Source organism: Lathyrus oleraceus, chromosome 3 (genome assembly GCF_024323335.1).
Source record: "Lathyrus oleraceus cultivar Zhongwan6 chromosome 3, CAAS_Psat_ZW6_1.0, whole genome shotgun sequence".
Lineage (NCBI taxonomy): Eukaryota > Viridiplantae > Streptophyta > Magnoliopsida > Fabales > Fabaceae > Lathyrus > Lathyrus oleraceus.
This window is the reverse complement of record NC_066581.1, coordinates 10123329-10195417: the sequence shown is the minus strand read 5'-3', so window position 1 is coordinate 10195417 and position 72089 is coordinate 10123329. Positions and strand designations below refer to the sequence as shown.

General features: G+C 37.9%; 2 non-coding genes and 1 pseudogene across 2 annotated transcripts; all 3 read left to right on the top strand.

Moving 5' to 3' along the window:
- Window positions 1-41866: 41866 nt before the first annotated feature.
- LOC127133984 (small nucleolar RNA R71) lies at window positions 41867-41973 on the top strand. The gene has a single exon (XR_007807769.1). It is a non-coding gene; the product is annotated as a small nucleolar RNA R71 (small nucleolar RNA).
- Window positions 41974-62996: 21023 nt separating this feature from the next.
- On the top strand, window positions 62997-63311 carry LOC127128814 (uncharacterized; annotated as a pseudogene).
- Window positions 63312-71478: 8167 nt separating this feature from the next.
- On the top strand, window positions 71479-71550 carry TRNAQ-CUG (transfer RNA glutamine (anticodon CUG)). The gene has a single exon. It is a non-coding gene; the product is annotated as a tRNA-Gln (tRNA).
- The last annotated feature ends 539 nt before the right edge of the window (window positions 71551-72089 follow it).

Genomic DNA, 72089 nt, shown 5'->3' with positions numbered 1-72089 from the left:
TTACCGCCGTCGCTTGCGAATTTGCATGAGGTTTTTCATGTGTCTCAGTTGAGGAGGTACATTCATGATCCGTCGCATGTAGTCCAAATAGATGATGTACAGGTGAGAGATAACCTGACTGTTGAAACATCACCTATGAGGATCGAGGATCGAGAGTTGAAGCGGTTGCGGGGTAAAGAGATTGCCTTGGTGAAGGTAGCTTGGGGAGGACCAGCAGGTGGCAATGTGACTTGGGAACTTGAGAGTAAGATGAAGGAGTCTTACCCAGAGTTGTTCGCTTGAGGTATGTTTTCGAGGACGAAAACTCTTTTAGTGGGGGAGAGTTGTAACACCCCGATAATAATAAAATAATTATTTAAATTGAGTTGATAATTTATTTATTAATTTAATTAAATAATTGGAAATTTTATTATTATTATTATTGGGTTATTATTATTATTATTATTATTATTATTTGGAAAATATATATGTTGGAAATAAGAGAAAAAGAGCCCAATGGGTAAAGAAAAGGTTTTCACGTGAAACAGAGAAGCGATTGAGAAAGAGGAGAAAGGGCAAAGAGACAGAGCAAGGGCTGAAGGTTGAAGAGAGAAAAGCTTGGAGCTTGAGATTCGCCGGATTAACTCAGGTAAGGGGGGTTTATCGTCGATTAATGGGTATTATGGGATAATATGTGATGGGTAGTGATAAGCCGTTAATCTGACCCTAATTGGGATTGTTGATGCTGAAGAATTATGTTGGATAAATTGTATTTAGACTGTAATTGGATCTGTGTTTGGGTTAGTTGTGAAATTCCGAACGTATAGCTTCTTACGGGATCGGAATCGGAGGTCCGGAAGTCCTCCAACGGCGGAAAATGCGGAGAATTCTGCATTCTGCCTTGTGTTAGCGCAGGAACTGCTGTTTTGTCTGCGTTAACCGGTTAACCCAGGGTGTTAACCGGTTAACACTGTTTTGAATTGTGAAAATGTACTGTTTTGCCTGCGTTAACCGGTTAACCCAGGGCGTTAACCGGTTAACACTGTTGCGTTTTGCCAGAAAATGTGTTTTTGCCTGCGTTAACCGGTTAACCCAGGGCGTTAACCGGTTAACACTGTTACAGAGTGGAAAAATTGGCTTTTTAATGTTGTGTACATAATTGAGAGTTGGCCTATGTTGGCGTATGATGTAATAGGGATTATTTCCCGCTGTTTTGAGCAGTATAGGTATTAGTAGAGTGTGCTAATACTGTGTTTAATTGATTTACATGATAATGATGTGTTGATACATGTGTTGATGATGTATGATGGTATGCATAATGATGTGAATGTATGTATTATGCATGTATGTGTGAATGGACTGTTGTATGGCTTAGAGTGTGAGCATATGTCCGTTGTGAATTGTTGTTGATGCTGCATTGCTAGATGATTAGCGTGCATAGCATAGCCTTTGGGGCTGTAGCTAATTCCCATGGTGAGGAATTAGTGAGTGAATCATTGTGGAATTGTTGTTGATGTTTGCATGCTAGATGATTAGTGTGCATAGTCTAGCCTTCGGGGCTGTAGCTAATTCCCATGGTGAGGAATTAGTGAGTGAGTCATTAGATCTCAAATGAGTGGGACTAGTGAGCTTAGTAGCCGTATCTGGATTTGATCGGTGAGCTTGAACTATATGTTCAAGAATAGTCGGTACCGCATGTGTGGAGTCTCATTGCATAATGTATGTATGGCGTATAATATGAATGGATGTATTCCAACATTATACGTGTGTTTGTGTTGTTATGGAGTATGATTTGAGATTATACTTGTGCTTTATATTGATGTTGAGCTGATGTGCTGTTACTGATTGTATGTTGCGATTAGGGTGATTAATGTGTTAAGTTACTTAACATGACATTATATTCTATAATGCTTATTATATTGATTGAGGAACTCACCCTTACAACCATTTTTCAGGTAACGAGAAATGAGTTGAGTAGAAGCGAATGCTTGGAGTCTAGTGTAGTCTCCTTAGTGGGTCGTGCTCTGATAGATGTAACATCGGGATGGGATGTTTTATGTTGTTGAATAATTTACATGTGAATGTTACATGTTTTACATGATTGAGGAGATCTCTATCCGCTGCGTTTTATGCAAATGTTTATGTTTTGAATAAATAAAAGAGCATGACCGTCATATTGTTGAATATTGTGGAATATTGTGTGTGACACCCTTGAAGGGCATAATTACTCTGATTGTTATATGTTTATTATTTTTAATTAAATATTTGGGGTATTTTAGAAGGGTGTTATAGGACCCATGCAAGTGGAAAGCCTTGGTGGGAAGAAGTATGCGTATGTAGTGGTGGATGACTTCTCCAGATACACCTGGATCAATTTTATAAGAGAAAAATATGATGTTTTTGAAGTCTTCAAAGATCTTTGTCTAAAACTTCAAAGAGAAAAGGAAAGTCCAGTTATCAAAATTAGAAGTGATCATGGGAAGGAATTTGAGAACAACAAATTTGCTGAATTATATTCTTCAGAAGGAATTCACCATGAATTCTCATCTCCCATTACTCCCCAGCAAAATGGTGTGGTGGAAAGGAAAAATAGAACCCTTTAAGAATCAGCCAGAGCTATGATTCATGCTAAGAAATTGCCCTACCACTTTTGGGTTGAAGCCATGAACACAACCTGCTATGTTCACAACAGAGTGACATTGAAGAAAGGGACTCCTACAACTCTATATGAAGTCTGGAAAGGGAGAAGACCTATAGTCAAATACTTCCATGTGTTTGGTAGTAAATGCTATATCTTGACTGATCGTGAACAAAGAAGGAAGATGGATCCAAAAGTGATGAAGGAATATTTCTGGGCTACTCAATAAACAGTAGAGCATATAGAGTCTTTAATTCCAGAACAAAGGTAATGATGGAATCTATCAATGTTGTGGTTGATAACCAACAGACAGATGTCACAGACGATGTTGAGATATCTATGAATGATCCCCCAGCTGATTTCTCAGACAAAATAAGGAGAGTGAACCTCCTCAAGCTGAACCTGAAGATGACAAAATCAACAAGGGACCCTCCATCAGAATTTAGAAGGATCATCCCAAAGATCTCATTATAGGAGATCCAAATAAAGGAGTCACAACTAGATCAAGGGAAGTGATATCACATGGCTGCTTTGTATCCAAGATTGAGCCTAGGAATGTCAAGGAAGCCTTGACTGATGAGTTCTGGATCAATGCCATGCAGGAGGAGTTAGGTCAATTCAAGAGGAATGAAGTATGGGAATTGGTTCCTAGACCTGAAGGAATAAATGTCATAGGTACAAAGTGGGTGTATAAGAATAAAACTGATGAACAAGGGGTGGTTACTAAAAACAAAGCAAGATTAGTAGCACAAGGATATACTCAAGTTGAAGGAGTGGATTTTGATGAAACATTTGCTCATGTAGCTCGCCTTGAGTCCATTAGACTATTGCTTGGAGTGGCATGTATTCTGAAATTCAAACTGTTCCAAATGGATGTAAAAAGTGCCTTCTTGAATGGCTACTTAAATGAGGAAGTATATGTTGAACAGCCTAAAGGATTCACAGATCCAAATCTTCCATAGCATGTGTATAGATTAAAGAAAGCCCTCTATGGTTTGAAGCAAGCTCCTAGGGCTTGGTATGAGAGACTCACAGTGTTCCTCACGAACAATGGATACAGGAAAGGAGGTATTGACAAGACCCTATTTGTGAAGAATGAAGGAGGAAAACTAATGGTGGCACAAATATATGTAGATGATATTGTGTTTGGTGGGATGTCAGATCAGATGGTCGAACATTTTGTTAGACAAATGCAGTCTGAGTTTGAGATGAGCCTTGTTGAAGAGCTGACCTATTTCCTTGGGCTACAAGTCAAGCAAATGGAAGATTCTATTTTTCTATCTCAAAGCAAATATGCCAAGAACATTGTTAAGAAGTTTGGCATGGAGAATGCAAGTCATAAAAGGACACCCGCTCCTACACATTTGAAAGTCTCCAAAGATGAAAATGGTGTTAGTGTAGATCAAAGTTTGTACAAAAGCATGATAGGAAGTCTGCTATATCTCACAGCAAGTAGACCTGACATTGCCTTTGTTGTAGGTGTTTGTGCTAGATATCTAGCTGAACCAAAAGTCAGTCACATAAACCAAGTGAAGAGAATACTGAAATATGTCAATGGCACAAGTGACTATGGGATGTTATATACTCATGGATCTGGATTTATGCTGACTGGTTACTGTGATGTTGACTGGGATGGAAATGCTGATGATAGGAAAAGCACATCAGGTGGATGTTTCTTCTTGGGGAACAACTTGATATCATGGTTTAGCAAGAAACAAAATTGTGTGTCCCTATCCACTGATGAAGCTAAATACATAGCAGCTGGGAGTAGTTGTTCTCAACTGGATTGGATGAAAAAAATGTTGACTGAATACAATGTCACACAAGATGTCATGACATTGTACTGTGACAACCTGAGTGCTATAAATATTTCCAAAAATCCTATTCAGCACAGCAGAACAAAGCACATTGATATTCGTCATCACTTCATTAGAGAACTCGTGGAAGAGAAAATGATAGCACTGGAGCATGTTACTACTGAAATGCAATTAGCTGACATATTTACAAAGGCTTTGGATGCTAATTAGTTTGAATGTTTAAGAGGGAAATTGGGGATTTGTATCCATGAGAATTTATAGCAATTAATATGGAGTGGAAAAGGTAATAAAAATATTGTCTGCCCACTTAAAAGAAAGTGCCCCATTTATGGAAAATCATTACCAAATATTGGAACTACCATCTATACCTTTTTCACACGCTACCTCAACACAACCACTTCCATCTTCATCAAACTGTATCGACCATCTCTGCTAGGGCAACCAAAATTATCTCACAAGTTCAACAAAATGTCACAACATCCTTCATCTTCTGGTTCAAAACCCACTTACAAATCAAGAACTCCCTCCATGGATTTTCTGGATGAAGACATTTTGGAAGTTATTCCTCTTTTTGTAATTCCAGGCGACGCCCCTGGTCCTTCTTCCACTACATGAAACACTCAAGGTAACGACTTTGAAAACCCTCCTCCTAAGGATGACATGCATTATACAGATCGTGTCATTAGGAATCTCGTCACAAGGATCCTAAATGAAGGACACTCAGTCAAGGGAGTTTCGACTCCTCTGTCTATAAGGGACCCCTCACCTGAGGTGGAACCTCAAAATGAGAAAGATGATGATTCATCTAGGTCAGAGAAAGATATTGCTGTTTAGGGACTGTGTTCTCTAGGAAAAACCTTACCTAGTAAGAAACCTGTAGATGCTTCTCAATATAAGAAGCATGACTCTGTTGAAAAGGTGATTGATTTGGAGGAAGAGAGCTCAGATAGTGAAGATGACACCTTGCTTCATCACTTGGAGCCAAGGGTTGCAAAGAGAATGAAGACCAGGAAAGGGAGGTATGTGGCTGATATGATGACAGCCAGAACTAGTAAGAAGGTTGCTGCTGTAGGTCCTTCAAAATCATGGAGTAAAGTGGAAGTCAAAAAGAGAAAGGTCAGAGAAAGTTCTGAATCTGAAGATGATGTCAAAGACAATGTCCCAAACATCTCTCCTGTTAAAAAGAAAACTGCTAGAAAATCTCCACCTAAGGTTGTTGCTGTGCATTTGGATAATATTTCCTTTCATTTGGAAGATGGTGCAACCAAGTGGAAATTTGTGATACAGAGGAGAGTTGTTGTGGAGAGGGAACTAGGGAAGGAGGTTGTGGAAGTGAAGGAGGTTATGGAATTGATCAAGTCTGCTAGTTTAATGAAAACAGTTAGTGTATTGCCCTAATGTTTTGAAGGTCTGGTGAAGGAGTTTGTGGTGAACATCCCAGAGGATATTTCTGACAAGAACAACAAAGAATTTTGCAAGGCGTTTGTGAGAGGAAGGTGTGTAAGGTTCTCCCCAACTGTAATCAATAAGTTCATAGGAAGAGGAACAGAAGGAGCTGTTGAATTAGAGGCCACAGACAATGAAGTCTGTAGGACAATCACTGTTGGTCAAGTCAAGGAATGTCCAAGCAAAAATCATCTATCAGCTGGCAAATTAACTGTAAAATATGTTATCTTGCATAAGATAGGTTCAGCCAACTGGGTACCAACAAACCACATCTCAAGAATCTCTAATGTTCTTGGAAGGATAATATATGTTATTGGAACCAAGCTCAACTTTGATTATGGAAGGTTCATGTTTGAACAAATTGTTAAACATGCTTCCACTAATGCAGTGAAGCTGCCAATTGCCTTTCCCTCAATCATTTGTGGAATTATTTTAAGCCAGCAACCTGGTATTTTAAACACAAGTGATATCCCCAGCAGAAGGAAACCTCCATTGTCAATTCATTACAATTTATTTGAAGGCAGTCATGTCAATGACATTGTCTTGACATCTGCAATGAAGAAGCCAGCCTCTCAAGATGGCCTGATTGCTCAATTGAAAGAAACCTGTAAGGAGTTGGAAACTGGGATTAGGGTGGCTAAGGCTAGGAAAGAGGCTTTATAGGTTCTAATTAGTAGCTTGGAGCAAGAAGAGATGGATAAGGTTGGTGAAGCCAAGGATACAGATGCCCATACCTCAAGTGAGAGGTCTGATTCTCAAGATCAATCTAGTGGCAGTTCTGGATCTGAAGGTGAAGAAGATGCTACCTCCTCAGACTAAGTTGTGGTGATGGTCCCCCTGTGTTAATGATGTGTGTGCTTGGTGTCGCATTACGCGAAAAAAACGGCGGGAAAACGAAACAACAGAGCCACCACCGTGCGTTATTTATCCCAAAAGAGGGAAAGGAAACGCACGAAGTAAACTTGGAAAAGACGTGGTCTCGCGACCAGAGAGAGATGGGATCGGGAGTCGATTATGCGAAGGGAAGGTATTAGCACCCCTACGCATCCGTCGTACTCGACGGGATCCACGCACAAAAGAAAGGATAAGGTTGCTAAAAACTGCTCAAACACCACACAAGGCTGGAAGGAAACACAGAAAGACAAGAGAAATTGACTCGGCAGGATATCGCATCCTGGGCCTACGTAGTCTGTCAGGCACAGACATCAGAGTCGACGTAGTTCGGGACAAGGGAAACGTGCTCGCTAGGATATCGCATCCTATGCATACGTATCTTCTCTAATCGGAGAAGAATCAGAGCACTCGTAGCTCGGCTAACGCACGCCAAACAAAACCACACAGGAAACCGACTGCCAATCGCTGGACTTACGCCAGACTCCACACAAACACAAAGGGGGTTGAAAAAGAAAAAGGGCGCCCGAAGAGATCAGCTCATCTCCTGCCTACGTACCTCATCTGGTATGAGGATCAGGGTGACGTAGTTCCCCTACACAGGGAAAGAACTTCTAACCTAACCAGAGACAAAGGGAGACACCAACTACTAGGAAGACTATGACTCGAGCCTAGAAGTTATCATGCATACGATCCCTATGTTAAGGTTTCTATCTAACTTGCACAGGGAGCAAGCTATCCTAAACAGCACAAGCAAAGTCATACAAGCACAAAAAGCAAGCACACACACTAAATGCAAACAATTGGGCTCATACAAGGTTAGGCTGTGAAACACAAGCCAACTAGAATGAGGTGTAGTTAGCTCTTAACCCTAACATTGAGAGTTAGGGTGAAGCAGATGAAATGAGAAGTGAGGGTAAGACCTCACAGCTCTTATCCCTGGCCTGGGAGAGCTTCAGACAAATGAAAGTGTGGGAGTTCAGAATGTAGGAACTCTTCTCCACATATGACTGACACAACATGGATCTTGGGTTTTGATTCAAAATGCATCAACACAATGGTGTGAGCAGGATGAATGACTCAACTGAATAGCAGGGGATGGATTGCACATCCCTTTTATCTGCTAATTGCCTATTAAGAGGTCTTTACCTGCTTGGCACAAAAGTAAACATTCACAAGCATTGCCTCTTAAGGAGGGCTTCAGACAGGTGCCTGCCCACATAACAGGACAGGTCTTCCAGACTACATGAAGTCAGAGAAATTATACCCCAGTGGTTAAGCAACCAAGCAAAGCAAAAGCAAGTTCAAAAGAACTCAAAGCAACTTAGGTACCTGTGAAAAATCTAAACTAATCAGTTCAACTGTACAGACAAACAATCAATAGCAATAACAAACAGACAGACAATGTTCACAATGTGCAAGCCACAAAGCAAACTCAAATGAGCTAACATCAACCTACAAAACACACAAGTGTTAGTAATCAAGAGCAAACATCAATGCTCAAATGTGGAAGCATCATCAACTATGGACTTGGAAGTTTAACCTGAAATCAAAGCCCACATGTAAGCCACAAACCACTAGGTCAAAGCCTAGGGCCAAAGGAGGGTCAAAAATCCAAAACAGAACATGGAATTTAACATGAATCATCTTCATCCAATCAAGAACACATCTCAAAAGATCCCATACCAAAATCATTAACCAAATTTATTTCATGAACAAAACATGGCAAGATATGCAAATGGTGATCACATTGAGACATCAGAAGAAACAAATGCACATTAAATCAAAAATGACTCAAAAAATCTTGGCAAAATTCATGAGTAAACAGGACATACAACATGATCATCACACAAAGAATTAGAGGCATTGGGCATCATTAGGCATGGTAATCACATAGCATAAGTCAACCAATCATATGTGTGACACAAATTGTCACACCAACTTAGCATGAGCATAAGACAGAATTGGATCATGATAAAAATCTCAAACCAAAGCCAAAATATCACTCAACATGTCTAGAAGTAGTATGCAAAATTTCAGAAGCATTGGATAAGAAACAAGCATTTTATGATCAAATGAATAAGGCAATAGCACAAATGGACATATGTTCAATCTCCCTAGGGCAAATCATTTTTTTTATCAGGCATAACTTGCATTTTAATAATCACAAAAAAGTAGACAACATGAGGATCACAATGCAAAAAATTGGAGGTCAATTGGATTAATTTTCAATTTATGGTGAATTTTGGAAGTTTGAGAAAAATTGAAAATGAAAATGTGAAGCAAGCATGAAATAATGAAGGAAAGGAGAAAAATGCAAAGGCAATTGGAAATATTCTCAACCAGGATCGAACCCTGGCGCATTTTGAAATCACCAGCGCGCGCTTGCAAAACGCTGACGTTTTGCACCAACCCTAGCCATGCAGCGCACCATTTGGATTTCGTAGCAAAATTTGAAAATGAACATGCAAGTTTCGTAGCAAAATCCTAGCTAAACCCTAGCAGTTTCTGGAAATGAAGAACACCATGCAAACACGATGAAGATCATGAAGATCTTCATCTGGAAATTTCCAGAAATGAAAAATTGTTCCAGAAATTGATGAATCCTACACCATTCAACTCGTCCTTCCATGCTAATGCAAGATCAACCAATATTTCATGCAAAAACATCAACATACGCACGGATCGAAGGAATCAAGAATCAACATCAAAACTTGAAATGCATGTAACTAACTCAAAACAGCACCAAATCACTCCAAATTTTCATCAGCATTCTCACCAATCAATGCACTACACAATAGGCATAATGAATTTCAAAATTGAAGAGGTCGAAAAACTGACCTCTTGATGAACAGAATTGGATTCACGTGCTTCCAAGCCTTGCCACGCTTCAGATCTTCTCCTATGATGCTTGTGAGATGAATGATGATGAAATGGAAGCTCAATGATGCACAAAACCAGCTCAATCTTCAACTACCATGGATGCTCCAAGCTATGAACATGAACAAGAATGCCACGATTTCCTCTGCTTCCACGTCCAAATGTGCTCAATTATGCTTCATGATGATGAATTGATCAATGAAAAGTGTTTAGGTTTGAAGAATTTTGGAAAAAAAATGAGAGAAAAATTTGGAGAATTTGTGATTCTAGATCTGAAAATGTGTTAATGACCAAAAACAGTTGGGGTTAGGTACTTATACTCAATGCTAATCATGTTTAGGAACTGTTTAGGCCAAATGCAAATGAGGTTAATCCATTTTGTGGTGTAAGTGCAAAAATGAAATTTTCACTCCATGCACCCTCATGCACGTGAACAGTACATGTTCTTGGCCCAAAATGCCTAAAAATGAGTTCATGCATATATCGGAAATGGTTTGGTATGCATATGTTCCACAAAAATGAGTTTATGAAAATTTTCCCAAAAATCTTCATGAGTGAACCAATGATTATGCAATGAGATTTCATGCCATGTGATGATATGCTTGGAAAATACATGTTATAAGGATCAAAATGCAAAAAGAACCACTCAATTTGGAGTTTTGGTTTGAAAGTTATGCTCATTTGAAGTTTGAAACACACTTTGCCATGATTGGACCATATCTCCTCAACCACACATGAGAAATCCATGATCTTGGACTTTTTGGAAATGGGAGAGAAAGATCTTCAACTTTCATGTTTGACAAAATTTCATTTGAAGCTTTCTTGATGATGTAATCTTGAGTTGAAGTTGGTCCAAAATCTTTCCATTTTTGGAAAGTTCAAATTACAGGTCACCTACTATTTTTGGAAAGTCTTGATCTGACTTCAAATTCTTCAATGTTGATGTTTGAAATGTCAAATGAGATTTGTTTAAACATGAATGAAGCATCTCTAACCACTTCCCACCTTCAAATTCACAATTGACTGTGCAGTTGACTTTTGTTGACTTTTCAGGGCCTCAGATGATTTGATCATGGACTGATGAATTCTGAGCCTTCAACACTTGGCCAAACCACTTCAAAATGATCCTTGGGTCATGTAAGCTCGATGTATCAACCCTAGGGCTTTGATCTCATGGAAAAATGCACTGGTTGCCTTGCACAGTTGAACCTCCTAACCAGTCTTGACTGATGCAATGTAATGGACTATGCAATGCTAATGCAATATTATTGACCTAAAAATGAAATGTATATACAAATGGGAGGTGCAAATTTGAGGTGCTACACTTGGATGCTTGAATGCTTTGCTGTTTTCTGTTTGATGTTTGTAATTTTTTTTAGCAGTCCTTTTTGATGCCATGATGTAATTTTTGGGCTCTTTATGAGTTCTCTGGATTTCTGATTATCTCAGCTAATGCAGCTGTGTATATTTATGGTTTGTATCACCTGACATTTATGTTAAGATTTTATATGTTATAACATCCTTTGTGACATTCTCTGCTGGACTGATTGACATTTGTTTTGTCTAATTGGTCACTTTGGTCTATTTTGACTAAAAAGGGGGAGAAGTTAATATGTGGAGAGCTGCTGTTAATGTATGGAGATATGGAGAGTTGCAGTTAATATGTGCTGAAATAGATAGCTAGGCTAAACATGTGACAGTTGATGTTGAACAGAATAATGTTATGTGCTGAATAGGGGATGTTGAAGGAGATGTCAGAAGGAGGTTTCTGAATGTTAACATGTTGAAGGAGATTGAAATTCTGGTGTAGTCAGAATTCAGATGTTCTACTCCAAGTCATGACAAATCGCAGCAAACTTGTTCTTTGCTGTTACAAATACAGCAGAAAATTTCTGCTACAAACAAGGTCTTCAATCCTAAAATCTCTCCATATATATCTCCTTATTTTGAGCCTATATATCTTCTGATTGAGTCTTTAAGACCTCCACATGGGAGTTGGGATATTCACCAAATATCCTCACTAATCCCAGAATATATACTGAATTAATTAATTCAGTTTTCTACACATGTGCGATGTCACAGACATGATGTTGTGACATCGTACATGACATGTTGGTCCAGATGTTGAACTTCTTCAACCCAACATATTAAAACAACAGAGATGATTACATTATTTGTTTTACAAAATTAATGCCAATCCTAAGGTATTAACAATCTCCCCCTTTGGCAAATTTTAGCTAAAACAAATAAACATTACATTGGACAAAACATCCCATTATGGGTATGCTCTTCATCTCTGTCATTGACTCCACCACCACAAACACCAAAGTTGGTGTACATGAGAAAGTAGAGGTACCAGAATCAGTTGTACCAGAACCCTTCCCCTCAACAGGAGAGCTTCCTGAAGAATATGTAATGCTGAGTACATAGACAATGTAACTCAGATCACAAGGCACAGCTGTCTTCTTAACTCAGATCACAAGACACAAGTGGTATACCCAGTTGGTGGATTTTGTGCCTGCGCCAGCTTCTGTTTGCTACCACAACCACAGTTAGCTTGCTTCTGGTACATTCTTAACCTCAGGATTATATTTCTCTCCCCCTTTTAGCTAAACATTTGTAAAGGGACCCCTCACAAAACCAGATCCAGGCGCAGCTTGCCCAAACCTTAACAAACCCCATGATTCTGAGGGAATGGAGTGTTTCTCTTGTGAGAAGAAGAGGGCTATTACATCCTTTAAATAGTCCAGCCCGTGCTTAGGAATTAACGGTAGGAATAAATGCTTGGTCAAGATTCATTAATTTTTGCTGAGAAACAGTCAGAGAATCACCAACAAAATCTCAGACTATCTTTGAATACCTTTTATAGCTCTTGACTGTTTCTTTTCCAAAACAGCAGTTCCAGTGCATGGAGACTATTCCATATATGCAGTCAGACATGTTGCGCGCGATGTCTTAACATTCCACGCGACTTTTTCCTGCATTCGGCCAGTATTCAACATTTCCCAAGACCCCTGTCATACCTCTAGTAGAGACTTGACATCTGGCACTGCTACAACCAAATTCCCACACTTCAGCAGATGGTTACTCCCCCCGTACCACACAGCTGTAGCCATCAGGCTTATTCTGATTTATCAGAATTAGACACATCACCCTTATAATTCCTAATGACTTTAAGATTCAGAAGGAATTTACAGCATTGTCCAGGGCAATGTCATGACATCCGGTCAGACATTCTTCTGCTCACTCAGCCTTGACATACATCACAGCATCCTGATAACTGACAAGGTGCCATACCTAGTTATCTGAGAATACGTAGACCACAAGCTTGATGATTACTTGCAGCACAAAGACAGAACTCCCCCTGTCATGAACAACCCACTCTCCTCTTGAAACTTGGAGATCACACATGGGCATATCCAACATCCCAAAGTTGGACCTTCACATACTTCCTGATTCAAAGAGAACCCAGACCACTTGATGAATGGAAAACATAAGACGCATCTTCATGTCTTCAAGAGCACACCCTCTGTTCACCCCTCTTGGCTGAACACATCCATACTCTGTGTCAATCTCTCTTCTAACCAGAACAGAAAACCACTTCACAAAATGTTCTAACATTAGTTATGACATCCTCACAACATAACAAGGAACACCATCTGATAGTCTTCAGATATCACTGAGTCACCAGCTTGATCCAAAAGAACCCAGACATAAATTGGGACATATACATTCTCATCCCATTACGAGAGATAATCTTCCATAGATAGCTCAGAGCTCCTACCACAAGCTCCAAGAGATGAATAGAAAACATCTCCTTTTGTCTTCAACTTACTACTTTTCTGCTCAAAAGTAATTTGTCTCAGACTTTCCTCAAGAATAATCAGCTGCCATATATGGATTATCTTGATTCTTCGAACTCACTTCTGAGATAGACCAAATGCCACTGGTTGATTACCTCATTCATGAATCCTCATATGAAAAAGTCAAATGCCACCTTTTGACCTCTCCAAGTTTATCATACTTCTCCCAAAGATATTCTGACCTTCCAAGTGAGATTTGAACTTCAAGCCTTTTGAAGTGTCCAATCTACAACCCTGCAGACCCTTCTATCTCAAGTTGATGTGCCACTTCACCAACTAAGAATCTGATGTTGAACCAAATGTCACAACATTGTGTTTTGACATCCAGCTGTTGAATTCAGCTCCTTCTTCTGCCACTCGAAAGAGCTTCCTCCCTTCACAGAACAAGAGTTCAATGTTCTCATAGACTTGATTGTGGAACCAAGTTTGAGTAAACAACCTCCATCCTGCAGGTTTGCAGTTAAGTCATCCAAGTTCACACCTTGATGAATCCCTACTTCTTCTCCAAAGACATCAGACACTCTGGTGCATGAGTCTTCAGAAGGACCAGTTAGCAACTAACCCTTCAGCTATACCAAGGATTCTACTTCCTAAAGCAAGACTGTTTCCATGATGTTAAGAAAGCTGCCACTTGTTCTTAACTTCATAGTGTGCATTAGCCAATGCACTTCCTTACTTAGATCAGGAATAAGCTGATCCAAGTAACCACCATCAAGACTATGATGTCTTCTTCTTCTTGTACATACCAAGGCTGAACATGTTTCTTGCCAGGAAACCTTTTCAGAGATCATATGCTTTTGCTGCCACCAAAGAGATAGATCATAAGCCAATGTACTATCCTTCCTGTGATTCTGCACAGGGTCTTGAAGAAGTGATGTTCCAACATCTTTAAGAACATCCGTTATCTTGAGCTCCAAGGATAATCAATTAAACACTTGTACTTGGCACAAGTAGACATTGATCTTAAATCCTTTCCCAATTATCCTTTCAGATACTTCCACCATAAGAATACTTTGAAAGTACCCTTCTTGTGTCAACATCTTCTGCTTGCAAGCACCTCGACAATTTTGAAAGTCTTCCCATATTAAATTCACCCTTAGGAATGAGAGAGATGAATTCTTCCTTGCAAATGTGTCACACAACCACCAGAACCCATGTGACACAGGTCAACAGCCAACCAGACCCTAGGCTGACCAAATGTGAGGAGGTTAACCAAAACTCCCCCTCAAATTAACACTCATGGAAACTTCACACCAATATCCATGCATTGTACAGACATGTCTCAACATGACATACACCATCCCTACCAGTGGCACCTAACTCTATGAGTTATACCTAGACATACTCCAATCACACCAATCATACTTCAGCTGACCATAAGTACTAGTGAAAGACAACAACACTAGTCCATAGTAGATATGCATTGCCAGAGCATACTACCTCAACCAACCTCTGAATCTTCATATTCTCACTCCTTGAAGGAACTCCCACTTCTGAGCGAGGAGTTTGAATAACAAGATTCATGGTCCCAATCCTCTTAAATGGAATAGCAGTCAGGTTACCCCATTATTGACTTTTATCATCCAGGGGACTTGTCTTCCAGCATAACATAGTACTTCAGGGAACAACTATCTAACCCTGATCAAGTTATAGGAATAAGGCAAATAGCAGGCAATTGCACAATGTCCCACCTCAACTAGCTCCACTTCTAGAGATTAGACTTCTAAAAGTGACCTTCTTGAGCCCACACACAGTTGACCCTACCCTTGTCAACTTAGCATACACAGATGTCTCCTCTTCCAGGTCAGGAGTAGGTTTCAAACCAAGGTATTCCTTTGTTTGACTCCTAAAACCATCTGCTCTTCAACCAGTAGTTGCATACTTGTTGAACAACATGTTCTAACATCACATAGAACATCAGTTTAACCTCCTTGAAGCAGGCCCTCCTTGAAAGTCTTCAAGGTCTTCATATACACTACCCAAGAGTGTAAAAGAATCAGTGATCAGGTGATTCTTACCATCCTGAAGTGAGAACATCATGATGAGTGGACTTGAGAAGACTCAAGTATTTTTGACATCTCCAGTAGGTTATGATGAAATCTTGAATATAACATTCTTTCATCCACATGAGGGGAAACTACATCAGAGTTTGAGTTTTGCCAGGTATTATTCAGCGGAAATCATAATACAACTCAACCTATGAACACACACTGCACCAGATCAGCCTCCAAGACCATACCAAGTTTGAATGTGATTCAATACTGGCACAACTGTCACACACAAAGGCCAATTGCCAACCTCCAGAGACAGGTACACACCATTCCCGTCATGAACAATCCATCCACCTACTTCAAGGGACCATTCAGGGAAAATACAGAGCCTTTCACAGGTTCCAACATCAGTACTAACATAACTCCTTGCAAGATACCAGAAAGTATCACCCATGGATCTCATCCAGAAACAGACAGGATGCCTGCTCTGATACCATTTGAAATTCTGGTGTAGTCAGAATTCAGATGTTTTACTCCAAGTCATGACATCTGATCTAACATTGTAACTAATACAGCAAGACAGTTATTAACCACTGTACTAATATGCACACGTTCACAGATGTCACGACATCTCATTCTATGTCACCCTAGAATGGATGAACACCTGGTTTTGTGCATCAGGAAGAAAGACTCAACAGAGATCAATCCTAGCACTCACTTCTGTTGTTTTCTTACACAGTTATCAGCATGATGTCTTACTGTTGATTTTGGACATCATCTCTTACATTGTTCCAGTGTATTTGTCTTTTACTTGTATTTCCTGAATTAAAGGTTGAACACGTTAATCTAATTTCCACTTATTAGATTGCTAACAACTAGGCTATTTGTTAGGTTCATTAATTGTAGGTTAGTAGTTGGTTTCCTGGATTTTAGCTCAGCTGTTGAATCCCTGAAGAATAGCCTAAGAAAAATACTGAAACAGAAAAACCAATCATCCTACACTTTAGCACATGCTGTTGGGAATAAATGTCACAACATTCAGTTCGACAGCCAGAACATATGTTGATTCTGTTATGTTCCTGGAAACAGACTGTGCTAAGTTTGCAGTACTGTAAAAGACCAACTAGTCTCTACTTCAGTATCAGCCTTCAGTATCAACTGTCAAAACATCCAGTTTGACAGTTTCACAATGATCCTTCGGCCAAGTCTGTTATCCTTGAAAAGAACAGACTTAAATAAATACTGAACTGAAATTAACCTGCTTATTATTCAGTATACGCTGCCACTGATGAATGTTACAACATTCTGATTGACATTCAAATAGAAGGCTATATACCAGGTCTGTTATCATCTTGATAAGCTGACTGGAATACCAGCTGAGTTATGACAGTAATAAAAACACATGCAGAAGGAAAACAAACACAGGAAATTGTTAACCCAGTTCAGTCCAACATGACCTACATCTGGGGGCTACCAAGCCAGGAAGAAGATCCACTATTAGCAGTATTAATTCAGAGTTAAACTCCCCCGTTTACAACTCTTCACTTAATCCCTATCCAATGCAATCTATACCTAGGAACTCCTAGATAGAAACCTCCAGTTTCCATTCCTATCACTACAAATACAATGTAATGTTAACACACCTTGAACTTGCTTCACAGCTTCATTCAAGAACAAAATCACTCTTGCCTACAAGCTTTGAGTTACAAATACTCTCAGCTTTGACCACTGAGAAACACATGGTAACCTTCCCACAGATTGGGAGGTTTACCTCACACACACCCCTAAAAATTCATTCTAAGAGGCTTACAAAAACTAGGTTACAATGTGCTATTTATAACCTAATCACCCAACTGGATTTGGGCCTTCAGAAAATCGCAGCAAACTTGTTCTTTGCTGTTACAAATACAGCAGAAAATTTCTGCTACAAACAAGGTCTTCAATCCTAAAATCTCTCCATATATATCTCCTTATTTTGAGCCTATATATCTTCTGATTGAGTCTTTAAGACCTCCACATGGGAGTTGGGATATTCACCAAATATCCTCACTAATCCCAGAATATATACTGAATTAATTAATTCAGTTTTCTACACATGTGCGATGTCACAAACATGATGTTGTGACATCGTACATGACATGTTGGTCCAGATGTTGAACTTCTTCAACCCAACATATTAAAACAACAGAGATGATTACATTATTTGTTTTACAAAATTAATGCCAATCCTAAGGTATTAACAATCTCCCCCTTTGGCAAACTTTAGCTAAAACAAATAAACATTACACTGGACAAAACATCCCATTATGGGTATGCTCTTCATCTCTGTCATTGACTCCACCACCACAAACACCAAAGTTGGTGTACATGAGAAAGTAGAGGTACCAGAATCAGTTGTACCAGAACCCTTCCCCTCAACAGGAGAGCTTCCTGAAGAATATGTAATGCTGAGTACATAGACAATGTAACTCAGATCACAAGGCACAGCTGTCTTCTTAACTCAGATCACAAGACACAAGTGGTATACCCAGTTGGTGGATTTTGTGCCTGCGCTAGCTTCTGTTTGCTACCACAACCACAGTTAGCTTGCTTCTGGTACATTCTTAACCTCAGGACTATATTTCTCTCCCCCTTTTAGCTAAACATTTGTAAAGGGACCCCTCACAAAACCAGATCCAGGCGCAGCTTGCCCAAACCTTAACAAACCCCATGATTCTGAGGGAATGGAGTGTTTCTCTTGTGAGAAGAAGAGGGCTATTACATCCTTTAAATAGTCCAGCCCGTGCTTAGGAATTAACGGTAGGAATAAATGCTTGGTCAAGATTCATTAATTTTTGCTGAGAAATAGTCAGAGAATCACCAACAAAATCTCAGACTATCTTTGAATACCTTTTATAGCTCTTGACTGTTTCTTTTCCAAAACAACAGTTCCAGTGCATGGAGACTATTCCATATATGCAGTCAGACACGTTGCACGCGATGTCTTAACATTCCACGCGGCTTTTTCCTGCATTCTGCCAGTATTCAACATTTCCCAAGACCCCTGTCATACCTCTAGTAGAGACTTGACATCTGGCACTGCTACAGCCAAATTCCCACACTTCAGCAGATGGTTACTCCCCCTGTACCACACAGCTGTAGCCATCAGGCTTATTCTGATTTATCAGAATTAGACACATCGCCCTTATAATTCCTAATGACTTTAAGATTCAGAAGGAATTTACAGCATTGTCCAGGGCAATGTCATGACATCCAGTCAGACATTCTTCTGCTCACTCAGCCTTGACATACATCACAACATCCTGATAACTGACAAGGTGCCATACCTAGTTATCTGAGAATACGTAGACCACAAGCTTGATGATTACTTGCAGCACAAAGACAGAACTCCCCCTGTCATGAACAACCCACTCTCCTCTTGAAACTTGGAGATCACACATGGGCATATCCAACATCCCAAAGTTGGACCTTCACATACTTCCTAATTCAAAGAGAACCCATACCACTTGATGAATGGAAAACATAAGACGCATCTTCATGTCTTCAAGAGCACACCCTCTGTTCACCCCTCTTGGCTGAACACATCCACACTCTGTGTCAATCTCTCTTCTAACCAGAACAGAAAACCACTTCACAAAATGTTCTATCATTAGTTAGGACATCCTCACAACATAACAAGGAACACCATCTGATAGTCTTCAGATATCACTGAGTCACCAGCTTGATCCAAAAGAACCCAGACATAAATTGGGACATATACATTCTCATCCCATTACGAGACATAATCTTCCATAGATAGCTCAGAGCTCCTACCACAAGCTCCAAGAGATGAATAGAAAACATCTCCTTTTGTCTTCAACTTACTACTTTTCTGCTCAAAAGTAATTTGTCTCAGACTTTCCTCAAGAATAATCAGCTGCCATATGTGGATTATCTTGATTCTTCGAACTCACTTCTGAGATAGACCAAATGCCACCGGTTGATTACCTCATTCATGAATCCTCATATGAAAAAGTCAAATGCCACCTTTTGACCTCTCCAAGTTTATCAGACTTCTCCAAAAGATATTCTGACCTTCCAAGTGAGATTTGAACTTCAAGCCTTTTGAAGTGTCCAATCTACAACTCTGCAGACCCTTCTATCTCAAGTTGATGTGCCACTTCACCAACTAAGAATCTGATGTTGAACCAAATGTCACAACATTGTGTTTTGACATCCAGCTGTTGAATTCAGCTCCTTCTTCTGCCACTTGAAAGAGCTTCCTCCCTTCACAGAACAAGAGTTCAATGTTCTCATAGACTTGATTGTGGAACCAAGTTTGAGTAAACAACCTCCATCCTGCAGGTTTGCAGTTAAGTCATCCAAGTTCACACCTTGATGAATCCCTGCTTCTTCTCCGAAGACATCAGACACTCTGGTGCATGAGTCTTCAGAAGGACCAGTTAGCAACTAACCCTTCAGCTATACCAAGGATTCTACTTCCTAAAGCAAGACTGTTTCCATGATGTTAAGAAAGCTGCCACTTGTTCTTAACTTCATAGTGTGCATTAGCCAATGCACTTCCTTACTTAGATCAGGAATAAGCTGATCCAAGTAACCACCATCAAGACTATGATGTCTTCTTCTTCTTGTACATACCAAGGCTGAACATGTTTCTTGCCAGGAAACCTTTTCAGAGATCATATGCTCTTGCTGCCACCAAAGAGATAGATCATAAGCCAATGTACTATCCTTCCTGTGATTCTGCACATGGTCTTGAAGAAGTGATGTTCCAACATCTTTAAGAACATCTGTTATCTTGAGCTCCAAGGATAATCAATTAAACACTTGTACTTGGCACAAGTAGACATTGATCTTAAATCCTTTCCCAATTATCCTTTCAGATACTTCCACCATAAGAATACTTTGAAAGTACTCTTCTTGTGTCAACATCTTCTGCTTGCAAGCACCTCGACAATTTTGAAAGTCTTCCCAGATTAAATTCACCCTTAGGAATGAGAGAGATGAATTCTTCCTTGCAAATGTGTCACACAACCACCAGAACCCATGTGACACAGGTCAACGGCCAACCAGACCCTAGGCTGACCAAATGTGAGGAGGTTAACCAAAACTCCCCCTCAAATTAACACTCATGGAAACTTCACACCAATATCCATGCATTGTACAGACATGTCTCAACATGACATACACCATCCCTACCAGTGGCACCTAACTCTATGAGTTATACCTAGACATACTCCAATCACACCAATCAGACTTCAGCTGACCATAAGTACTAGTGAAAGACAACAACACTAGTTCATAGTAGATATGCATTGCCAGAGCATACTACCTCAACCAACCTCTGAATCTTCATATTCTCACTCCTTGAAGGAACTCCCACTTCTGAGCGAGGAGTTTGAATAACAAGATTCATGGTCCCAATCCTCTTAAATGGAATAGCAGTCAGGTTACCCCATTATTGACTTCTATTATCCCGGGGACTTGTCTTCCAGCACAACATAGTACTTCAGGGAACAACTATCTAACCCTGATCAAGTTATAGGAATAAGGCAAATAGCAGGCAATTGCACAATGTCCCACCTCAACCAGCTCCACTTCTAGAGATTAGACTTCTAAAAGTGACCTTCTTGAGCCCACACACAGTTGACCCTACCCTTGTCAACTTAGCACACACAGATGTCTCCTCTTCCAGGTCAGGAGTAGGTTTCAAACCAAGGTATTCCTTTGTTTGACTCCTAAAACCATCTGCTCTTCAACCAGTAGCTGCATACTTGTTGAACAACATGTTCTAACATCACATAGAACATCGGTTTAGTCTCCTTGAAGCAGGCCCTCCTTGAAAGTCTTCAAGGTCTTCATATACACTACACAAGAGTGTAAAAGAATCAGTGATCAGGTGATTCTTACCATCCTGAAGTGAGAACATCATGATGAGTGGACTTGAGATAACTCAAGTATCTTTGACATCTCCAGTAGGTTATGATGAAATCTTGAATACAACATTCTTTCATCCACATGAGGGGAAACTACATCAGAGTTTGAGTTTTGCCAGGTATTATGCAGCGGAAATCATAATACAACTCAACCTATGAACACACACTGCACCAGATCAGCCTCCAAGACCATACCAAGTTTGAATGTGATTCAATACTGGCACAACTGTCACACACAAAGGCCAATTGCCAACCTCCAGAGACAGGTACACACCATTCCCGTCATGAACAATCCATCCACCTACTTCAAGGGACCATTCAGGGAAAATACAGAGCCTTTCACAGGTTCCAACATCAGTACTAACATAACTCCTTGCAAGATACCAGAAAGTATCACCCATGGATCTCATCCAGAAACAGACAGGATGCCTGCTCTGATACCATTTGAAATTCTGGTGTAGTCAGAATTCAGATGTTTTACTCCAAGTCATGACATCTGATCTAACATTGTAACTAATACAGCAAGACAGTTATTAACCACTGTACTAATATGCACACGTTCACAGATGTCACGACATCTCATTCTATGTCACCCTAGAATGGATGAACACCTGGTTTTGTGCATCAGGAAGAAAGACTCAACAGAGATCAATCCTAGCACTCACTTCTGTTGTTTTCTTACACAGTTATCAGCATGATGTCTTACTGTTGATTTTGGACATCATCTCTTACATTGTTCCAGTGTATTTGTCTTTTACTTGTATTTCCTGAATTAAAGGTTGAACACGTTAATCTAATTTCCACTTATTAGATTGCTAACAACTAGGCTATTTGTTAGGTTCATTAATTGTAGGTTAGTAGTTGGTTTCCTGGATTTTAGCTCAGCTGTTGAATCCCTGAAGAATAGCCTGAGAAAAATACTGAAACAGAAAAACCAATCATCCTACACTTTAGCACATGCTGTTGGGAATAAATGTCACAACATTCAGTTCGACAGCCAGAACATATGTTGATTCTGTTATGTTCCTGGCAAATAGGGGGAGAAGAAGCACCTATGTGTTTAAGCACATATGTGTTTAATGTGTGTATTACTAGTTGCTATTATAGCTAGTAATTGTGTGTTTATTGCTTCTGTTGCTGCTTAACTGCTGATATGCATTTACTCTTGTGAACCAATGGACTGATATATGTTTTAGCCAAAATTTGTCAAAGGGGGAGTTTGTTGGTTCTAGTGTTGGCAGCAATTTTGGTAAAACCTAGAGTGTTCACAAGATGTCACATGTGTTGTCTTAACATAAGATAACTTGTACCTGCTGGATATCTCAAATGTAATTATCCAGGATTTTTCCAGGATGTCAGACTCGATGTCATGACATCTGTATACAGAACATTCAGTCTAAATGTTACTCCCTCCGTTCCTTTTTAAGTGTCATTTTTTGACTTTTTACACATACCAAGGAAGCTAATCATTATTATTACTTTTCAAACAATAATTCTTCTTTTACCTATAATACCCTCAATTATTTATTACATTCACTTTACTTTTTCTCTCTCTGCAATTATTATCTAGGGGTAATTTTGACAAAATTTCAATTAATACTACCTTGAACTTTACAAGTGACAATTAAAAAGAAACAAATTTTTTACAAGAAAGTGACACTTATAAAGGAACGGAGGGAGTATGTATTATGTGATTGTGTTTTTAATGCTAATATGTGTATTATTGATGAGATGATTGAACACGCTATCAATCAGTCATTACAACGAGATTAACTTATTTCCCAAAGAGATCTAATCAACTGTCATGAGAAGATATGAATGGAAAATAGTTTTAGGCTTTTATGATGTCCAAGCCCAGCCAAATGCTTCTATAAAAAGGACATGGAAAACCTGATTTGATACACAAGAAATAACGAACGAAATATTGAGAGAGAATAAGGGTTTAAGTCTTGTGTGGTCGTGTGAATTGTAAGCCATTCAATTCATCCATAGATGATTGAATTGGTCTGATTTTTGAGTTGTAATTTGTCACTCAAAGCTTTGAAGCATGAGTGTGTGTCTACTTGATTGAAGCTGTTAAGTAAAATCAAGTGTGTGTCTTTGAAGAGTGTCTTCTTTTCATTGTAATTCTTGTTTATATCACTGGTGTGATTGAGGGGGAGTGAGTGGGATCTCATATCTAAGAGTTCTTAGGTAGAAGTCACACGGGTAGAGATTAGGTGAAAAAGTCTGTAACTTGTGTTGTTTACTGAGAGTCTTTGAACTGATTCTATTTAGTGGATTTCCTTCCTGGCTTGGTAGCCCCCAGACGTATGTGAGTTTGCACTGAACTGGGTTAACAATTGCTTGTGTCTCTTGCATTATTGTTCTTTATATTTTATCCTGTTTATATTGTTCAGATATTAGTGTCGTGACATTACCTTCGACATCTCATATCTGATACCAGAATTTCAATGCAGGAGCCAATTTCATTTAGCCTTGATTCAAACATAGGTGACCATCCTGATCAACATACCATACCAATTCAAGCAAAAATTGAAAATAGATGCATTAAGTGTTCAAGCTCTCTCAATATGATTCCAATGGACCCCAAACATGTTACATATGATACTGTGGTGTGATAGGAAGTCAACTTGCAAGCCAAAAAATGCCAAAACTCAAAAATCGACCCCATGTGCAAATGTTGACTTTTCCAAAAATGGCAAAAAGCAACTTCAATAGCAGGAAATTTATTTGCTTGTGTCTGTTTCAAATCAATGCTAAGGGTGAAGATCAACTAGTCTGGAGTGCAAATAGGGTCTGAACACAACCAACCTTGTCTCCCTAAGTTCAACCTTGAGCATAATTTTACCCTTCACCCTTTCTGAAGCAAACTTCCTTCTTTTTCCCTCCAAACCATCCACACATCTTCCCTATAAATAGCGGAAAGTGTCTCCTTCATTTTCCACGCTAAAAAATCCCTCTAACCACTTCTACACATTTCACCCAAAGCTCCAAAAACAGAAATCATGTTTCTTAGTTTCAGAGTTTCAATCCAAAATAACCACCCAAAAACCTTCACCAACCTTCACTCAAGCTATTATAATCCCTAACTCATCCACCCCAAGCCTCATCCGAGCTAAGCTCAGTCGTCGGAATCCTTCCCTGAGTTGCTTCTGACCAGTTAGAAATACTTATCTCCTTCACTCAAACAAGTTACCCTCTTGCTCGAAATCTTTCACTGATCATTGACCCCAAACTTTTAGCTTCAATTGCTCCATTTCCATCATTTAATTTTTGTTTTAGGTTAAGTTTATTATTCTGATTTTTGAGGAAGAACTCTACACTCAAAGCCAATCAATGGGTAATGAGTGTGGTGGATGATTTATTTTGGTTCATATAATGAAGTTCCATGAAAAAATCCCATTGATTTTGCTTATTTCAAACCTCTGATTTTCAAAAATCTCGAGGTTGAAGACGATGTTGAGTCATTGCCTCGTGCCAAATTTGAATTCAAACCAAATCTGTGTCCTACTGTGGTTGGTTTTTGGGCACGCGAATCTCATTTACTTACCAAATTTATTATTTATTCTGTTAGCGCATTTCCATATCACAACTGGGCCATTGGCCCAGTGGGAGAGGGGGTTGATCCCCCCAACGTGAGCAAAACTCCATTCATTTTCTTTTCTCACTTATTTCATTTATTTATTTTTACCATTTATTCCCATTTTGATTTTTTTTAACCCCTCTATTACTATTATTTATAAATGTGTTGAACATCAACCCCCCCTTATTTTTTCGTCTAGAATTTAATGGTGATTTTATTTATTTTATTTGGATCATTTATGATAGACTTTTGGAGTCTTGAAATGAAGGACTAATGAAAACCATTTAATTTATGATGTGCTTGGTTTAAGGTTGATAAAAACCTTCCACACTTCAAACCTACCATTGGATGATCATGAGTTCATCCATGGTACTTTGAAGAATGGATAGGTTGCCCCTTATTTTAAGCAATTTGGATTTGACTTATGGTTGAAGTTCATATTTTATTAAGTTATGGATTCATCAGATACATTGCATTTTCAGTTGATTTATGCTAACCCACTAACCATTTTATAACTGCTTTCTTGAGAGCACATGCGACTCTTTCGATTTCTGGATCCAATGGAATTAATGGTGATCCTGAACTGCGCATACATAAATATAAAATACCTCAGTAGCACTATAATAAACAAGAAAATAAAACAAAAATTAAAAATACTGAAATAAAAATTGCACAAATGTCGCCTTGTTGAAAAATCAATTGTCCCTGACAACGGCGCCAAAAACTTGATGACTTCTCAGCAAGTGTACCGATAATGTCGAAGTAATAAAAAGATCAAATCCATAGGGACTGCCTCAAAGCAAGACAAAATGTGTGCAATTTATAAAAACTAGTAAAAGGGGGAGTTTTCGAATTTCAGTGCGAAAAGTAAATAAACGAGTAAACAATATCACAAAGACAGTCAAGTTGTGTTGCAGAATCCCCTATTCCTCTGTTGTTGATGTTTGACTCCCTGTACGAATGATTCAATTACTATAATCCCATAATGAATTAACAAAACCATTATAGTTAATCCCTCACGAAATAAATCATTAACCACTACTCAGATCTTTCTATCCCTAGTCCACCATCGTAAGCAGGGTTAAGCGATGTATAGAACATCAATTCTATATGACACTACTCGGGATCTCCAATCCCTATTCAACCAGTGTAAGTACAATAATTGCCTTAGGTCAAACACATAGACTAATGGTCGGTATTCCCTATATGCCCAAAATCAGATTAAAAAAGTATCTCACATAAAAAGCATTATGAACAAGACACAATAGAATAAGATTATAGATCAATAGGTTCATACAATGGTCAAATCAACATAGAATCCAACAATATAGAAATAGGTTCATCCTAATACAACCTAATCTAGAAGAATATATCTACTCATAGTGCAATTAACAATACCACAATGGATAGACAAAGATAACATAAGAAGTCCCTTAAAGAGATGGCCTCCAATGACTTCAAATGCTCCAAAAAATCTCCACTCATGCCCTCAAAATCGTGCTTCAATCTCCCAATTTCGTAACCCTTGTGAAAGTGCAGAAAATCCTCTTTTAAAGGCGTCCGAATGGACCAGAACACGTCAGAAAAAGTCCAGAAAAGTGACCATCGCACGCGTGATACCCTGCATCGTATGCGTGATGCAACTTTAAATGCCATATCCCGTGAATGATGGTGGATGTAATTATTTCTGAAGCTTCACTCTTTTTTGCTTCCTTTTCACTCAAATTTTTACTAAGTCCGCAATTTGCACAGTTATTTATTTTTACCTCATTCTTTGGTCATTCTTCTTCATATTTGCTCGACTTTTACTTGTTTTCCTCTAATTATATGACTAAATATATGTATTAACGGTCTGTCATGACCAACCTAAAATTACACTTGTTGTTAATGGTGATTCTAGAACTGAACCGTCCAATTAATCCTTTATCATAGAAGAGATAGGCATGAGACATATAATTAAGGAATGCTACATGACTGATGAACTTGATAGTGGGGAAGATGATGAAAGTTATGGAAAACTATATTCAATGAAGAAGATGATGAACTTGACAATGGGGAGGATATGCCTAATGTAATTAGATTCAATGAAGAAGACTATCTTAGTAAGGATTTTACTTTCAATGTTGGAAGGGAGTTTTCTTCATTGAAACAGTTCAAGAAAACCATGTTAGAGCATAATGTCTTGAATAGTAGGGATGTGAGGTTTATAAAAAAAATTATGCAAATAGGTGTAGGGTTGCTTGTAAGGACAAAAAACTATATACCTACATTGTCTTATACAACAGAGTTTTAAGAATACATTCCACCTACTCAACAACTCAAATCACATCTAACTTATTGTTATATTTACAAGCCGTAGAAACTCCTATCCAGACCAAACATTCAACTTCTTAAACATACTTTTTCAGGTAGGGTTTGGATGACTTTAGGGAGGAAAAGTCACCATGACTTTGTTTCTATCTCTCTCCTGAATCACTTTCACTCATCTACTTTCCCTCCAATTTTTTTTATTTTCTCTCTCCAAAAATATAACTAAATTTATCAAAGTTATGGAAAACTAAAGTCACCTAATCCATTCCTTATTTTTCTCTTGTCAGTAGTATGAAACAGACAACATTAATACTCTTGAGGCGGAGAACACAACTCGTTCAAGTTGTGACTAGGAAGAGAGGTCTGGAATGATAGTCGAGTCATGGATCCAAGGTTATGGAGCAACTTTGGGCATGGGTGGAATTAGAAAACAAGTTGTGAAAACTTGAAGATCTATGTGCATTTTGTTCTTCACTTGTTTTTTTTATCTTCTTCATTTGCCATACATTTACTCATAATTACATGCTACAACGGTGAAATGCAAAAAATAAAGTGATAAATGATATTAAAACTCATTTATATGAGTCTGTGCCCCACTAACATACTTTGTGTGTGTAAAAGTAATGTGAAAGTGTACATAGTCAACAACAAGTATTATAGAGAAGATGAGATAGTACCCACAAGCATTAGATTAATTATTTATGCTTAAATATAGAGAGAGATTAGTGTAGATGAGTTTATAAACTTTAATTTTCTAAATTTTCCCAGTGCCTATCAACTTGGAAAATGTGGTTTTTTTTAAATAACCAATGTTTTCAAATAAAATCCCAAAATAACCAAATTTTCAAAAAAATACCAAAATAACCACTTTTTTCTACCGATGCGCCAGTTGAACTGGAGCATCCAACTAACCTAGACAGAAGGCGCCCGGAGCCTTGGCACATGCATGCAAAGTTAATGCATGTAGGTGCCACATGCATTGGCGCATGCATGTTTGCATGTGTGTGTGTGTGTGTGTGTCACATGCATTGGCGCATGCATGTGTTATGTATGTGTGTGCGACACGCATTAGCGCATGCATGTGTTATATATGTGTGGAGCCTAGTGCATTGGCGCATGCATGCTTTGGTTCTTCTATAAATTCCATGCGCATCTCCCATATTTTTTCACACAACTTCTGACCCTCCTTCCACTTTCCTTCAATTTCTTCAATCTCCTTCAATTTTGTTTTCTTTAATCATGTCTAAATACATTCATAAGAGAAATGTTGATTTAATCTTTTCAGCAGTGCAACCTCCGATAAAGATTCAACTTTGGAATATAGAATCGTTCGAACGTCTTAATCGGATGTTGGACCATTTGTTAGATGGAGAAATTGAAGAGGATGAAAGGATTAGAATAATTCAATGGCTTGAGTTTACGTTCAACTAAAATGGAGAAGTTCGTGTATGGGTGGATATTAAGACTGATAGATACGTTCACAGGATGATGTATAATATGTTCAAAATTGTTTTGATGGTTGTAATCGCATAGGTATAGTAATGGTATTTTATTTGTTGTAGTTTATTGTGTTGTTGTTTATGTGTTGCTTGTGTGTTGAATGTGTTGTATTTGTTTGTGATGGTATTTCCTCATAAAGTTATCATATGAAATCAATGTTTTTTTATATATAAAGCAAAAGAGGTACAGTTAAAATTATCTTGTTGTGCTTGTTCCAACACTAGGACAGTTAGTACGATTATGACTGGGTTGGCGACATGAACTACATAATCGAACCATTTTGTTCGCCGTATCCATTTTGGTTCAAATATGGGTGCTGTTTGGGCGGTCATTTTTCTTTCTTCGCATTACTTCATTATGCCAGAGAATGTCCCCTTGATATTCAGGTCAGTAATCCTCTTTTGCCACCCCTGAAAAGCAAATTTTGTAAACATTGGACATGCTTATGACTTTGTAAACGTCAGATAGTAAGTATGATGGATCCCGTCAAACCTTTGAACATGCCGCTATGACATGGGAGCAGGGCATATGAAAGGCTTGGAACTTTCCGCAGTCGCACCAACCTCTATCTAGTACCACTCTATATTGTCCCCTCGGTATGCCTTCATTTTGATCCATGGACTCAACAACATTTTACCAACCTTTAATATGGTCAAACACCGTGACCACATGTGTGTTAGCTTTGGCAGCTTCGTGTCTAATGAATTTCATTGAAGCATCACTAAACAACTACTTAGATTGTAAACTGAACTCCATTTGGAACGTATGGTCTCAAACAGCGCCCCTAGCTTGAAATAGGTTGCTTGCATTAAAGAGGTTATAGGTAGGTTGCTTGCATTAAATAGGTTGTTGTCATGTGGCCCCAACATTGACCGTTGTCGTATGCCCTAGTCCACTTCTCCAATGGAATACTATCAATCCATCGTATTACATATGCGTTTGACAATCTGATGTCTTTGTGGTAGTGTTTGAAAGAAGGTTCTGTTAATGCATAACCTACATTGACAACCTTTTTCCGTAATGTTTTATCTTTGATCTCCCGCATAAAATTTTGAGCGATATGTATACTACAGTATACATGCATCAACGAAGGATCTTGCCAACCATTATCAATGTTTTTGTAGGCACTCATTATTGAAGGGTGTCAGTCAGAGATCAAACATAAGTTAGGTTGAAAAGAAACGTGCAATCAGAGATTTTTTAGGAAAAAACTCCATCCCTCAGCAGTCTCCCCTTCAACTAGGGCAAAGGCGATTAGAAAAAGGTTATTGTTGCCATCTTATGCCACTACCATCAGTAGTATTCCTTATATTTCCTGTACAACCATGTACCATCAATTTGTATAATAGGTTTACAGAAAGCAAAACCTTTGATGCATGGTTGATACGCCCAGAAGAGACAGTGGAATATTCCACTTCCAATAGCACAAGTCTCGTCTAGGGTATACGTCGACAACGTTTCTAACTTCACAATAGTCCCTAGAGCATACTGTTTAAGAGCCACCAAGTATTTTGAAGTTATTTGTAAGACTCCTCTCAATCTCCATACACTTTTTCAATTGACTTTGTCCTAGCTATCCAAGTCTTCCTGTATGATGAAGTATAGTTGTATTGTGTTACAATATGTGAGATTATTGTACTCACCTTTAACGACGGATTGTCGCTAATGACAGGCAAAATTTCATCGTATGAAAAAATAATTAAAGCTCGATGTTATATTATGATTCTATTTGGTAATTTTTTATTTCCTGAAAGTATTGGTAATACGGTAAATATTATGTATTTGTCGTTGCTACGAAACATAAATAAGGTAAGCATATATAGTTATGGTTCAGCTGTTTTGGCCCATCTATATAGTGTGTTGTGTAAAAATGCAACAAAAAAAATACTTGTACGTTTTATTCATGCGCGTATTTGCTACAAGCATGGGGTTGGTCAAGAATGTCGTCACTCGCCCCGGTAAACGATAAACCATTCATATTCCCCTTTGCAACAAAGTAAGTTAAAAATTTTACCATCTAATTTATTAGACTTTATATTACAACTAACTGTAAATAATATTTTTCAAATGTTTTCGATCTAGGTGGTTGATCCCGACTTAGTAAGTCTATGGGAATCGTGACTGCAAATGCCCAGTCCTATCGCGTAGTTTTAAAGATTATTGAACCCACAAGGACTAATAATCAAACGTATCGTTATCTAATGTTACTATATAAATCTAAGGCTGATGATCGTTCTAAGATTGGAGGGATGAAGAGAAATAACTATAGCGTAAATAGAATATTAATAAGGATATGCGATAAAGGGATATCGGTATGTAACGCATCAAACTTCGGGGATTCGATAGATGTTTGGTGTAATCTTATTGGTCAAAATATTCTTCAGTAGAAATTATTTATAGAAAGGACTTAGTCTCACACTCTCGTTTTTATTGACTCTGACCATACTCCTAAACCAGAATGCTTGGCTCTCGCGGTCTCATTTTGAATTTAAAAGTAATTTTTGAATATGAATAAAGTCTAATTAATCCTAAAGCGCTCTCACTGTGTTTAGGATTAATGCCTAGTTTCAGCTATCTAGTTAAAATCTCAAACTCTCGTTCTTGTTGACCGTAACGTTAGTTTGTTTTGTACTCTCGTACGTAAAACAATTTGAATAAAATAAGAAACTAAAACCGGAAAAATAAGTTTTATAAAAATCAACACCGACCATCTACAAATCTCGTCATTTCGACGGTCTTTAAATACCGATACCTAAGGGTTTAGCCGTACATGGATCCGGTAACAGACATGGTATTCGGAAAATCAAACATGCAATAAGGCATAAATAAATAAAATAGCAATCAAAATAAAACTTGGATTATGAATTGAGAACTCGAACTGAACCTTGATTCTTCAAATAAAATAATGTCGGCAGGCTTTGGCAATGAGTAACTGTTACAATTGAATTCAAATGCGTAAAATAAATTGCAATAGTCCCCGATGTGGAGAAACTATCACTGTTACAAAGTAGGAAAAACTGCCTAGGAAACTAAAAGAAAATAAATCTGACTAAAAATTAACCGTACGATTGAAAGCTGGAAGAGAGAAAGAGAGCTGGCGGAAAATAAAACTCCCTTTTATATATTTTACACTCCCCTAAATTGTAGCCAAAGGTGAGTGGATTCGTGGCTAGAAACTTGGAGAAATAATAGGGAAGACCAGGTTGTGGCGGTTGCCACAACCCTAGTCTTTGACTTCGTGGCGAGCGCCACCAATATAGGGTTAAACGCCACACTCTCCATTCTTTGTGGTGGGCGCCACCATCCTCTTTGGGTCATCTGGCGAGCGCCACACACCCAGATGATGGGCTCCACAAGCCCATTAGGCGTGGTGGCCCATTCTCTCTATTTTTCTCCATTTTCTTCTCTTTTTCTTTCCTTTTTGCTATTTTCCACTTTGCTTGCTTGTAAACCTTTTAATCGATAAATACCTGCAATAAACATAAAATACTGCGTAATAATAAGTGTTAATCAAGTAAAAAGAAATGCACGTGAAGCCAAAAATATGATACGTTTTTGCGTTATCAAACTCCCCCATACTTAAACCTTTGCTTGTCCTCAAGCAAATGCTGCATATATGAATAAAAAGTTTGGTAATATGTTTGTAGCATGAAGTATCAAGGATTGTAAAAAGACACAGTTGCATTCGGATACTCATTCTAGTCTATAAACTTTACTTTGGTTAAAAATTGCATTAACAGGTACTCACTTCCACACTAAGGGTGTCGTTGGAACACATAGTCGCAATATTGCAACCATAAGTCTCCCTCCTATCTGAATCATGTTGTCATTCTTAGGCCTAACTTACTAAACCTTCTTTTTATCCTTTTTCATTCTTGCGCAGTCACATTAAGCCCGTTATCCTTTCACATTCATAGCAAGATAATCTGTTAGTGACTATGATCTCATCATTATTATTATTTTTAATTTTTTTTCGCACTTTGGCTTAAATAATAGTTAAAGATGGTTATACCGTTGGGCTAAATGACCAAGTGAGGGTCACCTAACTTAGAAGGAACAATATTTTTCATGCATTTCGCAATCTTTTCTTCTTTTAAGCTTGAGATCATACACTTATTTGCATCGACTTCTTGCGTAGTGTATGCTTAGGATGGTGTTGACTGCTAGATAAACTACTTAAGGAATATTAACAGATATAATTTAAGGTTATGGCATGACAAGTACTCAAATCGATCTTATACTTGAGAAATTTAAGGTGTTAAAACGATACCGATCTTATAAAGTTTTTCCAAATCTCTACAATTCAATCTTAGTTTGATATATAGGTTAGAATTTTCAAAAGATGTATTGTATCTCTAAGTCTATATTTTTGCAAAAAAATTGTATGGCTTAAGCAAATAGGAGAATTAGTAAATAACGAAAACCACGCATAAAGACTCGACAACACATTTAACTCGATTGACACTTTAACAAAAAAATAAAATAACAAAAGGAAATAACAATAATTTAAATCTACCTAGAAAGCGATAAATAAAAGCGATAAAGCTTCCTCCCCCATACTTAAATCTTGCATTGTCCCCAATGCAACGACATAAGATAGGAGAGAAAGGTAGAACTTGGGTAGCCTGCTACTGGCGCCGTCTGCCACGTGTACATGGACGTCCACCATTTCCTGGCTGGTGAGGGGGCGTAAAGTCTTGTAGGTCCTCCACATATTGTCAATGTTGTCATTTCATCGATCGAGTCAGACATGTTATGTTCAGTTCTGAAAGCATGGTTGTGTTGATCATGCTGCATTTGGCGAAGGATTTGCATCATTTCAGTTTGCTGAGCTTCCATGTTTTGGATTTGTAGGTCGCATTGAGCGTCTAGTTCGCTACGCTGCAGCAGTTCAGCATAGACCTCATCGAGAGTGGTTGGTGCCCATTTCTTCTTATGGGTCTTTGGCTGGAGGATTTACCTGTAACATTTTCAGATGACATGTGTGTGGTGTGTGGGTCAGTAGCAGGAGCAGTTTTCTCCGGAATGTGATCCTCATCGTTGTCCTCGCCAGCAACTACATTCTCAAGAATGTGCACGGGGACTTGGTTAGGCACCAAATCATTAATATAACATTAATTATCCGGGTTACGCACATCTGTGCGATATTGGATTTGGGAGGATGAAATCTTGTAAGACATTATTTGTAATTATTAAATTAAATTTTCCGTCTCTTATTCGTTTTACTAATTTCATGCTCCTTGCCATGTCTATGTCAATGGCATGATGCGGGAGGGGGGTTAGCCTGGAGAATTTTTCTTCGAGTCCTAGGACTCTGGCTATGGAGGTTAGTAAACCTCCAAAAATAATCGGCCCTCTCTTCGCATTGACAATGACCTGCATGTGAGATAGCATAAAAGGGACAGTATTCACCTTTTGTGGCAAAAATATGGAAAACAAATAAAAGAGTTCTTTTTTGTTCACCTTGTTAGAATTTGCTCGGCCAAAAATGGTGGACGCCAATATTTGGCGGAAATATCGAATAACCGGGTTGTTCATTAGAGTAGCTCTATTTCCCTCAAAATTATGGGTTACTGTACCGATTATTACCCTCCAAAATGGTTGGAAGGCGCGTTGCCAACCCTCACTATCTGGAACCTCACTTACTACACCATCCCCATGGGGGAAATGTAGCAGGTTCACTAGTTGGGAAAATGTAAGGGCATATTCGACGTTGAATAAACGAAACTGGACAGTCCCACTGTAGTAGTTTGTGTTGGGTGTGGGACTAAAAATTAATGAACTTAGAAACTCTAGTGTTAATTGAGCATAGACAGGGTCCTTAAGAGATATGAAATAATTTAAATTTAAGGCGCCTAGCATATAGTTAACACTGTCCAAAATTCCTAAGGCAAATAAACAGGGTTCATCGGTGTGTCTTGTTGATTCGATCTTTCTTGCGCTTAGAGACGTGTACGTCTCTTCCTGTAATTCACCTGGCTCGACGTTTCTGAACACTATTTCGTATTTCCTCATTTGTGCCATGATGAATTTTTACACTTCTTGTGTAATGTGGTAAGAATAGAGCAAGAGAGAGGAGAATTATGCTTATGAGAGGTGTGGTTTTGTGAGGTTATGTTGGTTGTTTATATAGAGGTGATGGTGGTTGGAAATTTATTGATGAAATAAATTTCACTCACGGTCTTCAATGCCTTCGTCAAAGAATTTTGAAAATGGTTGAAAAGGCTTTAAGGCATTGTCAAGCATGCAAGGGACAAAACAATTAAGTGATTTGATGTGACAATAAGTAGCAGCGTGCATGTGAAAGGCTGTGTAGTGGTTGGCACCACTTTTCATGCTCGTGGCAGGCGCCACTAGAGACTTATGGCGGGCGCCACTGTCCTCACATGGGCGCCACTGTTGTGTGTGGCAGGCACCACATATAGTGTGGTCTGCTCCCATGTGTGTGTCAGTTTATTGCTTTGACCATAATTTTCATTTGAATTTTAGTTTATCGGCATGGAATAATGGTGTAATAACTAGTTAGAAGATAACCAACATAATATATAGGTAGGAATAATAAACATGATATAGTAAAATGAAATTAAAACGCAAAATTAAAGAATAAAAGAATGGAGTAGACGGGAAAAGATGATATAATTCGTCTACTGGAATAAAAAGAAATGAAGTAATTAAATAAATTCCCAATGTGTAAAAACAAATAACAATAAAATTCCAAACAAGAAAATAAAATAAATGTCAGTGAATCGGTAATATTCCAATAAATTAGTCATTACGGCGACTGCTGGTAGGAGGAGCGAACGAGTAGAAGTACTGGTAAATGTGATTCATGTTCTCTATCACTACATCCATAAAGTCGTGGAATTCCACGCGCAAAGTGCTCAACTCGCCTCTCAGATTGGCGACGTCTGTCTGAACAACTTTGATGGCAGCAACATGATCGGCGAGAGGTGCAGCAGGTATAACTGGGGCGTGTGATTCAGCGTCAGAGAGATAATTGTCATAGTGGTCGTAGATTTTGGGTGTCTCTAGAGGAGAAGGTGGTGCATCTGGTGGTCCATCCAAATCATAGAACGAGTTATTCCTATCATGTACACTTGTCCTATGGTCTGGTAGGGTAAACAGGTGTACTACTTGGTTGTTAATTAGGAATTCAAACACATCCGGACCTAGGTTCCTAATGATACCGGTGTTGACACAAAATCGGATGTTCATGGTTCGTATAACCCTGACGAGTGGGTATTTCAGTCCCATGGCATTTGCTATCATGGTCACTAAGACTCCCATTGAGATTGGTCCATGGTCTTACTGTGCTATACGATACAAATTAGCTATCATGAATGTAGTGGCGTTAACAGGTCGAGCCTGTGATGCACAATACATTATAAAGAGTTCGTCTTTGGACACAAAGGTTTTGTTCTATTCGTTTCCTTTCCAAATAAGGTGTGATCTAGGATCTTATGAAAGTAACGAATGACAAGGTTATGGATGTTCTCTGAATGCATAAGGCTCGACTCGGGATGGTCGTTTCCTGTGATGCTACCCCAAAAGAGATCTAATTGATGGTCTACAAGCCTGTCTTCCTGGGTAATGGTAAAGGTATCAGGACCATTAGGGCATCCTAGGAGTTCATCCATTTATCTATAGGTGTAGTGGTAGTCATTATCGAACAACCTAAAGGTGATGAGGCCTTTGTTAAATCCCATACCATGGTTTGACAGGTACACTAGGGAGCTTAGGAATTCTAAAGTCAACCTACTGTAGGAACTAAATTTTCGTTTGATGGCGAAGGTGTCCCAGCCTAGTTGGTTAATTAGGAACATAACACTGTCTCTTATACCTAATTTAGTCATTATACATCCATCTGGGTATAAAGTTAGTGGTATTTCTCTCTGAGCTAGAGCCTTAAAACGTCTCCTTTGAGCTCTGCCTCTGAAGACTATATCCATGTAATCTACTTGTTTCATTGTGATGGTCAATAGCTAGATAAAATGAAGTAGATAACAACATTAAGTTAGTAATGGTCAATAATAAAGAAAGATACTGATTGACTTTATGAGAAATAAGAAAGAAAGAAAGAATGAAAAATAAGCAATAGTAATAATCAGAAATTTAGATAATTAAATTAAATAGTTAAAGATAGAGTGTGGGTTGTCTCCCACCAAGCGCTTTGTTTATTGTCGTAAGCTCGATAGAAATAGGATAGGTGTTATTCTTTTGAATGAGCACGAAGCTCTGCAAGCTTTAGATTTGCAATGAAATCATTGTTATCAATGTTGTGGTAATGTTTCAAATGTTGGTCGTTTACTATGAATGATTCTCTCATTTTTCCCTTTATCTCTATTGCTCCATTTGGAAAGATATTGGTAATTTTGAAGGGACCGGACCACCTAGAACGAAGTTTTCCAGAGAAGAGTCTGAGGCAGGAGTTAAACAGAAGTCCTTTGTCACCTTCCTTAAACTCTTTCCTTGATATGCGATTGTCGTGCCATTTTTTAGTTCTTTCTTTATAGATTCGGGCATTCTCATACGCATCTAGTCTAAGTTCTTCTAGTTCGTGGATATCTAATATTCTTTTTTCTCCTGCGGAAGTATAATTGATATTAAGGGTCTTAATGGCCCAATATGCTTTATGTTCTAATTCTACCGGCAAATGACATGATTTTCCAAAAACTAGCTTAAAAGGTGTGGTTCTTATTGGGGTCTTATAAGCTGTCCTATATGCACACAGGGCTTCATGTAATTTTGAGGACCAATCTTTCCTAGAGGTGGCAACCGTCTTTTCTAAGATTTCTTTAATTTCTCGGTTCGAGACTTCTACTTGCCCGCTTGTTTGTGGGTGATAAGGTGTTGCTACGCGGTGCAGGACTCCATATTTCAGTAATAGCTTTTCAAAAATCCTTGAAATGAAATGGGAGCCACCATCACTGATGACAAGTCTCGGCACTCCGAATCTAGGGAAGATTATACGCTTAAAGAGTCTAATTACCACTCGTGTGTCATTTGTTGAAGATGATATGGCCTCAATCCATTTTGATTTGTAATCGACCACAACAAGGATATACTTGTTACCAAAAGAAGATGGGAAAGGTCTCATAAAATCGATTCCCCCAACATCGAAGACTACTACTTCTAAAATGCCTTTAAGTGGCATTTCGTCGCATCTAGATATGTTGCCAGTGTGTTAACACCGGTTGCAATTTGTGATCGCGATGTGGACATCTTTCCACAAAGTGGGCCAAAAGAGGCTGACTTGCAAGATCTTAGCACAAGTCTTCGAGGTGCTTGCATGTCCTCCATAGGGAGCAGAATGACAGTGGGAGATTACATTTTTTACCTCATCTTCGGGGATACATCGACGGAAAATGCCATCGGCGCCTCTCTTGAAAAGCAGAGGCTCATCCCAATAGTAATGTTTAAGATCATGGAAGAATTTTTTCTCTTGTTGGTAAGTCAAGTCTGGTGGAAGCACCTCAGCTGCTAAGTAGTTGACGAAATCAGCGTACCATGCTAGTATGGTTTTGGTGTAAATTGCTTCCACTACCTCATTTGTTTTGGTATCCTTATGGGTTAACGCATATTTAGCTGTATTGCTTTCCAGTTGGGCTATGAGTCTTTCGCATGGGAAATCATCGTTTATAGGCACTCGTTCAGGTTCAATACCTTCCATTCTTGACAAGTGATCGGCCACGATGTTTTCAGTGCCCCTTTTATCCTTGATTTCTAGGTCAAACTCTTGTAATAGTAAGATCCACCTTAGGAGTCTTGGTTTGGCGTCCTTTTTGTTTAGCAGGTACCTAATTGCAGTATGGTCGGTATAGATAATTATCTTTGCTCCTACTAGGTAGGAACAAAATTTATCCAGAGCGAACACTACGGCTAAAAGTTCCTTTTCTGTGGTGGCGTAGTTCATCTGTGTAGGGTCTAGGGTTCTACTTGCATAGTATATTGCATGAAGTTTCTTATCCCTTCTTTGTCCTAAGACTGCGCCTACAGCATAGTCACTAGCGTCACACATGATTTCAAAGGGTAATCTCCAATCGGGTGGTTGCATGATAGGTGCAGTAGTAAGAGTTGTTTTCAGTTGTTCAAACGCCGCTAGGAATTTGTCATCAAAGATGAATTTGGCGTCTTTCATCAATAATCCAGTCAGTGGTTTGGTGATTTTTGAGAAATCTTTAATGAGTCGTCGGTAGAAACTAGCGTGTCCTAAGAAGCTTCGTATTTCTCTTATGATTTTCGGAGGCTGAAGGTTTTCTATAACTTCTATTTTGGCCTTGTCGACTTCAATCCCCTTATCAGATACTATGTGTCCGAGTATGATCCCTTGTCGGACCATGAAATGGCATTTTTCCCAGTTTAGCACGAGGTTCACTTTTACGCATCTTTTTAGTACCATTTCAAGATTCGATAGACAACCTTCAAAGCTCTGTCCGCATACAAAGAAATCGTCCATGAAGACTTCCATGATGTCATCTATAAAATCAGCGAAAATTGACATCATGCATCTTTGGAATGTTGCGGGAGCGTTACACAGTCTGAATGGCATTCGTCGGTAGACGAATGTACCATAGGGGCATGTGAAGGTCATTTTCTCTTGGTCGTTAGGATGAATAAGAATTTGGAAAAATCCTGAATAACCGTCTAAGTAGCAGAAGTGAGAATGCTTAGCCAATCATTCAAGCATTTGATCGATAAACGGTAACCACTCTTCCGAGTGGCTTTATTTAATTTTCTATAATCAATACACATTCTACTTCCAGTAACCACTCTTTGTGCTATAGATTCTCCTTTTTCATTATTAACAACTATGAAGCCTCCCTTCTTTGGCACGACATGTACTGGGTTGACCCATTGACTATCGGATATCGGATAGATAATACCTGCTTCTAACAGCTTTTGCACTTCTTTCTTTACTACATCACTCATAATGGGATTTATCCTTCTTTGATGTTCTCTAGAGGTCTTATTGTCTTCCTCTAGCATTATGTGATGCATGCATATAGAAGGGCTTATTCCTTTTAGATCTGAGATATTGTAGCCTAAAGCAGTTGGATATTTTCTCAAAACGTACAGAAGCTTTTCGGTCTCTATCTTCCCTAAGTCTGTATTCACTATTACAGGTCACTCAAGTTCAGTGTCTAGGAATTCGTACCTTAGATTTTTGGGTAACGTCTTAAGTTCTAGGGCTGGTTTCTTTGGGCAATGCATATGGCCGGGCGTTAGTGCTAGGAATTCGCTTAGGTTGTCATCTTGGTATTCCTTACTCCAATTTTCATATTCAAAAGTATGAGGCCTTGGAATTTTCAGTATTTCAGAGTATGATGTTTATTCATTCTCCATCTCTCTTATGCATTCATCGATGACATCTATTAGACAACAAGTATCGTCTATAGCTGGTGCCTTTAGGAATTGCATCAAAATGAATTCGACTTTTTCCTCACCAACTTCAAAGGTTAGCTTGCCTTTCTTAACATCTATAATAGCTCCGGTTGTAGCTAGGAATGGTCTTCCTAATATGATAGGGATGTTGAAATCCTCTTTTATATCCATGATTATAAAATCAATAGGAATATAGAATTGTCCTATGCGTACCAGAACGTTTCTAGCATACCTGCGGGAAATTTAACAGAGCGATTCGCAAGTTGTACGGACATCCTCGTAGGTCTTAGTTCTCCCATTTTTAGCCTTTCACATATGGACAAGGGAATTAAACTAATAATGGCTCCTAAGTCGCATAGTGCTTTGTCTATGACAAACTTTCCGATTACACAGGGTATGGAGAAACTACCTGGGTCTTTCAGCTTAGGAGGCATATTGTTTTGTATTATGGCGCTACACTCAGCAGTAAGTGTAACAGTTTCGTTATCCTCTATCTTTTTCTTGTTAGATAAGATTTCTTTGAGAAACTTAGCATATGAGGGCATTTGAGTGATGGCTTATGTAAAGGGTATTGTGATATTCAATAGTTTTAGAAGCTCTACAAATTTTCAAAATTGCTCTACACTTTTAGATTTAACAAGTCTTTAAGGATAAGGGATAGGGGGTTTATACGGTGGTGGAGGCACATAAGGTTCTTCTTTCTCTACGGCCTCCTCGTTTTTATCTTCCTCTTGATCGTCTTCCTTCTCATTTTCCTTACTAGTGTCTTGGTGCGTGGATGGGTTTTGAATTCTAGGGTCGGTCAGTCCGTCTAGTTCTGTCCCACTTCGTAGTATAATAGCATTTGCATGACCTTTCGGGTTTGGTTGCGGCTGTCCATGGAATGTGCCTGTAGGAGCAACAGTAGGTGTTTGTTGTTGAGCCACTTGCGAGATTTGTGTTTCCAACATTTTGTTGTGGGTGGCTAACGTGTCTACCTTGTTTGCTAACTGCTTGATTTGCTCACTAGTGTGTATGTTTTGATTTAGGAAATCCTTATTTGTTTGGGCTTGGGTAGCTATGAAGTTTTGCATCATTATTTCTAGGTTTGACTTCCTAGGAGCATTTTGAGTATTTGTGGCAGCTTTATGATATCCTGGTGGTACAGCAGGTGCTTGGTTAGGTGCATACAATGCATTATTGTTTTTGTACGAAAAGTTAGGATGGTTCTTCCAACCTGGGTTATAGGTGTTTGAGTAAGGGTTTCCTTGAGAATAGTTCACCTGGTTTGTGGAGGTTCCTGTCAAGAGTTGACATTCTGGGGCAGCATGCCCTAGAACTTCGCATATCTCGCAGTTTGGTGCTACGGCAGCCACGGTGGTTGCGGGTGTTATGGTCAAGTTGTCTATCTTTTGAGTAAGAGCATCTACCTTGGCTTTAACATGGTCAAGATTGCTCAATTCGTACATGCCGCCTTTCGTTGGAGGTTTCTCTACAGAGGTTCTTTCTCTTCCCCACTGGTAATGATTCTGGGCCATACTTTCAATGATTTGATAGGCCCCATTGTAGGGTTTATCCATCAGTGTGCCACCTACAACAGCGTCTATTGTCATTCTTGTGTTGTACAAGAGATAGTTGTAAAAGGTATGGATGATCAACCATTCTTCTAGACCGTAATATGGACAAAGCCTCATCATGTCTTTGCATCTCTCCCAAGCTTCAAAAAGTTATTCATTATATTTTTGTTTAAACCCGTTCATTTGGGATCTTAGCATAGCCGTCTTACTAGGTGGGAAATATCGGGCTAAGAAAACTTTCTTCAACTCGTTCCACGTAGTGACAGAGTTGGATGGTAGATAATGGAGCCAAGCTCTAGCTCTATCTCTTAATGAGAATGGGAAAAGATGTAGTCTTATAGCATATGGGCTGACACCATTCGCTTTCATTGTGTTTGTGTATTGCAAAAATACTGACAAATGTAGATTCGGGTCCTCCGTGGGACTACATGAAAATTAGTTTTGTTGTACGGCTGACAACAACGAAGGTTTTAGCTCGAAATTATTGGCCTCGATGGCAGGGGCAGCGATGATGTTATGTGGTTCATCTTGCGAAGGGATTGCATAGTACTTAAGAGGACGATTTTGCACTCCTTCGGCCATCTCTGGTTGAATAACTGATTCAGAAATATGGATGTTAAGGTCGGGAAGATTTAGCTTGATACGATGTTCTCGTATCAAGTCTCGTATCCGGAGTTCCAATCTAAGATAACGCTCAGGTTCGTCGAACGGTAGCTTTAATTTCTCGCCTTAAGAGCAAGTACTTGGCATACACTCGACAAATGTAGAAAGGGAAAAAGAATTGCTTGCCTTAGTCTATACTGGGCAAACTGGAGTTACGATATCGACTAAATTCTTCTCAGGCAACGGCACCAAAAATATGATCGCGACTTAGTAAGTCTATGGGAATCGTGACTGTAAGTGCACAGTCCTATCGCGTAGTTTTAAAGATTATCGAACCCACAAGGACTAATAATTGAACGTATCATTATCTAATGTTACTATGTAAATCTAAGGCTGATGATCGTTCTAAGATTGGAGGGATGAAGAGAAATAACTATAGCGTAAATAGAATATTAATAAGCATATGCGATAAAGGGATATCGGTATGTAACGCATCAAACTTCGGGGATTCGATAGATGTTTGGTGTAATCTTATTGGTCAAAATGTTCTTCAGTAGAAATTATTTATAAAAAGGACTTAGTCTCACACTCTCGTTTTTATTGACTCTGACCATACTCCTAAACCAGAATGATTGGCTCTCGCGGCCTCATTTTGAATTTAAAAGTAATTTTTTAATATGAATAAAGTTTAATTAATCCTAAAGCGCTCTCGCTGTGTTTAGGATTAATGCCTAGTTTCAGCTATATGGTTAAAATCTCAAACTCTCGTTCTTGTTGACCGTAACCTTAGTTTGTTTTGTACTCTCGTACGTAAAACAGATTGAATAAAATAAGAAACTAAAACCGGAAAAATAAGTTTTATAAAAATCAGCACCGACCATTTACGAATTCCGTCATTTCGACGGTCTTTCCATTCTTTGTGGTGGGCGCCATCATCCTCTTTAGGTCATCTGGCGAGCGCCACACACCCAGATGATGGGCTCCACAAGCCCATTAGGCGTGGTGGCCCATTCTCTCTATTTTTCTCCATTTTCTTCTCTTTTTATTTCCTTTTTGTTATTTTCCACTTTGCTTGCTTGTTAACCTTTTAATCGATAAATACCTGCAATAAACATAAAATACTGCATAATACTAAGTGTTAATCAAGTAAAAAGCAATGCATATGAAGCCAAAAATACGATACGTTTTCGCGTTATCAGTGGTCAGTTAAAGGGATGAATTACAATAGGTGTCTGAAATACGCTGTAGTAGTCTATCACAATCTATTAGAACACATTAGACCAGACGATGTAATACTACTACACAACTCTACATTTGATTTTAAAAAAATTAACCAATTACATATCATCTAATCTTGTCATATTCTTATATAGTTTATCTGGAGGCCATATCTGGGTCTTGATCATTAGGTTAACCATGATGATGATGCAGTTTGGACAACAAAAACACCAATTATTCAGTTTACTACTATGGAGATGCACCATAGTGACCATGTAAAACTGCAGTTTGGCATACAATAACAAATTCCAAAACATTCGACGTGTTTAGGAGATTGGTATCAATAAAGAGTCGATGCCCAATGGGATTATTCTGACTGGAGAGACTTCGCAAAAGAGATGTGTCATCATTGGAGGAATCAACGATAAGACATCTTAAACGAACCAGTCATATAAGGTGATAGACCAACTCAACATTATATGGCATGGTTTAGGTCGGTTACAACGCCATAATTTATGTCTGAGCCAAGGTAATTGATTGATCCATGCCAACTAGCTTCGTCATCATACGCACAACAACAAATCCCCATCCAAGAACAATGTCAACCCACCCAAACCCAACGACCAACCTCACACTGTCACCATACCATATACACCCAACTACCAAACACCCAACCTCGCAACCCATTTATGCCACACATCCAAACTCAAAACCAAGAATCAAACCCTAACCACAAATAACCATACGCAACCACCACAACAGTCTATAGCCCTAATGATTCATACGATTCATTGTCATGCCATCGTAGCCCCCACCAATGAACACCCAAACATCCCATCGCCACAACACCCAACCATTGTTTGACTATAGTGTAGCAGTAAATTCGTGACTATCAAGCTATGGATAAACTTGACGTCAGTAAAACTAGAGTCGCCACCGTGCTTTTATTGTTTCCAAAGGAAAAGGGAAAAGTACGAACAAAACCCAAAGATAAGAAGTTTTCAAATCAAAACTAATAAAATGACAGAGATTACAGGTAAGGGGGTTGGTTACACAAAGGGATGATGTTAACATCCAAAGTGTCCTAGGTACTCCTAGGGAGCCCTTTTTGTATGCATATGTTTTTGGTATAAATTATGTTTGGTAAAAGTATAAAGTGAGGGGATGAGAAAAGAATTCATTGATTATATTTTTATGTTTGACAATACATTCGGTCTTATGCATACGTACCAACATAAAAATGAGGGATCAAAACCCCGTAGTTCGTGGTAAAAATTTCAAAGAAGTTGGTAAATTGATTTTAACAAAAGTTTAACAAGGAGAGGCACAAAAGGCCAAAGATGTGAATGAGGTTGTCAACTTTTTTTGTCTTTTGAAATTTAAGTCAATATGATTAAGTTTACTTACAAGTTTGATTTAAGAAGGGTTTGAAAAATTCAATGGCATAAGGCCAAAGTTTCTAGTCATTAAAACATGTCTAAGTTTGAAATCACAAGCAAAGAAAGTTTTTGAAAAGAGGGAGAGATTTTTAAATGAAAGAAGTGGGAAGATAATATCCTAGGAAAAAATTAAAAGTTAAGAGTTGAAAAGATCTGACCATTGTGGTGCAATCCAATAGACAAGAATGTCATATAGAAACTCATTTTCCTTTGGACTTGAGCAATCACCAAGCAATAAACAATGAGCAATATCCAAGCATCATATGAAAACCAATGCATTAAATAAAGATATCCATAATATTCAAGCAAGACTTCCAATAACTAGCAGTCTTCAATATCTTCCAATGTAGCAGATGAAATGTTCCTTGATCAACTCAGAACAATCATCAAACATGAACAATACTAATAATATAACATTTACGCACAAAGACAAAGTAGTAGATGAGTCAAAGGGACTCGGGGTCTTGCATTAGATGAAGGCATAATCAAAGATAGCTCAGTCTCAAACGTTGGCATTGGCCAAGTCCTTTAGCACATGGAATGTTGCCTAGTTCTAAGTCCAAAAGCTCAGATCAAGTCCAACTGTCCACCAAAATATTTTTTAGGATTTTTGTTGTTATTAGGTGTTTTATGGTCCTAAGACCACAAACAAGATCAAAATAAAGAAAACAATATATATATATATATATATATATAATCACAAGATATGACTCAAATGAGCAAAGTGAAAAGACTTGAAACATAAACAAGTTGCATGAAATGTAAATGACAATGAATGATAAAGGTACTGAAATTTAAATTGCATAAAGTAAAGGACTTGAAAGTAAAGCAAAGTTAATTAAGAAGTTAGTCAATGATTAATCAAATGTTAGTGATGAGTTTTAATTGATTAAGTCATTCTTTGGAGAACACTCAACCATTCATTCACAAGTATGAATCCTTAAACCAAGACATCATCCATGAGAAGGGCTCCAACTTGGATAAATTAACAAGTATGCCACTAGCTCTCATAAATGGAAAAAAGGTCAAGTTTCTACACAATGCCATGAATAATGGGAGACTTACAATCTCACTTACTAGAATGTTATGCTTTGAGGGACAAATTTAGCTTTATGTTAAGCAATCGTAATTGGACTTATGTAGAAGTCACAACTATCTGAGGTCGGGAAATAAAAACATAGGTGTTAATGCATGTTAGAGATTTGGTACAAAGAACCAAACTCCTAAAATATACCACACACTAAAAGAAAAGGGGGAGAACCTATCTCAGTTTGGCTCATGTTAATTCATCTGACACAATGTCATTATTGAATCAACTAGCATTATACATAAAGAGATTACATTGGTCAATGAGGGATTCAGGAAGAATAGGGATGAAGATGAAGAGGGAAGGGGAAATAGAAACACAAATTGATCATGAGAGGAGTTTCATCTGATCAATACCATCCATTCATTTTGGGAGATGAAATATACATTTCATCAATCCCCTAAATCCAATGGTATTGACCCAAAAAAGTCAAATCAACCATGACCAAGGCCTAACCAGAAAGTCAAACATCACAAGACCATAAAAATGGCTCAACATAATTTTTAAACATTTAATCAATTAAAAATCAAATTAAAAATGACTTAAAATGCATTTTAAAATGGACAAAACCTTAAATCCCTTCAAAACACCAAATAAATGGCCAAGGGATTTATCTTAGGTCAAACAAGGTCAAAGGACCTTAGACAAAAAATTTCATGATTTTTGGAAAGTTAGAAGTATTTTAAAACAATTAAAAATATGCACAAAAACATTTAATTCATGAAAAATATCAAAATTAATCCAGAAAATAATTTTAATTCAAAATATTTAAAGATTTTTGGTGAAAGTCTCATATTTTTCGGAATAAAAATGAAATTAATATGAATTAAACAAAATAAAGGAACAAAATGGAAAATCAGAATTAAAATAGAAATTAGAAAAAACGAGGGCCATAAGATCTCCCTCATTAATTGAGGTGACAGATCTGATGGCCAAACGCATGCTTCTCACCATACACCTTAGTCAACGCGTCATAGGAATGGTATTTAAAAAGGAGGGTGGAGATTAAAACGTGGACTCATGATCAGATGGTTCAGGACATGCCAACACACCACCGGAGCCCTAGCTCCGGTCACCTTCTTTGGTGGACCTCACCGGACTGGTCCACCCTCAACCAAACAGAAAATGAAAAACAAGGACACTATTTCAAAGGAAAAATGCTCAGGAGCTCGAATCTGGCCTTAATTTTTCACCCAATTTCAAGTATATTGAAAGATACGTGGACTTGAAGTTTGAGGTGCATGATCTGAGTTTCTTTGATTTGACCTCAAAGCAACTCAATCTTATTGCCTATATTGGTAGGACTTTAGCCAACCAAAAATTACTTGAAATAATGGACAATTGAGAGAGAATCGAAGATAGAAAGTTTCACAAAATTCACCTTCTGTTTGCAGTGTTGAAGCTCGATTTGGATCTCAATTGGCTTGGGTTTGCTTCTACTTGCGTGCATGAAATTCTAGTAATCAGACTTTAGATGTCACACGGGTTGTTATGACATCCAATTCTGCACAGACAAGAATTATGCAGAACTTAAAAGTAAGTGCAGTAAATAACACAAGTAATTGTTTACCCAGTTCAGTCCAACATGACCTACATCTGGGGGCTACCAAGCCAGGGAGGAAATCCACTATCAGTAGTATTAATTCAAAGCTAAACTCACTCGTTTACAACTCTTCACTTAATCCCTACCCAATGCAATTTCAATCTTACTTTAAGATCAGAGTTCCTACTCACTCCCCCTCAATCACCTCAGTGATTACTACCTTTAATCAATATTAAAGACAATTTTGAAGCCACACTTCAAACAACTCTTGATTGTGCTTAACAGCTTTAATCAAGATACACAACACTCACGCTTAAAAGCTTTGAGCGACACAACACTTACAACTCAATGAACACCCTATGCCAAAGCAATCATCTACGTGATAATGGCTTGGCTTACAAGATATGTCTAATACAAGACTCACAAAATACAGCAGTGAAGTATGATGGACACACTAAATCTTCACGCCTCAAAATCCCCAGTTCTGAATGAAGGAACGACTTCCTTTTATATTGCAGTACTTGGGCCTTTGCACTTGTATTCTCCTGAATTTAAGGTCACGCGAGTTCCCCTAAATTCCACATCTAGGTTACTAACAAATAGGCTATTTGTTAGGTTCATTAAATGTAGCTTGGTTGTTGTTTTCCTGGATTTTCTCTCAGTTGTTGAATCCCTGAAGAATAGTCTGAGAAAAAGCTGAAACAGAAAACTGAACAACCTACAATATAGCATATGCTGTCAGGAATGAATGTCACGACATTCAGCTTGACATCAAGGATCATATGCTAAGTCTGTTTTCCAGAAAACAGACTGTACAATTTTGCTGACCTGTATATGACCACAATGACCATACTACAGTAACAACTTACATTAATAAATGTCAAAGTATCCAATTTGACATTTACACATTTGGCCTTAAGTCAGTTCTGTTATCCTCTTGAAGAACAGACTAAGAAACATACTGAAGTATAGCAGAACACCACTCTGTCTATTGTTCAGTATATGCTGTCAATGATGAATGTCATAGCATCCAATTTGACATTCAGTCAGTAGGCCTTATGCCAGGTCTGGTATTTCCTTGATAACCAGACTGGAATTAAATACTAAGTTCTACCAGAACACCAGCTGTTCTATTCCTTAGTATCTGCTGACAGGGATGAATGTCACAACATCCAGTTTGACATTCAATAAATCCTGTATTAGCTAATCCTGCAGTAACTACTCAAGTGTGTCATGACATCAGTCAAGACATCAGAGTACAGTTAGATATTCTAACCTACAATGCAGTCACACATACACACCATGTCATGACATCAATCAAGACATTAGAATCCAGCTAGTGTTTTACCATATAATGCAGCCAATTAAACACCTACAAACTCCCCCTTTGGCAAATTTTTGGCTAAAACACTTTGATCCCCATAACAGAGTTCATAGTAGCGGAATCACACATCTAGCAGGAAATAGACCTAGCTAATACACTCAGAGTGGCAGCACACTAACACACTTCACATAGCAGCACACAAACAGAAGTTAAATAAAAACTTCTACACACATCAGCTACAGGGGAGGGAAGTTAAATAAAAACTTCACACACACATCAGCATACAAACAGAAGTTAAATAAAAACTTCATCACACACCAGCTGCAGGGGAGGGAAACTTGAATCTGTCATGAATATCTGTTTTAACAAAATAATAATCTGTTGTCCTGGGGTATCACTTGTTACTCCCCCTTTTTGTCAAAAATGTTGCCAAAGCAACACTTTAAGTTACAGATCCACAAATACTAAACATAATTACACACAAATGACAGAAAAAAATTTATTCCTCAGCCTTATCATCAGCCTCCTCCTCAGAACTAGCCTCCTCCTCAGAACTAGCCTCCTCCTCACCCTCTGAGCTTTGCCTTGCAGCTCCATCTGTATCCTCAGCAGACATCTCCAATTGAAAAATCAGCTTTTCTAAGGTGAGCTTCCTAACCTCCATCTCTTTGCAGGTCTCTCTGAGCACAGCAATGACAGCAGCCTTATCTGGATGGTTGCCAACATTGGATGTTTCTCCAGATGTCATGGCAATGTCAGGAACATGCTTACCCAGAAACAATTTGTAACTGAAGGCCAGTGGACTCTCTCTTCTTTGCACAAAGTCATTTTCTGTCAAGATGTTTGGGAATTGGTTCAACACAATGCCACAAATGAGAGACGGAAAGGCTATAGGTCCCTTCACACTGAAACTCCCAGCATGTTTCATGGTCTGATCAAAGATGTAGGTACCATAGTCCACCTTTGCCTTGGTACCAACAGCATAGATGAACTTTCCTAACATTACAGACACAGTTGACTTGTGATTAGTAGGGACCCAGTTTGCAGCTCCAACTTTGTGTAACATGGCATATTTCACACTGAGTTGACTGGCCACCAGCTTTCCTTTAAGAGGCCACTTCCGAACTTGATTTGCAGTGATGACTTGACAGATTCTGTTGTCAGTCACTTCAAGCTCTGGATGCACTTCATCTGCTCTTCCCAAATACCGATTGATTACTGAGGGGGAAAAGGTCACACACTTGCCACGCACATAGACCTTTCTAAATTCTCGGGACTTTCCATCTGCACATTCCTCTGACAGATTGACAATGAACTCCTTCACCAAGGTCTCATAACACTTTGGGAGTTGAGTCACAGTCCTCATTAGCCCTGCCTCTTTAATCAGTTCCACAATCTCCTTACATTCCAAGGCATTCTGAGCCAGTTCCCTCTCCAAGGCCAGTCTTTTGTGGTAGACATACTTCCACCTGTTCACACTAGAGGCAAAGTGGAAGGACACATTGTCAATGGGTACCTCGGGAACACTAGTAGCCAACTTGCTAGAGGTTGGCTTCTTCTTGGACAGGGATGTTGTGACATCACATGGAACATCCGAATCAGACTCCATAACAACTGCCTTGGTCTTCATTTTCTTGGGCACCTCTTTGCTCCAAGATTTAGCAGGTCCATGTCCTTTTCTCTTGCGTGCACTCTCTGTCACTGTTTGCTTGGGAGAGGTTGTCTCATCAACTTCCTTGGTTGGGGACTTTTGCACCACTGTCTTTTTCTCTCTCCTAGTCCTGACCCTCTTGGCTATGCTAGGGATAACTGAGGCCAACAGTTCATTATCAGAGAACTCTTCCAGGTTGACTGTGTCAGCTCTAGGGTTGGCATCAACATCTTGAGTGACACTGACCTTCTCACCTCTCACCTTGCTTACAGGTTTATCATTCTTAGGACCCTCTTCAGGTAGTCCAGACACATTCTTTCTAACACAACTGCGGTTTCACGACATGCAACATCATCGGGTATGATAGTGCTCAAGGGAACGGAAACCCCAGGAACATTCTGATCACCGGACAGAATCTTAGTGACAATAGAGGCAATGACATTATGCACATACCTCGATCCTTCCTTGGAAACATTGTCCAGAGCGATAGCTGAGGAGATTCTAGAGACCGTTTCTTTTGGTCTTCTTGCATGGGAAGACGTTGCAGCGTTGACACCAACTTCCTCCCGGTTAGGGTTGCCAGACTCCGTGCTGTGTGAATCGGACACGGTAGTGTAGGAGGTGGTATCGGATTGGTGTGCCATGCTGAATATCTCAGAGGGAAGTTGAACCGTTTCTTTGGAAGAAGGTTTGCACGAATGAGGGTTGAAGCAACGGAATGTGAAACGCTTGATGCAAGAGTAAGGTCTATTAGTTTTTGACCACTCAGAGCGCACTATTTGTTGTTTAATAATTTGACTTACCAAACAATAGCTACTTAACTTCATTAGTTGCTATAAGTTATCAGACGTACACATTCCCTCTTTGCCCTTACTATTGTCAAACTGAGTGACGTACAATGTCATGACATTCCGGGTGACATTGTACTCAGTCTGCATCAGGTTCCTCCATACTAGGGTTGACCACCTGCTACCATACGCTAGGTATTTAGTTTCTGCAGACGACAATAATACACACCTCTGTTTATCCCTTGCTGTCATATCATTTGTATGATGACCAATAGGTGTCAATGACTCATAACTTTCAATCAGACATTTTCCACAGTCTGTCCTTTTATCTAAAGACAGATATGGGACTCCTCTCACAGTTCCCTTGGAAATGCTCTTCTTCATTCCTTTTACATGAAGTAGATCAAGTCTTCCATGTCCCAGCTTTCCTTCCTGATCTCCCTTGGCTAAGGGGCACTTGGGAAAGTAGAGTGAGTCTTTAGATTTCCATAGATAGCAATTATCTTTGGATCTGTCTCCTCTCATCACTTCCTGATTGCAACCATTCAACACCACACATCCTCCCTTAGTAAATTCCACCTTGCATCCTTGGTCACATAGTTGGCTTATGCTTATGAGGTTTACAGTCAGTCCTTTTACTAACAATACATCACTCAGTTTTGGAGCTTCAGGATAGTCCAGCTTACCAACACCCTTGACTTCTCCTTTAGTTCCATCACCAAATGTCACAAACTTGGTGGTAGGAGGTTGTAGATTCACCACTAGGTTGCTCATCCTAGTCATATGCCTTGAGCAGCCACTATCAAGGTACCAGTCTTGTCTGATAGGTGCCCTTGGAGATGTGTGAGCAAGGTTAGCAACACATTGTTGATTCTCAGGAGAGGAATGAAGCTTAGATGCCTGCTGCTTAGGATTGACCTGAGGTGTCTGCTTAGCCGCCCATGTTTGTTTCTTAATGGGGACATTATGCTTAGACACCTTCTTCTTAGGCTTACCTTGCAAGGTCTGGTTTGGGTAACCATGCAGCCTATAGCAGAAGGGTTTTATGTGACCAAATCTACCACAGTAATGACATCTCCATCTCTTAAATTTATTCTTCTGATGATTGCTCATTCTGGTTCTCCGATGTTGAGACATTGGATGTGACTTCTGCTTGAATTTCTGAACTTCAGCCTTAGATGTTTTGAGTTCAGATGAAGAGTTCTTAGTGAATCCTAAATCAGACATGGATCCTGACTTCTGTCTCACCTTTAGGGTTTCTTCCAAGGTGCCAGATCCTTTATTCAACATTTTGATGGATTTGGTCAATTGGTCTAGCTTAGAAGTTAGCAAAGAAATCTCACCATTCAGACCTTCTATGACTTTCAGCTGCTCCTGTCTCTCCGCTTCTAGCTCTTTGATGAGTTTCTTCTGCTTTTCTCCTTGGATACATACTTCTGCACTTTTAACACATAGTTCTTTATATGAGGCAGCAAGTTCATCCAAGGTGAGCTCATCTCCACTTGAGTCATCCTCTGAGGCGCAGACACTGGTCAGAGCTGTGACATGTTTAGCAGATTCTCCTTCAGATTCACTCTCAGTGTCTTCTTCTGACCAGGTGGCATATAGCCCTTTCCTTTGCATCTTGAGAAAGGTAGGGCATTCAGCCTTAATATGACCATATCCTTCACATCCATGGCACTGGATTCCCTTGCCTTGGTTGAACTTTTCTTCAGAAGTTGATCTTTTCTTTATGTCAGACGGGATGTTCTTGACATTAGGTTTACCCTGTTGATCAACTTTCTTTATGAACTTGTTGAACTGTCTTCCAAGCATGGCTATGGCTTCAGAGATGCTTCCATTTCCTCCACTGTTTCCTTCTTCGGACTTCTCTTCAGTGTTAGATACAAATGCTATGCTTTTGTTCTTCCTGTCATCATCCTCACATAAGCCCATTTTAAAGGTTTGGAGGGAACCAATGAGCTCATCTACCTTCATCTTGCAGATATCTTGAGCCTCTTCTATGGCTGTGACCTTCATAGCAAATCTCTTAGGCAAGGACCTGAGAATCTTTCTTACAAGTTTCTCTTCAGCCATTTTCTCACCTAGTCCACCAGAGGTGTTTGCAATTTCAAGAATATTCATGTGAAAGTCATGAATAGTCTCATCCTCTTTCATCCTCAGATTTTCAAACTTGGTGGTCAGCATCTGAAGTTTGGACATCTTCACCTTTGAAGTACCTTCATGAGTTACCTTGAGGGTATCCCAAACTTCCTTAGCTAGTTCACAGTGGTGCACCAGCCTGAAGATGTTCTTACTGATTCCATTGAACAATGCATTCAAGGCCTTGGAATTTCCAAGAGTTAATGCCTCTTGCTCCTTGTCCCACTCTTCTTCAGGAATCTGCACACTGACTCCATCTTCACCTGTCTTTGTTGGATGTTCCCATCCTTTGTTGACAGCTCTCCAGACTTTGCTATCTAGAGACCTTAAGAAGGCTATCATACGAGGCTTCCAGTCATCATAGTTAGAGCCATCCAACATGGGTGGTCTATTTGAGTGTCCTATATCCTTGTCCATGGTACTAGAAAGTAACTTCCCTAGATCTCACCCAGAAATTTACAGGCAGGGTGCCTGCTCTGATGCCAATTGAAATTCTAGTAATCAGACTTTAGATGTCACACGGGTTGTTATGACATCCAATTCTGCACAGACAAGAATTATGCAGAACTTAAAAGTAAGTGCAGTAAATAACACAAGTAATTGTTTACCCAGTTCAGTCCAACATGACCTACATCTGGGGGCTACCAAGCCAGGGAGGAAATCCACTATCAGTAGTATTAATTCAAAGCTAAACTCACCCGTTTACAACTCTTCACTTAATCCCTACCCAATGCAATTTCAATCTTACTTTAAGATCAGAGTTCATACTCACTCCCCCTCAATCACCTCAGTGATTACTACCTTTAATCAATATTAAAGACAATTTTGAAGTCACACTTCTAACAACTCTTGATTGTGCTTAACAGCTTTAATCAAGATACACAGCACTCACGCTTAAAAGCTTTGAGCGACACAATACTTACAACTCAATGAACACCCTATGCCAAAGCAATCATCTACGTGATAATGGCTTGGCTTACAAGATATGTCTAATACAAGACTCACAAAATACAGCAGTGAAGTATGATGGACACACTAAATCTTCACGCCTCAAAATCCCCAGTTCTGAATGAAGGAACGACTTCCTTTTATATTGCAGTACTTGGGCCTTTGCACTTGTATTCTCCTGAATTTAAGGTCACGCGAGTTCCCCTAAATTCCACATCTAGGTTACTAACAAATAGGCTATTTGTTAGGTTCATTAAATGTAGCTTGATTGTTGTTTTCCTGGATTTTCTCTCAGTTGTTGAATCCCTGAAGAATAGCCTGAGAAAAAGCTGAAACAGAAAACTGAACAACCTACAATATAGCATATGCTGTCAGGAATGAATGTCACGACATTCAGCTTGACATCAAGGATCATATGCTAAGTCTGTTTTCCAAAAAACAGACTGTACAATTTTGCTGACCTGTATATGACCACAATGACCATACTACAGTAACAGCTTACATTAATAAATGTCAAAGTATCCAGTTTGACATTTACACATTTGGCCTTAAGTCAGTTCTGTTATCCTCTTGAAGAACAGACTAAGAAACATATTGAAGTATAGCAGAACACCACTCTGTCTATTGTTCAGTATATGCTGTCAATGATGAATGTCATAGCATCCAGTTTGACATTCAGTCAGTAGGCCTTATGCCAGGTCTGGTATTTCCTTGATAACCAGACTGGAATTAAATACTAAGTTCTACCAGAACACCAGCTGTTCTATTCCTTAGTATCTGCTAACAGGGATGAATGTCACAACATCCAGTTTGACATTCAATAAATCCTGTATTAGCTAATCCTGCAGTAACTACTCAAGTGTGTCATGACATCAGTCAAGACATCAGAGTACAGTTAGATATTCTAACCTACAATGCAGTCACACATACACACCATGGCATGACATCAGTCAAGACATTAGAATCCAGCTAGTGTTTTACCATATAATGCAGCCAATTAAACACCTACAGTGCAGAAGATGAAAAATATGATCAAAAGGCTTGGATCCTTGGAGTTTCAATCCCAAAATAGAAGTGGAATTGAATCTCGATTTCAGGTGAAATCTATAAGGTTATCCTATCAATGGAGGTTAGGGAAGATGCAGTTCAAGGCTTGGGCAATTGGGGTCCTCATTCTGATCACAATGACAATGTATTTATAGCCAAAAATAGTAATGTGATGTGCATGCTTGCATGGGCGTATGATAAGCCCATGAAATGATGTAAACAGGTCCAAATTCACTTTCAAATGATGTTGCAACTTTAACATAAAGCCATGTAATGTGTATTTGAAAAATTGATCATAAATTTTCCAATTAGGGCCATGCATTACACCCATGCACAAGCCCCTCAATAATTGTCCAAATGAAGTGATTTTGGACTTTTTGGAAATGTGACATCAAGGGGAACAACTTTTATATTGAACACTTTTCCATTTGGAGATTGGATCATGATGAAGTTTGAGGTGGAAGTGGGAGAAATCAAACATAGCCGAAAATTTTCTAAGTACAAAGTCAAATGACCATTTCTTCCATCTTGGATAACTTTTGCTATGAGCTCCAACTGAAAATGGTTTCTTCACCAAAGTTGTAGATATTTCATTTATCTTCAATGTGGACATAAATTGGACATCATTTGGATTTGTCATGAGGGAGTTATGCATTTTAGAAGTTGAGGAAAATGGTTTGTTCAATGGTGATGGCACAAAATGACCTATAATGTTTCCTCTTGGAACATGCCCTTGCAAGTTGAATTTGACATTTCTCAAAGAATCAAAGTTAGATAAGACATATTTAAATTGATCATGAAACTTGGATGTACTTCATATCATGAAAATTTAGCAAGTTATGGTCCTTGGAAGTTGAACTCCTAACTAGGGCGCTTACAAAATAACCTATAATGTTTCACCATAAAAAATGAATTTCCAAGAAAAAATAGCTATTTATGCCAACATGAAAGTTGTTTGGAATGTGATAAAGAGTAATATTTATCTTAGAATAATTTTCATATGACTAAAATTGTAGGAGATAGGGTCTAGGGAACCCTAGTCTTGACCAGTTGACTTTCTCTGGTCAACCTCTTTGAACCAACTTGCAAACTTGAAGTTCTCTTGATCTTTAGAGCTCATGTAGGATCATATATGAATAAGATGATGTATAATGAAGTATATCTTGATATATTTGACCAATTGTTGAAGAAACTTGCTGAGGAAGTAACACAAGATACCCAGATGAATTAGGGCTTCCAAGGCAAACTAACTTCAAACTCTTGATGAATTCTTGATCAAAATGATAAATGAAGAACACGGGGATCCATATATGATGTTTAGAACCAATGGTGAACCATTATCTGATTGATATCTTCCTATGAGGATCTCAAACCCTGGTCGTGAGCTTGATTACAAAAGAAACAAAGCTATACATAGACATATTTTTGGTGTTTTGGTTAGTAAACAAAAGAAAGTAAAGTATGACACAATCAAATGTGATTGGTGATCTCTCCCAATGCAAACCCAATAAATAATGGGTAAGGAGGATGCCAAGATGTGATCCCAAAGCCAATGGAAATGATGAGATAGTATGAGGGATCTTAGGGTCAAAATTGGGGTCTTACATATAGTACACCCCAGGAACCATTGCTTCATTTCCAAACCGATTCAATGTCCCAATTTGGGCAACCATACCGTCCACAATTCACCCAACCACAACGACCCGACTACAACAACATGGGCACCAAACTCAATTATGGAAGCACCGTTGGCGACAACCCTCAACTATTGGGGATAAATGATGACACATCTATCAAATACAGTTGGACCTTCCACCGGACCTTCACACCAGCCACCATTGGATCATGTCAGCACTCAAACACCCCAAACACCTCAGGAAAAACGTGGGAGACCTCGAAGATAGACTAACGCACCTAGCACCCATAGATGAAGAGTTCCTAAGGAAATACAGTACATGAATTTACAATTAAATCATGGCATAAAAAGAAAATTGCAATCAAATGATTTCTCAAACAACACAATAAAAAAAGAGAAAATTCTATTGGAGGTTAAGGGAAACCTCTCTACTCTTTCATGAATTAAGCACCCATAGATGAAGAATTCCCCCTTATCTTGTAATTCCAGAAAATCCAGCAAGACAAGCTTCAATTGACCTCTTCTCTCAACCCTATCACTCCCTTCCTAAGCTATTTTCTCCAATTTCTCTTGTTTTCACATACTGATAGAAAAGACTCTAAAAACCTAGTTATACGAGATTATTGTACTCACCTTTAATGGTGGATTGTTGCTAATGACAGGCAAAATTTCATCGTATGAAAAAATAATTAAAGCTCGATGTTATATTATGATTATATTTTGTAATTTTTTTATTTCCTGAAAGTACCGGTAATACGGTAAATATTATGTATTTGTCGTTGTTATGAAACATAAATAAGGTAAGTACATATAGTTGGGGTTCATATGTTTTGGCCCATCTATATAATGTGTTGTGTAAAAATGCAAAAAAAAATTACTTGTACGTTTTATTCATGCGCGTATTTGCTACAAGCATGGGGTTGGTTAAAAATGTCGTCACTCGCCCCGGTAAACGAGAAGTCATTCATATTCCCCTTTGCAACAAAGTAAGTTTAAAATTTTACCATCTAATTTATTAGACTTTATATTACTAACTATAAATAATATTTTTCAAATGTTTTCGATCTAGGTGGTCAGTTAAAGGGATGAACTACAACGGGTGTTCGAAACACACTATAGTAGTCTATCACAATATATTAGACCATATTGGACCAGACGATGTAATACTACTACAAAACTCTACATTTGATTTTTAAAAAATTATCCAATTACATATCATCTAATCATGTCATATTCTTGTACAGTTTATTTGGAGGCCATATCTGGGTCTTGATCATCAGGTTAACCATGATGATGCTGGAGTTTGGACAACAAAAATACCAATTATTCGGTTCACTACTGTGGAGATGCACCAGAGTAACCGTGTAAAACTGCAGTTTGGCATGCAACAACAAATTCCATAATCTTCGACGTGTTTGGGAGATTGATATCAACAAAGAGTCGATGCCCAATGGGATTATTCCAACTGGAGAGGCTTCGCAAAAGAGATGTGTCTTTATTGGAGGGATCGACGGTAACACATCTTAAACGAACCAGTCAGACAGGGTGCTAGACCAACTCAACATTATATAACATAGTTTAGGTCGGTTACAACGCCACAATTTGTGTCTGAGCAAGGTATTTTATTGATCCATGCCAACTATCTTCGTCATCATACACACAACAACAAATCCCCATCCAAGAACAATGTCAATCCACCCAAACCTAACTACCAATCTCACACTATCACCCTACCATATACACCCAACAACCAAACACCCAACCTCGCAACCCATTCATGCCACACACCCAAACTCAAAACCAAGAATCAAACCCTGACCACCAACAACCATACACAGCCACCATAATAGTCTATAGTCCAAATAATTCATACGATTCAGCATCATGTCATCGTAGCCCCCACCAATGAACACCCAAACATCCCATCGTCACAACATCCAACCATTGTTTGACTATAGTACACCCCAAAAACCATTGCTTCGTTTCCAAACTGATTTAATGTCCCAATTTAGGCAACCATATCGTCCACAATTCACCCAACCACAACGACCCGACTACAACAACATGGGTACCAAACTCAATTACGGAAGGTCGTTGACGACAACCCCCCAACTATTGGGGACAAATGATGACACATTTATCAAATACCCGTGGACCTTCCACCAGACATTCACACCAGCCACCATTGGATCATGTCAGCACTCAAAGACCCCAAACACCTTAGGAAAATCGTGGGAGATCTCGAAGACAAACTAACGCACCTGAATGTGGAACATGGGGGCGTTTCAATCGGGCGGGTCATTGAATTTCTTGTCAATTCTATGTAATTTTTCATTATAATATAATATAATTTTTATTTTCAGTATTTCATTTAATTAATTATATTATAACATTTAAAATTTAAAAAAAAAATGTGAAAGGAACATGCGTCAAATGCATTGACGCATACACTATGTAGTGTATGCATGCGCCAATGCGTGTGGCATCAATGCATGCATGCGTCAATGCATGTGACGTCTACATGCATTGGCTTTACATGTATGCACCAAGTCTCTAGACGCCTCCTATGTAGGTTAGTTGGATGCGCCAGATCAACTGACGCATCAGTAAAAAAATCATTATTTTGGTTTTTTTTTAATTTAAAATTTGATTATTTTAGAATTTTATTTAAAAATATTGATTTAAAAAAAAATCGGAAAATATTGCTAAAAGCCCCTCAATTCTTATATGAGACCTATCCACAAACTATCTAGATCTAGAAACTACTGTAAACAAAAAAAAAAAAGAGGTTTGGTGGCATAAGGATATGGGTGTTGAATCCACAATTATATAGGCACCATCAAGTAAAGGAAAAAGTTATTCTGAATGCCAAAGCGAAAAAACTAAATTCCCAATAAGAAGATGCAATTTAAGAATTAGACACATAAATAAGATGGAATAATTGAAATACTAAATGGATTTCATAACTCAATGGTCTATGTTGCTGACATAAAGTGATGAGCAGATAGATTATACATATCCAAAAAATCATATAGCAAAATATATCTATTACATAACTTTCCAGTATCATAGACAAATGGCTTTCACAAGTATTCCCTAAATTTTACCATATCCTTTTCCATAACAGCTATTTTTTCATCGATAAATTTATCAAACTGAACCAAATCAAACTAATTAACTAAACTATATGGTATTGATATTTCTAAGGAAATTTTAGTTTCACTAAATGATGGTTCTGCTATGTTATGTTACAAGAATATACAGAATTTCATTACTAATAAAAAAATCAAAGAACATGAAATACAACTAACATATATAAATCATATATAATACATATATAATGCAGTAAAATGGACCATTCCTTCTCTTTCTCCCCACTTTTTTTCTCTTCTTTTTCTTAATTATTTATTTATTTATTTTAATTAGTTTTTTTTTATAAAATATGGGCTTTGGACCACATTCATTTTCTACTTAGAACCCACTTTCAATTTACACCCCTTCTCCATTTATATTTTCTATTCAATTTTAAATCATTTTGTTTTTAGTTAATGAATTAATTAATTAAATATGGTTTTAATTAGTTAACTTTATTACTTAAAATTAATTAATTTAATTAATTAATTAATTAAATTTTTAATCAATTATTCTTAATAATTAATTTTAATTATCCTAATTAATTAATTTAATCAATTTTAATCGATTAATTTAGCTAAGTAAATGACATTTACTTGTTCATTTGTAAATATCTTGGTGGGCTTCAGGCTTTTTGTATTTTACATCATTTTATCCCGATGTAATAAAATGTACCCCCATTTCTTGGTTGTTTTTTCTTGCACTCTTTTGTTTCTATTCTTTTTGGTTCTTTAGTTTAATTGAATTAATTGATGACTTGACCATCTAAAATCATTTAAAAATAAATAAAAACGCTTGATCCAACGTCAAGTTATTTTTTAAATCAAATTCAATCAAATGCATAGAAGGATACCTTCAACAATAGTCATAGTGTTTCCTTCTTCAAGAGCATCAAGATAGAAGGACGAAAAAATATACAAGGATGAAAAAGATACAGGGATAAAAAAACAAGATAGATGGAGGAATGCAATACAAGAATGAAAATAAAATACACGCCAAGTTCCAAGAACAAATTAATTATTTAAGCCTACTACTTATTTCACTTTCATTTATATCAAACAATTAAAAACAATTCAGTTGCTAGTTATTTTCCTCCAAACAACTATTTCTCTCACATTTTTTAGATTCAAACAAAATCCTGGTGTAATTATCATAAACCAAATCTTCCATGACGTTAAAATTTCATTACAAAAAATGGCAATGTGGCAAACACTGCTGACGTGGTACTATTGACCGTGGTATGGGAGAACGAAATCCAAAAAATAAATTTACAAATTCACCTTCTTCTTCCTCAATCCATATCCAACGTCTAACCTCCATTTTTTTTCATCTCCAATCTATAACCTCCATTTCCAACTTTTAATTTTTCCTCATCTCCAATCTTTAACCTCCATTTTACCATTTTCAACCTCGATTTTTTTTTCATATCCAACCTCCAACCTCCATTTTTTCTTCATCTTCAATCTCCATCTTTAATCTCTAACCTCCATCTTCATCCTCCAACCTCTATCTTCAACCTCTATCTCCAACCTCCAACATCTATCTCCAACCTCCATTTTTTCATCTTCAACCTTCATCTCCAACCTCTTTTTGTACACATTCAAACATGTCTTCAACAATGACCATGATGTTTCCTTCTTCAAGAGCAACAAGATAGAGGGACGAAAATATATACAAAGATGAAAAATAGATAGGGATGAAAAAATAAGATAGATGGAGGAATGCAATAGATAAATAAAAAAAAATATGCCAAGTTCTAAGAACGAATTAATTATTTAAGCCTACTAATTATTTCACTTTCATTTATATCAAATAATTAAAAATAATTTAGTTGCTAGTTATTTTTCTCCAGCAACTATTTCTCTCACATTTTTTAGATTCAAACAAAACATTGGTGTTATTATCATAAACCAATTCTGCCATAATTATTTCAAAGTAAAAATAAGTAAAAGTTTGATGTGCAAACACTATAAGGTTCCATGGTTTATTGAGTTAGGACATTGGACTCTGAATCCAATAACCCGAGTTCAAGTTTCAATGAATCATTTCTTATTTTTCATTTTATTCTGGGAGGACGAAATCCAAAAAATTAATTTTAAAAATTCATCATCTTCTTCCTCAATCCATATCCAACGTCCAACCTCTATTTTTTCTCATCTCCAACCTCCAAAGTCCATTTTTTTGCATCTCTAACCTTTATTTTTTCCTCATCTCTAACCTTTATTGTTGGTCAAAATAAAAGAGATATAAAGAGAGTATGAAGGAGAAACAAGAAAAATAATAGTAAAAAGAAACAATAATGGTTATGAGAACTTTAAGGAGATGTTAAATAATAACCATTCATCTTTCTTATTTTATTGGCTATAAAAGTCTTGTATCTTTCATTTGTAATCATCAGAACATAATTTCAATAAATTCTTTTAGTGTAATTGAGTTGTGAAATTTTCATGTGAGGAGAGGTTAATGAATTTATATATTTTATTTTCATTAAGTTTGTGTGCTTCTGCATTAATTTATTCTTCCATAAATCTGATAATATGGGGAAATTTTGCGTAGTTTTCTAACAACTGGTATTAGAGCCAGTTGGTTGATTTTTTTCTAATTTTTTCTAGTAAAGAAATTTTTAGAGACGATCCTGAGAAAATCAGATTTAAGTGGGAGTGATGGTTGCAGACGAAGGAAAAATGAAAATTGAAAAGTTCGATGGTGTGGACTTTAGCTTTTGAAAGATGCAGATTGAAGATTATTTATATCAGAAAAAGCTACATCAACCTCTCATGGAAACGAAGCCAGATTCGATGAAGGAAGATGAGTGGAACCTTCTCGATAGGCAAGCACTTGGCGTTATCCGATTGTCGTTATCTCGAAATGTTGCTTTTAACATTGCGAAGGAGAAGACAACCGCTGGTCTTTTGAAGGCTCTTTCAAGCATGTATGAGAAGCCTTCAACATCAAATAAAGTTCATTTGATGAGATAGTTATTTACACTTCGGATGACAGAAGACACATCAATTGCACAACATATCAATGAACTCAATATTGTAACAACCCAATTGAGTTCAGTTGGAATTGAGTTTGATGATGAAGTACGAGCATTGACACTTTTGTCTTCCTTACCAGATAGTTGGAGTGCTACTGTCACGGCAGTGAGTAGCTCGTCAGGAAGTACAAAGATGAAATTTGATGATGTTCGTAATCTGGTTCTCAGTGAAGAGAGCAGGCGAAGTGGCTGAATCATCATCCTCTTCAGTATTATATACAAAGGAAAGAGGAAGAAATTCAACCAGGGGATATGGACGTGGTAAATCAAAGGACCGACGATCCAAATCCAGAAATCATCGTAGTTTCAATAATTCGAAGACTATTGAATGTTGGAATTGTGGAAAGAAAGGGTATTACAAAAATCAATGTAGACTCCCACCAAAGAATCAAGAGGTAAAGGATGAAGCAAATATTGATTCCACTTCAAGAGGAGAAGACACGTTGATATGCTCTTTGGAGAATAAGGAAGAGTCTTGGGTGTTAGACTCTGGAGCATCCTTCCATGCCACTTCCCAGAAAGAATTCTTTAATAATTATGTCTCTGGAAACCTCGGTAAAGTTTACCTCGGTAATGAGCAATCATGTGAGATTGCAGATAAAGGTGTAGTGAAGATTAAGTTAGGTGGGTCTGAATGGGAATTGAAAAATGTAAGACATATTCCCGACCTGACAAAGAACTTAATCTCAGTAGGCCAGTTGGCTAGTGAAGGCTACAAAACAGTCTTTCATGGTGATCAATGGAAGATTTCAAAGGGTGCAATGACAGTTGCTCGCGGTAAAAAGAGTGGTACTCTTTACAAGACAGCGGGAACTTGTCACTTGATTGCCGTTGCGAAAAATGAAAGTCCCAATCTATGGCACCAAAGATTAGGCCATATGAGTGAGAAAGAGATGAAGATCATGCACTCAAATGGAAAACTACCAGGTCTTAGGTCAATAGAAATTGACATGTGTGAAGATTGTATACTTGGAAAACAAAAGCGAGTCAGCTTTCAGACAAATGGGAGAACCCCAAAGAAGGAAAGGCTTGAGCTTATTCACTCTGATGTTTGGGGTCCAACTACTGTCTCATCTATTGGCGGGAAGAAATACTTCGTGACTTTTATTGATGACCATTCCAGAAAGGTATGGGTATACTTTCTGAAATATAAGTCTGACGTATTTGGGGCTTTCAAGGTGTGGAAAGCGATGGTAGAAAACGAGACCGGATTGAAGATCAAAAAGCTCCAAACTGACAATGGTGGTGAATATATAGACACCAAGTTCAAGAATCTATGTTATGAGCACGAAATCAGAATGGAGAGGACTGTGCCAGGTACGCCTCAACAGAATGGTGTAGCTGAGCGTATGAATCGAACTTTGACTGAAAGAGCCAGAAGCTTACGTGTGTAGTCAGGCTTACCGAAGCAGTTCTGGACAAAGGCAATCAACACATATGCTTATTTAATCAACCGAGGTCCATCGGTACCATTTGAGCATAGAATACCAGAAGAGGTATGGAGCGAAAAGAGGTAAAACTCTCACATCTTAGAGTTTTCGGATGTGTAGCATATGTGCACATTAGTGATCATGGCAGGAATAAGCTGGATCCCAAATCAAAGAAATTCATTTTCCCCGGTTATGGTGAGGATGAGTTTGGCTATCGACTATGGGATGATGAAAACAAGAAGATGATCCGCAGTAGAGATGTGGTCTTTAATGAAAGTGTTAGTACCTTAAGATTGGCATTAATTTTGTAAAACAAATAATGTAATCACCTCTGTTGTTTTAATATGTTGGGTTGTAGAAGTTCAACATCTGGACCAACATGTCATGTAAGATGTCACATGTAATCACCTCTGTAAGATGTCACAACATCGTGACTGTGACATCTCACATGTGTATGAAACTGAATTAGTTAATTCTGGTATGGTTTAACTGATTTAGTATTCTGGGATTGGTTAGGATATTTGGGGAATATCCTAACTCCTATGTGGAGATCTTGAAGATTCAATCAGAAGATTTGTTGAATATACAGTTTCTAAATAATGTAATATTTTAGGAATTAAAAGATTGATTGAAGACCTTGATTGTAGCAGAAGACTTCTGCCAGCTCTGTAACAGCAAAGGAACAACTTGCGGCGATTTATGAAGGCCCAAATCCAGTTGGGTGATTACGTTATAAATAGTAGATTGTAACCTAGGTTTTGTAAGCCTCAAACAATGTAAAAATTAGGGGTATGTGTGAGGTAAACCTCCCAACCTGTGGGAAGGTTACCAAGTGTTTCTCAGTGCTTGAAAGCATGAGATTATTTGTAACTCAAAGCCTGTAGGCAAGAGTTGTTATGTTCTTGAACGAAGCTATGAAGCAAGTTCAGGTTGTTTAAACATTACATGGTAATTGTAGTGATAGGAATGGAAACTGGAGGTTTCTATCTAGGAGTTCCTAGGTATAGATTGCATTGGGTAAGGATTAAGTGAAGAGTTGTAAACGGGGGAGTTTAACTCTGAATTAATACTGCTAATAGTGGATCTTCTTCCTGGCTTGGTATGCCCCCAGAGTAGGTAATGTTGTACCGAACTGGGTTAACAATTGCTGGTGTTTTTACCTTCTACACACTGTATATTGTCTGTTATAACTCAGTCTGTTTCTAGTCTGTTTATGAAGGAAATAACAGACTTGACACATAGCCTGCAGTCTGATTGCAAAACATAATGTTATGACATTCATTATTGACTGTTGTTACTGATAGACTGGTTAGTCTGTTACAGTTCACCCATCTGTAATGTTGTGACAGGTGATGTTCAAAACAATGTTGAGACATCATGCTGATAACTAGGCAGGATCAATAAACCTAAGGGCTATGTTTGATCTCTACTGTGTGTGTGCACTAGATGGACAAAACTGGATGTTCTTATTTCCATGATGGTATATTATCAGATGTCTTGACATCTGTGACTGAGTGCATATGAGTACTGGATTTTAATTGTTATAACTGTCTTGCTGTATTATTAACAATGTTGGATCAGATGTCATGACTTCGTGTAGAACATCTGAACTCTGACTATACCAGAATTTCAGAAAGAGTTATGTACAAAGATAGGAATAACACAAGCACCAATGAATCAAAATTAAATGACCCAGTTTATGCAGAGGTTGATGATATCCCAGAAAGTCCTATAATTGAAAATCCTCAATTAGAGGAATCAATTGAACAAAGCAGTGAGCAACAGTATGACGCATCAGAGACTTGTACTCCAACTTCTATATTGAGAAGGTCTTCTCGACCTCATGTTCCCAATAGGAGATACATGGACTACATGTTGCTAACTGATGGAGGTGAGCCTGAAGACTATGCAGAAGCATGTCATACCACAAATGCTAGTAAGTGGGAGCTTGCAATGAAAGATGAGATGAAGTCTTTAATCTCCAACCAGACATGGGAACTAGTTAAGTTACCTAGTGGAAAGAAGGCACTTCACAACAAATGGGTGTATCGAGTAAAAAAGGACCATGATGGTTCTAAGCGATACAAAGCTCGACTAGTTGTCAAAGGATTTCAGCAAAAAGAAGGAGTTGATTACATTGAAATCTTTGCTCCAGTTGTGAAAATCAATATTATCAAGTCAGTTTTAAGTATTGTGGCCAGTAAAGAGCTCTACCTTGAGCAATTGGACGTGAAGACTGCATTTCTTCACGGAGACTTAGATGAGGAGATCTACATGCACCAACCTGAAGATTTCTTATAGGAAGGGAAACAAAATATGGTGTGCAGATTAAAGAAGAGCTTGTATGGCCTAAAACAAGCTCCAAGACAGTGGTATATGAAGTTTGAAAGCTTTATGCACAAGGAAGGTTTCCAGAAGTTCAATGTCGATCACTGTTGTTTCTTCAAGAGATATAAGTCCAATTAGATCATTTTGCTACTCTATGTCGATGATATGTTAGTAGCAGGTCTAGATATGGATGAAATCAGAAACTTGAAGATGCAGTTATCAAAGGAGTTTGACATGAAGGATTTGGGTCCAACAAAGAAGATTCTTGGAATGTAAATCATGAGAGATAAGCAAAGAGGAATTTTGCAGTTATCTCAGGCAGAGTGCATCAATCGTATTTTACAAAGGTTCAACATGGGCAATGCCAAACCGGTTAGCACACCTTTGGCAAGTCATTTTCACCTATCCAAGGACCAGTCTCCTCAAACGGAGGAAGAAATAGAATTCATGGATAAGATTCCATATGCTTCAGCCATAGGAAGTTTGATGTACGCAATGGTATGTACTAGGCCAGACATTGGCCATGCAGTGGGAGTTGTAAGCAGGTTTATGGCAAATCCAGGAAAAGCTCATTGGGAAGCAGTCAAGTGGATTTTGCGGTATCTATGAGGCACTAAAAAGAAATGTCTATACTTTGGAAAAGGAGAAATAAAATTACAAGGATACGTTGATGCAGACTTTGCCGGTGAAGTTGATCACCGAAGAAGTACGACTAGCTATATATTTGTTGTTGGTACTGGAGCAGTTAGTTGGATATCGCAAATACAAAAGATTGTTGCTTTATCCACTACTGAGACTGAGTACGTAGCAGTCACAGAAGCTAGTAAGGAATGAATATGGCTTCAAGGATTGTTAACAGAGTTGGGTTTCATGCAGGAGAAGAGTGTTTTGTATAGTGATAGTCAAAGTGCAATACATCTAGCAAAGAATTCTGTATTTCATTCAAGAACAAAACACATTGGTCTTCGTTATCACTTCATTAGATCTCTTCTTGAGGATGAGGTACTAACATTGAGCAAGATACAAGGAAGTGAGAATCCAGCTGGCATGTTAACAAAGGTGGTGACAATTGATAAACTGAAGTTGTACTCTTCTTCAGTTGGTCTGCTAGAATAATAAATTGATAAACGTTGTTGTTTGGCCAAGGTGTGAAGACTGATTAAAATCACTCTTCAAGTGGGAGATTGTTGGTTAAAATAAAAGAGAGATAAAGAGAGTATGAATGAGAAACAAGAAAAATAATAGTAAAAAGAAACAATAATGGTTATGAGAATTTTAAGGAGATGTTAAATAATAACCATTCATCTTTCTTGTTTTATTGGCTATAAAAGCCTTGTATCTTTCATTTATAATCATCAGAACATAATTTCAATAAATTCTTTTAGTGTAATTGAGTTGTGAAATTTTCATGTGAGGAGAGGTTAATGAATTTATATATTTTATTTTCATTAAGTTTGTGTGCTTCCGCATTAATTTGTTCTTCCATAAATCTGATAATATGGGGAAATTTTGCGTAGTTTCCTAACATCTTCTTCTTCCTCAATCCATATCCAACGTCCAACCTCTATTTTTTCTCATCTCCAACCTCCAAAGTCCATTTTTTTGCATCTCTAACCTTTATTTTTTCCTCATCTCTAACCTTTAGCCTCCATTTTTTTCCATTTCCAACCTCGATTTTTTTCATATCCAACCTCCAACCTCCAGTTTTTCTTCATCTTTAACCTTCAACCTTTATCTCCAACCTCTTTTTCTACATATTGAAACATGTCTTCAATAATGTGTTGGTGTAAGCCCTAGAGGCCAATACATTTTGGTACTTGTATCGAATAATAAAAGGCATTCTCTTTATTATGGTTGATTAATAAAGTCCCTGGAATAGATAGTCCGTTTAATGTATTAAGTGTGACTTAATCATGAGAACACATTAAACATAAGGACACTATTCCTAAAGTATCCGTAGTCGAGCTTTAGTGTGAAGTGGGATAACATTAAAGCATTAAGACTATTATGTGTGTAGACTGATGATCACATCTCATGGATCATGGATAAAGAGTTATCAAGTCTTAAACATAGGTATGAATATTAGGAGTAATATTTATACCGGATTGACCCGCTATGAGAATACTATATAGAAAGTTATGCAAGGTGTCATAAGTTATTCTCATGGTGATAATAGTGTATTCCACTCTTCGACCTGAAACCACTATGGATCCTAGATGTAGAGTCGAGTGCTTTATTGCTGATCCAACGTTGTCCGTAATTGGATAACCATAAAGACAGTTGATGGGTACTCCACAAAGCATGCTGAGGGACATGAGTGACCTAGATGGAATTTGCCCATCCTGCATAACAGGATAAATGTCTATGGGCCCAATATTGAACTGGACAAGGATGACACGGTCTATGCCTTGTGTTCAATATAGACATAAGGGCAAAGGGGTAATTATACACATAATTATTATCACATAAGGAATTGTCAGATCACTTGACATTTTCGTGTCTTGGGTAGCAGTGATGTGTTGCTAGATACCGCTCACTGTTTATTATGTTAAATGCGTGATTTAATATAATTACCAACGTCACGAAAACCTACAGGGTCACACACAAAGGACGGATTGATGAGAGATAGAGTAACTAAGGAATACCGTAAGGTACGGTGCCCTTAAGTGAATTATAGAACATCGTAAGGTACGGTGTACTTGAGTAGAATACGAAATATGGTAAGGTACCATGGGCTTAAGTGATTTTGGGCATATTATAAGATACGGGCCAAAATACACTTAAGTGGGCTTTTAGCTTGAAGCCCACACAAGTGGTTCTATAAATAGAACCCTTGTGCAGAAGCATTCATTGCGGTTGCATTATTTTCGTTTTCTCTCACTCTCTCTCTCTCACTCAAAGCCTTCATTCGTACCAGCTAGCACTGAGATTGAAGGAACCCGTTCGTGTGGACTGAGTAGAGACGTTGTCATCGTTCAACGTTCGTGATCGCTCCGTGGATCTGCATCAAAGGTTTTGATCGTCACAAGAGATCTGCACCAAAGGTTTCGATCATCACAAGAGGTAAATATTCTATCACTGATAATGACCATTCGTAAGGATCTCTAAAGGAGAAATTTTAATTTCCGCTGCGTTTTGGACCGCAATTCTCCTTCATAATGACCATGGTGTTTCCTTCATGAATAGCAACAAGGCAGAGGTACAAAAAAGATACAAGGATGAAAAAGATACAGGGATGTAAAAATAAGATAGATGAAGGATGGAGATAAAGGGGCGAAAAAAGATACACAGATGAAAAATAAAAACTAGTTAACTTACATGAACAAATGAACTATTTAAGTTCAATTGAATACATAAGCTTAATTGCATTCTATTTGAAGTGCTTTGTCTTTAATATTATGTATCATAGCAAAGTTGCAAAATTATATTCAATACAAACCAAATATTTATAATGTTTAAATTAAGACGAAAACTAATCAATTATTGCTAAAACACACCAGGAAAGTACCATTCCAAGTATGAATGAACAAATACAAAAGTAGCAATCACATACTACAGTAGAAAGTTGGAGATGAGAAAAAATATACGTTGAAGATGAGAAAAAATGAAGGTTGGAGGTTAGATATGGATTAAAAAAGAACAAAATGGATTTGAATATATATATATATAGAGAGAGATTAATTGAAATACACTGTCGGTGTAAAAGGATTTTACACCATCAGTTAATTATAGACGTTGGTTATTAAAAGAAGTTTGACTTTTATTTTAAAAATCTATAAAGTAATACAAACGGGTGATGGTGATGAACTGACGGTGTAAAAAATTTTACACTGACAGTGTATAGTAATTAATCTCATATATATATATATATATATATATATATATATATATATATATATATATATATATATATATATATATATATATATATATATATATATATATATATATATATATATATATATATATTAGATTTTGTTCTCGTAAGCACGTGAGCAAAACACTTGTCATGTAAGCGTTTTCGTAGCAGAAAGTTGACGTTAATGACTAAAACGAAATGAATATCAATATTTAAGGGATATTTCCAAAAAGATAGATACATGAATGGAAATAAAAAAATATGCAAACTTCCAAGAACGAATTAACTATTTAAACTTACTAATTATTTCACTTTCATTTATATCAAACAATTAAAAACAATTCGGTTGCAAGTTATTTTCCTCCAACAAATATTTCTCTCACATTTTTTAGATTTAAACAAAACATTGGTGTAATTATCATAAAAAAATTCTGCCATAATTATTTAAACGTATAAATAACTAAAAGTTGGATGAGCAAACCCAAAAAGGTTCCATGGTCTAGCGGTTAGGACATTGGACTCTGAATCCAGTAACCCGAGTTCAAGTCTCGGTGGAACCTTTCTAGGTTTGTTTTTTTCAATAGTAGTAGCAGAATTAATATCCATATGACATTTAATTTTACAAATTCATCTTCTTCTTCCTCAATTTGTTTTTTTCAATAGTAGTAGCAGAATTAATATCCATATGAAATTTAATTTTACAAATTCATCTTCTTCTTCGTCAATCCATATACAACGTCCAACCTCCATTTTTTTTCATCTCCAACCTCTAAATTCCATTTTTTCTCATCTCTAACTTCCATTTTCAACCTCCAGTTTTTCATCTCAAACCTTTATTTTTTTCCTCATCTCCAACCTTTAGCCTCCATTTTTCCATTTCCAACCTTCATTTTTTCTTCCTATCCAACCTCCAACCTCTATTTTTTTTTCATATCCAACCTTTGACCTTCATTTCCTCTTTATCTCCAACCTCCATCTTCAAACCTCTATCTCTAACTTCCATCTTCAATCTTCATCTCTAACCTTCGACCTCTATTTTTTCATCTTCAACCTTTTTTTCTACATATTGAAGCATGTATTCAACAATGACCATCATGTT